Raw genomic sequence first — 72089 nt, forward strand, 5'->3', positions numbered from 1 at the left:
AATGCTGTGTTAAATGCTGTTTTAAATGTTGTTTTAAATGTTGTTTTAAATGCTGTGTTAAATGCTGTTTTAAATGTTGTTTTAAATGTTGTTTTAAATGCTGTGTTAAATGCTGTTTTAAATGTTGTTTTAAATGTTGTTTTAAATGCTATTTTAAATGTTGTTTTAAATGTTGTTTTAAATGCTGTGTTAAATGCTGTGTTAAATGTTGTTTTAAATGTTGTTTTAAATGCTGTGTTAAATGTTATTTTAAATGTTATTTTAAATGTTATTTTAAATGTTGTTTTAAATGTTATTTTAAATGTTGTTTTAAATGTTGTTTTAAATGCTGTGTTAAATTTTATTTTAAATGTTATTTTAAATGTTATTTTAAATGTTGTTTTAAATGTTATTTTAAATGTTGTTTTAAATGTTGTTTTAAATGTTGTTTTAAATAATAAAAAAAAAGAAATGAGTCGATTTTTTTTCTGTCTTGGTTACATTCCGATTGTCTGCATATAACGTGTGTGGACATGTAACGACTACGGTACAAATGCAATCTTATCCCCTTTTGCGCACTCGAGTCAGGTCTTTCTGGTGTTCGAAGCGTTTTTCACTCTCTCTCCTTTTTTTTTTTTTTTTTTTAAATTTCACTTAGTTTTAAGAGATCAAGGGAGCTAACTCATCCTGAAGTTAACATTTGCTTTCATTACGATTTCAATTTATATCCGAGGGCTCTTTAAAGGATAGACGTTGTCCGCCTTTATGACTGCTATATATTTTTCACTACAACTTAGTCTTTGGCCTTCGGGCCAAGATCAAAGTGTAGCATCTGTTCCGGCAGATACTGCAAGCAAAGACCATATGTGGGGGCGACCCCACATATAAGACCTTGGTCAATGTAGGGGTAACCCTTCATACCAATTGTCACTATCCAGCTACCCTACTCCCCGGGGAGTTGGTCCCCATTTCCCCTTCACTCCTCACATTAAAAATCGGCCTTGTGCCTAATTTGCTCGGTGGGAGAGCAAATAAATACCATCTGTTCTTTAGATGCTGCACTTCTATTTCTTGTTCTTTTTCGGTGGAGGAGAAATCCTTCACGACTGAGACAATTTTTATTTTTGTACCTTTTCTCCACCTTAAAAAACGACCCTGGTGTCTAACTCTGTCCTGTGGGGAGGCATAGTAAATAGGTACAACTTAGTCTTCCAGGGATTGTTCTCAAGTATTTGTTAAGATTTATTATTATTATTATTATTATTATTATTATTATTATTATTGCTGTTGTTGTTGTTGTTGTTATTATTATTAATATTATTATTATTATTGCTGTTGTTGTTGTTGTTATTATTATTGTTGTTGTTGTTGTTATTATTATTATTATTGCTGTTGTTGTTGTTGTTGTTGCTATTATTGTTGTTGTTGTTGTTGTTATTATTATTATTATTATTATTGCTGTTGTTGTTGTTGTTATTATTATTATTATTATTATTATTATTATTATTATTATTCCGGTTGCTCCTATCACAACTGGTATATAATGTTTACATCTTTCGGAGACCATGTCGTCTTTAAATCATTATTGAGGTCTTAATATTTCTATTAAAGCCATAGTTATTTGGAACAGTGACATAGAGCATGTGTGAGCTTTAAATTTCATTTGTTGATTAAACGATTTAGAACAAAATGCGCAGTGGTAGTGTTTCACTCCTATAAGAAGGCGCTCATAATTGTTGAGCGCACTCTGCTGTGAGAATCTAGAACTACATAAAGATCGTTTGTAACCTGAGTGTAAATGAGTTTATCAAGAGAGAAAGCGCAATACAATTCTAACACCAAGCTCAAACTTTATCAGAGCCGCGTTGTATTAACGCTCCTATATGGATTCGAAATGCTGGAGAACAACGGAAGCAGATTTCATCAAGCTTCGATCCTTCCACACCACCTGCCTTCGACGAATACTGAGGATATTCTGGCTTGAAAAGTTCTCCAATGAAGACCTACTAAGGAGATGCGATCAAGAAGCTTTGTGCCTCATAATCAGTAAACAACGATGGAGGTGGATTGCGCATGTTCTCCGAAAAGACCCACAATCAATCACAGGAGCAGCACTGCTCTGGACCCCAGATGGCAAAAGAAAGAGAGGAAGGCCGAGAGAAACTTGGAGAAGAACGTTGGAAAGGGAAAGGAAAGCTATGCAACATTCTTGGGGTTCACTGGCTAGGCTTGCTCAGGATAAGCGGAGGTGGAGGGGCTTTGTTGCTGCCCAACACACCACTGGGTGTAATGATGATGATGATGATGATGATGATGATGATGATGATGAAAGCCTTTGAGCAAGTCGTGCATTTGAAAAAGTCGCTTTTTTTTTTTTTTTAAATATCTGACTTCAATTATCAAGTGTCTTCTTCCAAACTCACAACTAGCACTTGATTCTACTCTGCGTTAAATTTATATCTGAGAGTTCTTTTAAGAATTATTGCCACTTTAAAAGCTGCTATTTGTTTTTCGCTGCAACTCGGTCTTCCAGAGATTGCGTCTAAATAATTTTTAGTTTTATTAGAACAGTTACCCCCACCACAACCGGTCTATTGCTTATCTCTTTTAGGGCCCTTGCCGTTTTCAGGTCATTTATTTTAGGTCCTAATGTTTCATTATTTTTTCGCATTCAGTTCTATTAATGCCATAGTCGTTAAGGACAATAACATCCATGATGAGAACAGTCCTTTCAGGCTTGTTCCAGATGACAATATCCGATTTTATGGCTTTGTCTTTGATGTACCTGCCTGTCTGTATGCCTCTATCGTAGAACACTTTTTCATTGATGGTTCATTTTCCCAGATGTTTGCTGCCCTTTCGAGTTGCATCTTTTCACAGATCTTCCAGTGAAAGTATCTAGATACGTTATTGTGACGGGCTGTGTAATGGCCAACGGCCAAAAGAATCTTGTATCCAGTCGCTTTTTTTTTTTTTTTAAATTGTACTTCAGGTAGTTTTTAGAGATCAAGGAGACTAACTCCTCCTGGAGCTAACGCTTGATTCCGTTAAGATTTGAATTTATATCCGACAGCTCTTTTAAGAAAAGGCGCTGTTCTCTTTATGGCTGCTATCTGTATTTCGTTACAGCTTGGTCTTTCAGGAATTTCTTCTAAGTATTTCTGAAGATTCTTTTTTATTAGGCCAGTTGCTCCTATTACAACCGGTATAATGTTTATTTCTCTCAGAGACCATGTCGTTATTTATTTATTTATTTTACTTCAATAAGTTTTAAGAGATCAAGGGGCTCCTTCCAGAAGCTAACATTTGATTCCGTTACGAGAGGCGTGCAATAAGTAATGCCCCTGACCCACTTCCAGTTTTCTGATCTAGCTGAAATTTTGCATGTGCAATGATTTATATCTCTACGGGTTATGTGACAAATTACAGCTCTGAACGAATTGTGGTTTCTGTTTTACAGGTGTTTGAACTGAGTCAGGTGTGAAATGGAGCCTGTTGAATGTAGAGCAGTGATCCGGTTTTTGTATTTGAAAGGACGCACACCATAGGAGATTTGTGATGAAATGAAAGAAACTTATGATGATAATTGCCAATCATATGACCTTGTAAAACGCTGGCATCGTGAATTCACACATGGCCGGAAGTCTGTGGAAACAGCTCCCAGACCTAGTCGCACTCCCCCTTCTGCCATTGATGAGGTATCTGTCCGTCAAGTTGAGGCTGCCGTTTTAGAAGATCGGCGCATTACTATTCGCCAAATAGCCCAAGATGTCAAGATTAGTACAGGGTTTGTGGAAACTATCATTCATGACCATTTGCATATGAATAAGGTATCTGCCAGATGGATTCCCAGGTTGCTCACACCATTCTAGAAGCGAGAACGCGTCGAGTGCTCGAAGATGGATTTGGAGATGTGTCAAGAAGATGAGTCAAAGTTTTTCAAAAAACTGACTACACGGGATGAAACCTGGGTCCATCACTATGGTCCAGAGACCAAAGCCCAGTCAATGCAGTGGAAGCACTTGGACTCACTACCCTCAAAGAAGGCAAGGGTGCAGCTCTCCTCTGGCAAGGTCATGCTCACAGTCTTCTGGGACTAGGACGGAGTAGTGATGACAGATTTCCTGGCAAAGGGTACTCAAATTACAGGAGCCCATATGCTTCACTTTTGAGGAAATTAAGGAAAGCTATCAAAATCAAGAGGCGGGACAAGATCAGCAAAGTTACCTTCTTCCTGCAGGACAACGCTCCGGTCCACAACTCGCCTGTCGCCAGATCAGAAGCACGGGCGTATGGTTATGAAATCCTTCCCCATCCTCCCTACTCTCCTGACCTTGCACCCTCTGACTTTCGCCTTTTCCCAGCCATGAAGTTGATTTTTAAAGGAAAGCGTTTCCCAGATGATGCAGCCTTGTATTCTGAAGTCACGCCGTGGTTGGAGGACCAACCTGGGGTGTTTTACAAAAACGGTCTCCAGAGCTGCATCAAACGATGGGAGAAATGCATAATTCTGGGTGGTTCCTATGTAGAGAAAGACTAATAACTGTGCCAAGTTCCGTTGTTCTACTCCTTTGGGAAGTGGGTCAGGGGCATTACTTATTGCACGCCCCTTGTATTATTTAAATTTGTATCCGAAGGCTCTTTTGAGAATAGATGCTGTTCCCTTTATGGCTAAGTTCGTTCTCTGCGAGAAAGCTCGGTCGCACTCATCACGATAGTACCGCTTCTCGCCTGTGTCTACCACGCTCTCTAGTGCCTGGAATATATCAGGACGCATTATAGGGCAGATACAAGAGGTGGCACGCAGTACATGGCTGAACCACCCGATATACCGAGTACTTAGGACATCCGTAATCACATCAGTACAAAGTTTCTGATGCAGAACGATTGATATAATGCTTTCTTCTGGTTTGTAGCTGCATAGCCACCTGGCATGACACAGTTATTATGCTGCGAATGAGAAGTGTTTAGAACCTATGTCTCATTGTCATGCAAGAGCGAATACTAGCTGAAAAAGCCTTGACCCCCTAATTATAGTGTAATGGTTTGGTTTGGTTTGGTTGTTTTGCTTTACAGCATATCAACACTTTTCGGCCTATTTAATGCTGAATACAATAATTTTAGAAAACATTTTTACGTCTCAAGTTCTTTCTGTCTTTAAATATTTATTCATAGTGTTTGGTTTGGTTGTTTTATTTCATGGCATTTTCAGGTTACTTAATAAGGAATACAGTAATTTTTGCAAAAAAGGTTTTCATGCTGCAATTTCTTTATTTGTGATGTTTCGAGTAGTTGATTTGTAGAGGAAAATTGTTGTTTCTGTTTTTGGCTTTGCTGGACATGATTGAGTTTTGCAAAGAGAAAAGGAAAAATAATAACATTAATGTTTGATGTATTTTAAGTCAGGAAGCCAGTATCTTCAAACAGCCTGATTTGGTAGCACCAGATGAAATGTAATGCATGTAACGTAATTACCCCAACCGTAACCCCAACCCTAACTCTAACCCTTACCTTAATACAAGCTGAAAATTATGTAATGTAAAAAGTAACACCGTATTGATCTACCTAAAATACGACTTTTTTATCGGCTTTATTCTGGTGATGGTATTTGGCTCATCGATTCTTTCAGACGCGTAAGTCTCGCTTCCTTTAATCCTTTAGACCTCACATTCCAGAAGCGATATTTCTAAGAAATAGGGAAGAATTGCTGTTTTTTGGGTCAGAATCTATTCCATATAACACTTACTGTTGGCAAGTTTTTGACCTTAAAATACTCATATTTAGCTCCTTACATCAAGTGGCTTCATGCCGTGTCTGCAGCGATTTCCACACACACACACACACACACACACACACACACACACACACACACACACACAAAATAAAAAAATAAAAAAATATATATATAGTCTTGTTCCTAGCAAAACAGACTTCGTGAAGGTCCCCAACATACATAATTGAACTCGCTACATTGGGGTAACCGATCTGCCTTGCTATTCATCTAACCGCGATCACCTTCATTACGTAAGGTTACAAATAATTCTTTTTAAAATATCAACAACGCGTTATTTTTTGGGGGAGTCGGTCAGTATTTGAATATTCCTAAAAATCGCCGTTTGTTATGAATTCAAAATGGCACTTAATATTAGGATAAATATACAAGAATAATAGACGAAATTTGTTATGATACGAAATGCGGAGAAAATATCGACGTTAAAAAACTGCATCACAAAAAAAGGAACATAATTATGTCATTTTTTCCCGCTCTTTTTGTTACTTACGTATATAAAACAATAGACACTGGTGGCTTTATTGTCCTTTTTCCTCTTTCTCACAGAAGAGACGTTGCGAATCTATCCCTGCTCTCTCTCTCTCTCTCTCTCTCTCTCTCTCACACACACACACACACACACACACACACACACACACACACACACACACACACACACACACTAAAATAAAATAAATAAATAAATAAATAAATAAAAAATAAAAAAAATAAATAAACATAACAAAACAAAACTAATCTATTATTGTTGGAGATAAAAAAAGTATAATTATTTCTATTCATAAATCTTTTGCAAATACAAAACAACAAAAAACAAAAAAAAACACCTACAAATTATTTTGGAACACCCCATCTTTCATTAAGTTTATGTACGGTTTCCATTTTATAAACTAGATTGCGGTTTAACACTTACTTCCTTCCAATTTCTTCTCTTAAAACAATTAAAAACAAAGATTTAATTTCATTTATTCGCTAGCGAGGTAGGAGAATGAAAACATAACTTATAATGCGTCATTTTCTTTAGCGTGCTGGACAATTCACATATTTTCACGTTCGCGCTGACCTACCGTAGTCGTTTTTTTGTTTTGTTTCATTTTCTTTTCGGCCTAAACACCTACAATAGAATTTTCTTGATGGCTGAGCAGTTAACGTCGCCCTTTTTTCACACTTTATTTTCCAACTTATTTTCCGTGTTTGATCCTTCCTACTTACTTACCATAATTCCCCCCCCCCCCACACACGTAAACAAACACCCGGGCAACAATTTTTTTTTATTATTCTTTTCTTTTGATTTACTCAAAACCACACACACCTTGAAACACCCATGGAAAAGCCTGGTACCCCCGCTAGTATATATATATAAAACGAAATATATGGAAAATAGAAGGCCAAATGAAATTTCTACTTTGTGTGTGTAAGTTAGTTCCTCATGGACTCCGTAATGGCTGGACCGATGTTATTGAAATCTCACAGAAATGTACGTTATGTGTCTGGCAATGTGTCGTATAGGCGGAGCCTTGTTAAATGACAAATATGTTGTATAGCCGGGGTCTTTTTAAGATGACGGGTACATCTATACGATGGTGATAGGGAGAGAGATAGAAGAGAACGACATTTATACATTTTACAGTCTGTGGTTCTTATAACATATATTTAGAGAGGAGGGGTATCAGTTCTTATGACACAGGAGGGGACAGTCATTACTTAGATAGAGAGGGGGACACATTACTTAGATGAGTTATACACAAAGTTCATTATAACAATTAGTAGGAACAAAGTTCATTAAGATGAGAGGACACAAAGTTCATATTAATGATTATTTCACATTAGCTTCAATTAATGAAGACACGAAGGCGGCTGTTACAAAAATATGAGATGTCTTTTATTCTATTCGACAGGTCGCAATGATGATGACATCCAGGAATTTAAAGTCGACTACATGATTAAAACTTCCTTCCTCGCTTCAAAAGGGACCCTTTCCGACCGACCCTGCTCGACTGCCTCCTGTCCCCATCTCTGTCTGTTCATCTCTCCAACTCTGTCTAACTCATCTTCGACTCTAGCTCCTATATTGAGAATTCATTTCTGCTATGACGTAATACGCATGTCCAAAAACGTGATCGACTCACGTGGTCTGAACATGCGTGGTTCACACATGTCTAAACCATTTCTGCAGACAAAGAATTCTTACTAATCTATTTTTCGACCTAACTTATTTTTCAATATGTTTTTTTACTTTGCTATTGTTCGTTCTTCTAACTGACCTTATTTTAATTCAGTTTTCATAAAAACAATTGAACAATCAAAATTCCTTTTACTGAAACGTATCTACTATTTTATATTAGATTGAACAATGCGAATTCTACATTCCATTTCTGGCTCTATTTCTGAACCTTGCTTACAAAGTTCGAATCTCGGTCTATCTAATCTCATTTTTATTTATCTAATGCTTTTCTTACTTACTTAGATTGATTTTTTTTTATTAAAATGCCTCCAATAAATATAAAAAATCGATAATAGAAACAATCGATTATAGACGGAACGGTTTGATTTTGGCCAGAGTTAACACTTTGATACCATCACAGATGCAATTTACAATTTTTATTACTTTACAAGCAGATAGGCCCGGCATATAAAATAAACAGTAGGTTCTTTGATATGATAGGGGCGCGCTCGAAATGCATGTTTCTGTTTTATCAATGATACTTGACGTTTGATTTTAAACTTTAATTCAAAATAATTTTATAAAATCAATAGTAGATTCTCTACGGTGCAATGTAGACTACAATTTATTGTGGACTAAGTTATTACGGAGAAGTATGTTAGGCTTCCTCCTGATGCATCGTGGTGGATCATCGACTAGAGCAGGTAATCAATCGTTTTGATTGAAAAAAATGGGCGATATCACCGAATTTAATCCCGGGTGACGTTGGGTCTCTCTGCTAGTATTTGATATTTTAAACATGTTAACTTTATTTTTAAGATTATGTGTGGAATTAACACCTTTTGTTGTTGTTGTTGTTGTTGTTTGTTTGTTTCTAACGCAAGGAACGTGCCTTTGTGTTATTTTGTTCACTGATGGGAATCTGATACATGATTAGATAAGTTGCGAAATGAAGCGAAAAAAGTAATATGAAAAATGATCGATCACTATTTGGTGATTTATTGCTTTTATGTATGGCTAAATCGTATGAGTGATGTAAAACTCGCTCAAATGAAATAAACTATAACCTGTTTTTAAATGCAACATATATGTGTGTGTGCGCGCGCGTGTGATTTTTTGATGATTTCAATAAATTTTCAAATCATATTCTAAATAAAAAAAATGAATACACAAAGGTATTATAGTTATTTTATCGCTGTTTTAAGGCACTAATTTACCACTATAAGACATAATAAAAAAAGTCTCAAATCTAATAAAACCCGCACTGCCAGCCAAGTTCTAACCTCTGTCCAATCGTCACAATATTACATCCCTGTGCATATATTACAAGTACCTTAAAGAAATGGGCTCTGATGAATTTATAGCACTTTCCCCCCTCTGTGCGCATACTCCCGATTAATCCGTAAATAAATGTAATGCGAACAGACATCCCAAATTGTAACCTCTTACATCCAAATGGCAATATGCTTTGTTTAGGGTAAACCAATGTAAAAAAAAATTAAGCTATACAATAAAACAATTTTGTAAACATAAAACAGCTCCAAATAAAAAAACTGCACAAAGATATTATGATTATTTACAACTGTTTCAAGGCAGTGTTTATTTTAAGCTATACAATTAAACAATTTTGTAAACATCGATTCATCATTAAAAACAAATTTTAGTAGGTAGTCAATATCAGTGGCAAAAACATTTAGATTAAAAACCCACTGTATTGTATGAAGACGCAAGCAGAAAGACCTTTTTCCAAGTCTTTATTCAACGGAATTCATTGTAAACAAAAAATGCAGCAAAAGGCCAGGAATGTATATTAATAAAATAAAAAAGAGAAAGTACTTAAATAAGAAAAGAAAGAAAAAGGCAAACGGCAAGATTAAAATAAAGAGATAAAATCACTTTAATAATAAGTAAGTTATTACGAGAAAATTATAACACCCATACAAATAAATCCATTAAAAACTACATTTATAAATATTATTAATTACTACACTAATTCCACACGATATTGTATATGATGTTCATTTAAAAGAAGTTACTAAGAATGTCTGTTAGATCGACCCACCGTTTCTTAAAAAAAAAAAAAACTTTCTTAAACAAAGGGAAATAATGATATACCTCATTTTACCCAAGGGAGGTAAATGCTGATTTAAAAATTTTTGTAATTAAAAATAACTCTTTAAATATTAATAAACATTGCTTACATGCCAATTAAATTTACAAATCACTCAAAATACTCAATGTAAGTACTAATCTACCTACAAACACATACATTTACATACAGGTTACAGTATACTACCATTTACGCACACACGTATATGAAAGTCATTCTAAAAATAAATCCTCCTATCTTTAACTAATAATCTAAAACATTGAAGAGCTAGGAGATTTTCAATGTTTACTTCAACAGTGTTTAATACAAAAGCTAAGTAGTAAATTTTGAAAATATATTGACAATTGAGCTACACAGAAACTACCACGTTTCATTCCAGAACCTTTGTCTGAGATGAGCCCTATCATTGACTAATGTGAATTCTCCTCATATATATATATATATATATATGTGTGTGTGTGTGTGTGTAGTTTAGTGACTAAGCATCTTCTCTACTCTTCTGATGAGCATAAAGAGTCCCCTGTATCCCCCAACTAAATGTTTGTATACCCTTATTGAATAAATGAACCATTCTATATTTATCAATATATATAGTTTTGTGACTTCATTTTCCATTCCTATTGTTTTCCTATATATATATATATATATATATATATATATATATATATATATATATATATATATATATATATATATATATATATGTATATATATATATCAGGATTGTGGATTTAAAGTAAAACAGGAAAAATGTACATTTTTCATGGAGAAAATAAAATACTTGGGGCAAATCATCGATAAACATGGAATAAGGCCAGATCCAGAAAATATTGCGTATTTACAAAGTTTCTTAGGTTTGGCAAATTACTACAATGTATTTGTGCCAAATATGCATAAATGAGAATGAAATGTTAAGGAAAGACCAACCGAAAAGAACTACTCACAAATTGAAAAAGAGGCGCTAAGCATTATATTCTCGGTAAAGAAATTTCATCGTTTTCTGCACGGTAGGCAATTTCTGTTACAAACAGACCACAAAGCATTATTAACGACTTTCGGATCGAAAAAGGGACTATCACAACATACGACGAATAGACTCCAAAGATGGGGTACCATACTTCTGAATTACAATTTTCAAATGGAGTATGTACCATCTAAAAATTTGGTCATGCAGACGGGTTATCGAGGTTAATACCTAAGCAGACAGAACCATTGGAGATGATAATATTCAAGCGGAAGTTGAAGTAAAAAATATGTTCCAGTAACGCTTGATGAGATAGGCAGAGTAAGGCAGAGGTGGACGAATTTATTTACGCACAAAAGAAAAGATCAACAATAACGAACTGGATGAAGAAATTTATTCAGTTTGCGATAACGTCCTTTATATAGCGACAGGGTCATAATTCCTGTGACATTACAGAAAAGAATGCTCAAGAAATTCCATGCAGGATATCCAGGTATATCAAGAATGAAAAGCCTTATGCGCTCTTTCGTTTATTGGCCAAACATGGATAAGGATATAGAAGGAAAAATCAGAGAGTGTAGAGGATACGCATTAGCTATGAAAGCTACTCCGACTCGATTCGGATCGTGGTCAAAACCGGACCGACCCTGGTCTAGGATTCATTTAGATTTTGCAGGACCGCTAGATGAGTTCTACTATCGCATTGTTGTAGACAGCCTATCTAAATGGCCGGAAGTATTAAAATGTAAGAACCCCACATCCGAGGTAACTATCAACTTCCTGTATGAACTATTCGCTAGGTTTGGAGTAGTAGATTACATTGTTACAATGGAACGCAATTTACGTCTACCGAATTTAAACATTTTTGCGAGGATCATCTAATCGAGCATATAAACATTTCGCCATACCACCCAAGAAGTAATGGACAAGCAGAGACATTCGTTGACACATTCAAGAGAGCTCTGAAAAAGGCTGGTGGGTCGCCGACGGATAAGTCAATCCAACAGTTTTTACAAGTTTACAGAGTCAAACATCGAAATATCGAAGACACCTGCTGAGGTTATGTTCGGACGCAAGGTTAGATCGATTTTTCACAAGTTGTTACCAAACCAGAATAGGTCAAAGCTAAAAAAAAAAAAAAACCGATAACAAAAAAAACGGTATAAAGTTGGCGAAAGAGTTTTCTACAAGATTCACAAAAATAATAAGACTTTCTGGGAGTCCGGCATTGTTGAGAAACAAATAGGCAACATGGTCTACATGATTAAGGGACCAGACTTCGTGCACAAACGTCACACTAACCAACTTCGAAAAAGATACTCAAACAGTGAGGTGACCAAATTGCCCTAGGAGGAGACCATGGACACAGTGTTTGATACTTTTCAGGTGGCCATACCAAAGGCAGCTCCGAAGAACAGAAGATCAAACAGAAAACGGAAATCAACAGAATTGATTAGGGTGAACCCAAAACAAAAACGTTATTAATCCCAGACGGGATTTTTTAAAGGGGAGGTGTTATACCAGCCTTCCTTTAACAGAGGAATTTACACCGATTAGAAATATATAAATAGCGTTAGTAATTCCAACACCGGTGAGAGATGCGACTGCACTTCAACTTCTAGCCGAGTGCCCAGCAGATTTACACGCTTCCTATATTTGTACATTATTGTTAATACACTTATTCCTTAACCGAACCTCGACTTGATTGTTCTTATTTTCACTGTTCCACGAGACAACACTAAGGTTACGAATAATTTCTTTTCACTGGTCAGAAATGCATGCTTTCTTATGTGCACGATCGCGTTTTTTTGCATTAAACCATTTTCTTCTGTTTTGTATTCAACTTCCATGGTATGAAGTGGCGTTGAAGAATAATATACTGAAAGCAACTCTAATGACAAATGCGATTTATACATTTTAGAGATTAAGGGCAGCCTTCACTGTGAGACATACTACCATTCACCGTGAATTGCCAAAATTGATTTCTACCCAATCTCTCTCATTCTCCATTATGATAATTTTGTTTCGTGTTGCACAAAAGAATTAATAGCCTACAGAATAATATATATTAGCAGAAACGGAGCAATCCCACAATAGTTGAAAATTTTTTAAATTATAAAAATTCATTAAAAATTAAAATAAAACAAATAACGAAATTTTTTTTCTTTAATTTTGGTTAATTGTTTTTAAGCTTTTAAGGCTAAAAGCATTATTTAAAAAATAACATTTTTTCAATGAACATTGTTTTGCTTTACAAATAATTTTTAATATGAATTATAAAGTTAACAGATGTCAATTAACTTGCACATATTTTGGAATTAAAAAAAAGAAGAAAGAACTATGATAAAAAAAAATTTGCAGTCTCCTTCCAACGGGATTTTCTTTAAATTATAAAATAAAATAACCAATTTGAAACCGGAAACAGACAGCTATATTTTTTGTTTAAAAGTTTTTGGAGAGGAAATTGTTTTAATTATTTTTAGCTGCTAAAAAAGCGACTATAAAGGGAGGTAATTCGTTTTTCATTACTGTTTGCGATGATGATCTTTTGCGTGACACTGGACGTTGGACAAGTAAATTAATATTTAGATCAAATAGGTGCAAAAATTTTTGCCGATTTAAATCTTAATTCATGGCAATAACGATATTAGCTCTCTATAAATTGATTCCATCTGCCCACGAGCTTGTAAATGGCTAAAGTGTGAAATGCTTTAGGTTTTGATGTGAAATAATTTCCTGACTCATGTTCAATGTCCTCGTGTAAGCTAAGGCCATCTAAATGGTTTTGTAATCCCTGAAGTAAGTGATAATTTAAGTGAGCTCGATCAAGTAACGGGAATTTTATCATGACGTCCAATTAAGGTTATCCCATTGTACAACAAGAAAAAAAACAAAAACAACAACAACAACAACAAAAAAACAGACAAAAAAACCCCGAAAGAATACCACGATAAACAATTTTTTAATACATGGGAAGGTAAATAGGGAAAGAAAGATATAGTCAGTTTTATGTTCATCAATAACAGTGTCTGCCAAATTAGTCCCTCTGGCGGTTCTCAAAAAACTCCATTAACAATATTGTAAGGGATAGTAGGGGTAAGAATATAGGTGTAGTCAGGGCTTAATGCGTGTCAAAGAACTTAAATAAAACACATCAACACTTAATCTTTTTAAAAGAGGGTGTATGTAAATTACCTCCCTTGCGCCATTAACTTAAATGTTCTCATTCAAGAAAATTTCGAACCTCTTGGTTCTGTAACCCAAGACAATAATCCAAATCTTCTTTGGTGTAACGTATTTCTATAGAAGATTTCTTGGTTCCTTTCGACTTGTGAATTCTAACTCTTCACTGGAGTTAGTGTTCTTTTTTTTTTTACAAGACCAATTCTAGGCCTTAAAATAGTTCTTTCTTCCTCGGTCAAGAGGTCATCGTAATTTCGTTTTCTGACTAATTCTGTGTCGTCTTCCTTGACGAATCTCGATTGAAGAAAAAGAAACCAAACCGCTGCTTTCTCTTGTTTGATCTTGCGATTTTTAACGCCTTTTCTCTTGACGCGGGATAGCGAGCCGACTTCTTTTTCGTGTTCAACACTTCCAACAAAATGGCTCACACATCTTTTATCAATCGAAAGGCACGCATTCAACACGTGATATAACAAGCAGTAGCAACACAAGATACACCAAGAAAAGGGGGAGGTAAAGAAGGGGAGCGAGAGAGAAAAAAGACAGAAGGTGGAAAATAAAATTTCTATACAAGAGAATATACCGGATGGGGTAAGATTTACAACCAAATTCTCGTAGGAGATCTTCAACCCGTCGTGCTGTGTGAAAACGGGCATTTTCATGAAGGAAGATGACCCCCTTTCTATTGACTAAAGAAGGTCGTTTCTGGTCAATATGAGCGAAAATATTGCAGAAAAATATGAACGATGCTTTAATAATCCGAAAGAAAACATTAATCTTGCTGATATGTTTGAGTAATAACACTATTCATGAAATAAATTACAATGATTTAAAATGCTTCTTCCACAAACCAGTAAAAACTTTTTCACCGACCCGATACATGGGAATTATGCAACATCCACCATATCCTCTAAATCTCGCACAAACAGATTAATATGTATTAGAAGTTTGAAGATTATTTGAGTGGATTAAAATCATTTTAGTCGATTACAAAAATGAAATATAGCAAGTGAAGCATGCATGGTCCCCCGTGAATACATAGTGAACGAGGCATAAAAAATGACTAAGTTCAGCATTTGCCCCTCCCCATTTAGCCCTAAATATCCCCAAGGTACGTCAAATCCTGGTTAAAATGAACAAACAGTGCAGTTTTAGGCCTCAATATATGTAAATTTGAGTTCTGCACCATGCAAAAAAAAAAAAAAGAAATAACTAAGTCCATCATTTGCTCTCCCCCATTTATCCCCAAAAGTCCCCAAAGCTTTAACATATTTAAATTCGAGTTCAGCACCATGCAAAACTGCTAAATAGACATACACAGAGCATTTTGGACAGATATGGTAAAATATTCCCAAAAATGGAAAGTTTTTATTAGCCCTGAAAAGGCCATTGGAGCACAAGAGTTATCGCGAAGTATAGACAAACAAAATTCTATAGAAATCAGTTAGTTACAACTTTTCAGAAAGTTTTATAAAACATCAAGGCATCAATTTGTTTTTAATAAGCACAAAAGTGTTAATTTTAGCCATTTTAACCCAAAAGGCACCCTTGGGGTGGGGGGTGGGGGCAACCGGAGTTTTCCCGAAAAATCCGTTCTGTTACTTTTTACGCATATCATGTTTAATGTTTCTGCAAAATTTCGAAAAATTTCAAAGCGTAGTTATTGAGAGAAGTGCTAACGGACAAGGTTGAATTTACTAGTCTACCTTCCTTTTGTCGGGGGGACCAAAAATACATCGTTTAATTTTAAGTTAAAAAAAAAAAAACTGAAATCGTTTTTTATTTATGACTCATTTATCGTATGTGAAAAGAAGACTGACCTAATTGGATCATTTGATGCGATCGACCATTGGATGAGACATTTACTCTTCACAACGTTCGTCTCCGTCATTTTGTGAAACTGAAAAGAAAAAAAAAATACAATATTACTCACTTAGAGTAGTTATACAGGCCGTCATCAAAGATTTCTCTTTGAGAACAACTTGTAGCATTCTCAGAAGTTTGAGTGACAACAAGTCTCACCAGATTTCAAGTACTCTCCACCTCTTTCGATGACCATTGAAGATAAATTTGCGTTATCGTAACAGTCACTTATCATTGATTTCTCGATGGAAGCGACCATTGGCCTTAACTGGAATTTGGGTGACCAAAAGTCCCTAAGGTCTCATTCCTCTTTGCATTCATCCAGTGGAGGTCTGGCTAGTGTTATTTCTCTTCGGTCTTTCCATCCTCCTTGACCCTCCTCTCTTATTTGGTGTGGCGTCAGTTTTTGGTGACACAAAAAAATCGAGGGAAGGAAGGGGCTTAACTTAGAAATATACAGTTCCAGTTTTCATGATTCCATGTGATGCTCTTTTGTGTTTTTCATCGGTAGCATATTCTGTGAGTCCAATTTGTGCCTAAAGTTCATGTGTATTAGTCTCCACATTCAGGAATTGTCGTTTATATTTCAGCAGTTTTCATTACTATTATCCGTTGTATCCTATCAGCCATCCCACCGATTCCAATCTCTCCCATTCTATTTTCAAAGTTTATCGGTATTGTTTTTAATGTTCCTACTATTAGTGGTATTATCTTAACTTTTTTCATCTATTAAATGTAGCCGTCTTTATCCTAAATCACCGCTTCGATAATGTACGAAACTGTGAGCATGCCTTTTCCAAAAGCGCCGGTGGGAGCTCGGCGAATACTCAGCGGATGGCAGCGATCAGGCTGGCTTTGGTGTTTGGGAGGTCACGTTGGTGATGTTCTCGACGTATGACTAAACGAAGTAGTCCAGCGGATTCAAGTCGAGGAAGTGGGGGGCTGCAGCGAGAGAAGGGTTTGTAGCACTCCTTCTGAAGCCAAGCCTGGGTCTCTTTAGACTTGTGGACCGGTGTCGAGGCCTGTTGCCACACCTAGTGTCTGCCAGCGGCCACCTGATTGCATCAGGGAATCACCACACTTTTCAACACACCCAGGTACACTTTGGTATTGATTTTCAAGCAGACTTCGAAGATGTGAGGTGGCATGATGTAACCGTTACTTGAAACCATACCAAAGGCCATAGCCGTGCCCGAAAACTTTGTTTTCATCACCCTGGACACGTCCTTGTTATTCCTGGCAATCAAGAGATGCATTTTGAGAGTGCTGGCAATGGTTCTGTTGTCATAACTTGGATCGGTAGAGAGCATGAGTTGTACAGCGGCACATCTCCGATCTCGCTCATTGAACATTGTGTCACTTTCGGACATAATAGAAAGCTCCCTTTACTCTTGTGATTTCTACACAACCGGCCAACTAGTAGATGGTCTTCAACAAAAAAAAAAGAAAAGAAAACCGGCTTTTATCAAAAAGAAATGGAATCATGCTGTCTTTTCTAGAGCGACATTTTTATTCCACCTTTATATATATATATATATATATATATATATATATATATATATATATATATATATATATATATATATATATATATATATACACTGAACCTTTTTAATTTAGAAGTTCTGTGTTTGTTTATAATAATAGAGCATATATAAGTGTAAAGAAAGGTCTTCAAGCATAAATTATTTCAATAGATCGGGATAGGAATTTGGAAAAATAAGATCAAACAAATAAATGAATAGTGAAATAAAAATAAACAAATAAGAAAATAGTATAGCCGATATTATTGAAGTCGAGAGAGAGAGAGAGAGAGAGAGAGAGAGAGAGAGAGAGAGAGAGAGAGAGAGAGAGAGAGAAGATTCTTTGGAAAAAATGATTTATAAGTAAATAGAACCATAATGAGAATCTAATTGTGAAAAAATCACTAGACTTCTCATATATACAGTGTGACCCCCCCCCCCCAAAAAAACAAAAGCTAAATGGAGGCAATCTAGAACATATGCTGTAGAACGGAGAAAAAAAAGGCCAAAGACCCTAGTGTTTTGATGTGATGTTTTGAATATAATAAACTAGTTATGACCAAAGTTTCATTTCATTCGGGCAAAACACTAAGAAACGGGGCCTAATTAGAGTTGGAACCCGTTTTTTTTTCGTATAATAAAATAAGACAGTTTAACACATCGTAAACAATACCCTTAATGGAACCGAGAAAACTAACGTGAGTTTTAAAACAGGATTAATTCCCTTGGATCGCGTGTAAGACTAAGTAAGCAGTGCCCTTGATATATAAATATAATTTAGGTAATAATAATATTAGAGCTTTTCTTCATAAAACAAGATAGCCGGCAACAGGATACGAACCGACTTAAGTTTTCTTTGCTTCATCCTGAATTTTTCATATTACATCGTTACGCATTTTTCTCTTTGAAAACTTTGAAGTAGTAACACAGTTAAAATTCGTAATGAACGCACACACACACACACGCATATATATATATATATATATATACATATATATATATATGTGTGTGTGTGTGTGTGTGTGCGTGTGTGTTTTTATTACGAATTTTAACTGTGTTACTACTCCAGCAATTAAATCACATGATTGTAGCCTATAAATTTTCGTTGTTGTATAGTCCACAAAACTGTAACGTGGATTTAGCATTGAACTGTATTGGTCCATTATGAATTCCACCGTCTTTTACACTCCTGCAATCAGATTCTAAAACCGAAAATTCTAAGTCTTTAATTTTTCTACTGTTCCACTGTTTCTTTTACATTTCTGGACTATTTATTTTCTCTGATGAGAAAAGTATAAATTTTCATAACTCAATGGATTAAAGAATATCATTCATTGCCCAATTTGATGATTCAATAAATAATATGAATTTTACCTGTCATAACTTAATTTTCTTCGTTTATTCATGCTCTTTTTTAATATTGAGATAGGTTTTATTACACTATGCATCAACTATGCAAATGTGTTTATTTTAATTATTTATTACCTGCCTGTAAGATACAATACTGGCGACGAGGGATTCGAAACTTGCACCGCTACAACAATAAACAATAAAGAACATCACACTAAGTATTAATACTGTTTGACATATGGTCGGAGAAAAAAAAAGAAGAAGAAAGAGAGAGAAGGAAAGAGAGAGAGAAAGAGAGAGGGGGTTAGAGAAAGAAGAGGGAAATAAAAGAGATAGAGAAAGAAAAGAGAGAGATAAAGAGAAAAAAGGAAAGGTGATATAGCAGCAAAGAGAAAACAACTGACTGAAGAAAAAAGGAAACTAAGAAGAAATAAAGAGAGATAAAGAGAGAGAAAGAGAGAGTAAGAGAACGAGAGAAAGAAGGGAAAAAAGAGAAAGATATAGAGAACAAGAAAAAGCTAATATTAGATTCTGTGTGGGTTTGTAAACGCCTTCCTTATTCAATCTAATTCGAGCGCAATGGGTGTCACAACTGGTCACTTTTATTCTATATCTTTTCACGGCAAAGGTTGAGGTATTATTTCATTCTCACGGTGGAGTAAATGTGAACCACGCCCGTCGAGTCATGTAAAAGCAAATGATAACATTGACTACGTGTATATTGGACTGCAAGAAGTACAGCATAAAAGGTGGGTGGAATTCGACTCTTTTAGATACAGAACAAGAAAAACGATTTAAAATTCCTCCAGTAAGTCATTAAAGTATTCCAGAGATTTGGTTATGCATCAGCAGATACGCGTCTCTACATTATACATAAAAGGTGCTTTGTCAGAGTTTGTGTGTTTGTGTGAGTGAGTTCCCTATGGATTCCGAAACGGCTGGGCCAATGCCTTTTTTGAAATTTCACACAAATATACTTCATGTTTGTGGGAGTGTTCTTAGACAGGTTTTATATAGAAATGCCTCCGATGAGCATTGAGAATCGATAATTGAAAAAAAATTCGATTCAAAACAAAACAGCCCGATATTAACCCAAGTTAACAACCTTATAAAGCCTAACATCGCAAGTGCATTTCAGATGTTTTATCCACTCACAAGCAGAAGTGCCCGACGCATAAAATCACCAGTAGATTCTTTGAAAAGACAGGGACGCGTTCGAAAGGAATGTTTCTGTTTAGAGCATAATTGAATCATAATACTAGACTTTTGCATTTTAAATATTAATTTGAGCCATGATTTAAAAATAATTTTATCAAATCAACTGTAGGTTCGTTGCAGTGCAATGCAGACTACATTGGATTGTGGACAAATCACTGCGGGGAGACACGTGAAGCTTCCTCCCAGTGTACCGCGGTGGGACCCCGACTAGAGCAGGCAATCAATCGATTTGATTGAAAAAATGGGCGATTTCATTGATTTCGATGACAATAAAAGTATTGAAATCGTCGAACATTCGTTGATCCTCATTCAATGCCGGGCAACGTCGGGTTTCACTATTAGTTAATAATAATAAAAAGAAAAAACGTATCGACATTCAAAAGCGTAAATACTGACAATAGATACAAGATGCATTACATATGTGATACCATGTTATACCACTCGCAACGCCGCTGACCGCAATGCTGTTTCCATGGTCTTCTTCGTCTTTTCTTCTGGCCGTGTCGTCGTCTCTTACATTGGCACATTAGCGGCTATCTAGTAGGCGCATCCGCGTTCACAAATATAAAAATAAAATAAAACATGCAAAAAACACAAGCCCGACACGTTTCTGTAAATATTAGTTGCCCTTTGTGTGTGTGTGTGTGTGTGTGTGTTTGTGCGTGAGACACTATCGACCCTCTAAATGCTACGGTCCAAATCTTAGTGTTCTGTCGAGGCTATGTTAATTAGTCGCTTGATCAATTTATTTCGATATCTCAAACCTCTTCCGATTTTTTCCAAGCCTCCACATGCGTTCAAGTGTGTCTAATTGGCAACTGCCATCAACCGTCGAAAACCCAAGACTGTCCGCAAAACCCTCCCAACCATCGTGGAATGTCGTAAAACTCAGTCACTCCTAAAACTAACTCTAAAGATATATTGTTCGGTTTTTTGTCCCAATCGCCTCCGCACTTGAACTAACAATCCCACCTCAGCTTACTTTTGTATTTCTTGGTGAACAACTTTCCATTGTCTTTCCACTAACCCCATCTCCTATACACTTGTTCCTCAATAAACTTATTCCCTCTTTCCTTTAGTCATACTCCTTTTCTCCTTCTTTCCACTTCTCAATGCTTGAGGAGAGGACGCTGATAGTATCCCACACACCTAAGTCCGTTATGCAAGTCGACGTCGTCGTCACCATTATCGCTAGGAACCTGGTAGCATTTTCGTTCAATGATACAAACCACGCCGACTCTTTTTTTAGTTAATTTATCGGAAAAGTCTGAGTCGCACGACGATGTTCACTCTATACAGGTCTGAACGTTTCTTTCTTAGAAATACCCGCCCATGGAACACTGTTCTGCTGGTTTGCTTCTTGACTGACTACAATATTGTTGCCTTCAAGTCCAATGTAAACAAGTTCGGAAAAGTCTGACGATGTTCACTCTACACAAGTCTGAACGTTTCCTTCTTAGAACTGCCCGTCTATGGAACACAGTTCTGCTGGCTTGCTTCTTGACCGACTACAATATTGTTGCATTCAAGTCCAATATAAACAAGTTCGGAAAAGTCTGACGATGTTCACTCCACACAGATCTGAACGCTTCTGCCCACTCCCCGCAGCAACCTGCTTTTATGGTGCCCGAGCGAATCTCAAAGTCACACGTGAGACGCGATTTTTCGAGAACTGTGCGAGACCGTGGGCATTAAAAATCCACGGTCGCCATCTTGGATCTTTTCGTTTTTCCTTCTCCGCTCGCACGACATACAGACCTTCTCTATTTTACCCACACAACCGTTATTCCATACTTGCATGTGGGTTTTTGTGTCTGAGTGAGATAGAGAGATTAGATTCATTTTTACTAGGGAGTTATCGCTTATCTAGACTCAGAGGCCATTCAAGGATAAAATGTAATGGCTGTCAGGTGAGATAACCGATCAGTAATGGTGGAACTTTTGTAAAGTTTGATCATTTAATTATTTTAATTTGATTATTTAATATTACACTACCTGTTAACTATACAACTGTTTCTGTCTTGACGATTACCTGCCTGCAAGATACAACACTGGCGACGAGGGATTCGAAACTTGCATCGCCACAACAATAAACAATACAGAACATCACACTAAGTGTTAATACTATTTAGCATATAGCTGGAGAAAAAAGAAAAATAAAGAGAACTTATTTACATTAGACTTGAAAACGCATCAGCGGGGAGAAGGGCAGTTGCAGGAAAGAAATTTTACTAATGGAATTTTCATTTAGATCGAGAGTAAAAGAAATTGCTGACAGTGGTTGACAGAAATAGACTTCATTATATAATCGCCTTTCGCCAGTCGTCTCAAGTTTTGAGGATGACACGCAAACAAGTCCTCCTTCATTCAAGTCTTGCCGAGCAATAAATACAACGTGTTATATACACCCTCTTACTGATGGATGTATAAACTCCTTTTTTTGCGCAAGTCGTCGTTATAATTTTTATATAAATAGGATAGCGTGTGTGTTATTTATTTTGTGTGTCACGATTACATCCGAGTGACTATCGTTTAATTATTATGAACTTCCATTTCTTGTAATAAATAATTTTACCAAACATTCTTCATAAGTTTTAGTTTCAGTTTCGATTATAACTGATGGCACTTAGGTCATCTCTTTTTTTTATAAATAATTTTATCAAGAATTCTTCATAAGTTTTGGTTTTGGTTTCAATTCAAGCTGATGCACCCAAGTCAGATGGATATGTTTTTATTTATTTTTGAAATCGCAACTTTATAATACATAAAAATCGAAAGAACATTAACTCTATAATAATATATACGAAATCTGCAAGAATTAAAATCTTATATTTAAGCATAATTTACGACTGGGCTTCGTCGGGAATTCGTGCTAGCTTAGATAAATACTTTTGCAGGTTTAACAAAAGAGTTACATTAATAGCAGAGCGTCTCCATTTACGCTGAACATCTACAGAATGCCAACATCAATATATTACATTTGAAAGATTCCGCTATGGAATTTCCACAGGTCCCGCTAGTCACCATTAATCCGGTTGCTTCTTAGTTCACAAAAAAACAAATAAAAACGAGTAAAATATTGGTTTCTTTACACATACTATTATAATAGATGGGGATTGATACGAGTTACCTATAGTATCTGCAATGTTTGCACTTAAGACCTTAAAGAAAATTATGCAGTGCAAAAGTGCCGATTTGTGTTATTCAAAAATGTGCATAGGAAATCCCTTGGATTGTTTACGTACCGAATATGAAGTTTAAAGGGGAAATACTTATATTGTCACGGCTGCGGAAATGTTTGTAAATAATATAAACGTTACATATACAACTATCTGTACAACCCATCCTCGACCCACAGGTTATGACGTCGTTGCACAGATGTGTGCACGAACGTATAAGCTGCAACAGAATTAGCCGAGACATTTACGCTCGTGAATGATGAAGAAAGGAGATATTCTTGGTTTTTGGTTAGTGCATAACAGCCTTGATTCCAAAAAGGCAGAACATGTCAGGACGTTGCAAAAGTTTCTGCCGATTTAAACTCAGATTCCATGAACAAAGCTTCTTTTCCAGAACTATCCGCCTGTGGAACACTTTTCTGTTGGTCTACTTCCCAGTTGAGCACAACGTGGTAACCTTCAAATCCAATGTAAACAAGTTCTTGTTAAGCAGTACCCATAAATAATCAAATTCTACCCAATTTACACCATTAACGATTACTACACTACCAGCTTACATTCATTAACCCTCATCCTCGAGTGGCCTTCGGGTCTTGATAAGTGGTTACTCCAAAGTAAAAAAAATCAAAAGAACTTAAAATAAGTTATAATCTGAGGTCAGAAGAATATACCTCGCAAATAATTGTTCCCACATAAACTGCGCACTTATCTCTATAGACACAACGGTCCTTATCTATGAAATTCTTTATTTGGCCAATCAACACTGGTGTTTTAAAATCTTTTATTCCTCCCACACTTCTAAAAAAAATATAAATGATGCTTTAAAATTTTGAAAGTAAAAATTTATAAATTAATCATGGTGATCTGGTTTAAGTAATAATAATATGGATAAATTAAATTACAATGGTTTTAAAATATATTTTCTGAAAACCGGCAAAAACTTATGTACCAGCTAAATACTTGCATGTGTGTGTATGTTTGTGTGTGTGTGTGTGTGTGAGAGAGAGAGAGAGAGAGAGAGAGAGAGAGAGAGAGAAAAAGAGGAAGAGGAAGACGGAGAGAGAGAAAGAGGAAGATGGCGAAAGATATGAGATCCTTATAAATATACTAGCAGGGAGACCCGACGTTGCCCAGGATTGAATGATGATCAACGAATATTTCACACACTTAGATTTTTATTGTCATCGAAATCCGTGAAATCGCCCGGAAGGAAGCTTCACAGGCCTCCTTGCAGTAACTTAGTCCAAAATATATGTTATCCTACATTGCACTTTAGAGGACCTACAGTTCCTTTTGGAAAATTATTTTATATAAATTTATTTCTAGTTAACGGAAAAAAAAGCATTAAGAAATTGACGTGCAGAGTTTGAACCTACAAATCACGTCATGAAAAAACAACAACAACGACAAAAAATAAAAAAAAACAAAAACAAAACAAACAAAAACAACAACAAAGAAATACGCTATCAACTTACCCACAGTAGAATTTTCATGGTCCATTGTTCTATCATTGTTGCTAAGCGACGATATGGAAAAAATGGCTTTACCGATGATAGATAAGTTAAAATAACGGTTTCGATTATCGATTATCGGTAATTATCGGAGTGTTCTAAGACAAAACTTAACTAAGATCACTTCCAGACTTTTACACTAAAGTTCTGTAAATTTTTAAAGAAAATCTGTTCAGCCGTTTCAGAGTCTATTAGGAACGAACACACACAGACAAAGTTAATAATAATTTTAAAGAAGAGATTTCTATATATGGTCGCCTTTTATTTGTCGTGCAATACGGCGCTCAAACACGTCTGCTTTCGTTCAAATCACACAGACCAGAACGAGAAAACGAAAGGGGGAAAGGAAAATAGATTACCCGAAAATCACGTAATTTGCGTGACCTCCGTTCAGTGCAACTCACCTTTGACTGTTTACCTTTCCATTAAATAACACTTTTCGGGTAAAGATCAAAGTGTAGCATCTTCTTCAGATGTTACACTTTAATTTCTTGTTCTCTTTCAGTGGAGGAGAAATCCTTCACACCTGAGACAATTTTTATTTTTGTTCCTTTTCTCCACATTAAAAAACGACCCTGGTGTCTAACTCTGTCACGTGGGGAAGCATTGTAAATAGGAACACTTGCCCTTGTAAGTAAACTGTGTAATTTTCAATTTAACTAGAAGAAAAGTCCCCTTATCTATGAAAATGCAAGAAAATTTCAATAATTTAACGTCCGTAAGTAACGGCTCACTTTTTTTTTTGTTTCTCTGATTTTATGGAGCAGGAGAGATTAAGTGCACATGTGCAATATTTAGGTATAAGAATAAACTAAATTTTCACATAATGTTTAAAATAATGTGAACGGGATTTTCCAATTAGAAGTTGAGATAGAGCTACGTATTCCGGAAGTGATGCCACTGCCAGGAAGCCGTAAAAATCTGACTGGTACTGAATCAACACAGAGAGGGCGGTTTAATTTTTGGATAGCTGTACCCTCTCCTTGGTTGGTTGGTTATTTCTGTTTTACGGTATATCAATCTTTTTCAGGTTATTTAATGCCGAATCTAGTGATTTTGAGGAACGATTTTTTAATGGAGTATATTTGTTTTGTCTTTTTAAGTCGGATTCTATTCAACCCATAGTTGGGATCCTAACAGGTACTACCACTCCGAGTCAGAGTGGACCTGGAAGCAATGGCAATTAAAGGGTGGCTCCACACTCCCCAAGGCCAACAAGTTGGGGCCTCACCATCGGATATAGTTTTAGGTCATATCCAGGACCCCTCTCCTTGGGTTTGTGTTGTTTTGTTTTACAGCATATCAATTATCTATGGGTTATTTAAGTTGTCAAATTGTGTCATGGGAAAGGATTATTATTTTGTATTATTTAAAAAAAAAGAAGAGAAATTTAAATTTATATCTTTTAAAATGAAACTTCTTCATGAAGTCTAATATTTGTATCAGCCTTGGTTTGGTTTTGTTTGTTTTACGGCATATCAAACATCTATGGGTGATTTAATGTTGAATAAAGTATAAATTTATTGGTAGAGTAATAATTTGTATTCCTAGAATACATTGATTTTAGAATACATTCCTTTCAAAATAGGTTACATTACTCTTAGAAAATAATTCCGTGGGAGATAAATGGAGATTTTACATTTTTATACTAATAAACAAATGAAACTTCAATTAGATTTTTTAAACTGAAATGAATTTGTACTATTTCCTGTTTATAATGACGGTCATAAAAACTATTAGTAAAGAGAAAAAGAAAAAGAGAAAAAAAAAAAACTTCGACTGCCGCACCACAACTACGAATACAGGAATACGCCCAGCGGGTTCCGTCGACAAAAGAAAAAAAAAAAAAACGTGACAATCGAACAATATCTCTGACTACGTTTGTCTCCAATTTGACGCTAAATTCGAGTGCGCTGCAGTGATTGTTCAACTTGAAGTGTCTGGATTAATCAAACATGGTGAGCTACCCACCGTGAAAACGAAAAGAGACTTTAAACTTGTCGCACTGTTTCATATAATTTCTTATATTATAATACTACTCCAAGAAGAAATAATATGACCACCAGAGGATTACCCACTTGAAAGCAACGCTCATGTAACTTATTCTGCTAATAGTTTCTATTAAACATTTGTTTCTAACGCAAATAGGTCACACATGAGTAAAAAAAACTGGTTGGGACTAATTTTTCAACCGTATTTCCTTTAAAATATTTCATGCCACCAATAGTAACGTTTACTTGCATGAATTTATGTACGCGAGTATCACTATACATAGACTGACTCACCTATAACTATCGATAGTACGTCCTCGACAATCAGTCCGATCGTGACCATACTTCTGTCGTTGAGGCATCGTTCTGTTCAGTCATTAAAAGGCCAATCATCACAGGCTTAATTTTTTCTCATTGAGAGAGTATTTTTTTTATTACTAATCGTCCGAGGCACCTCCTACCGGAAAATACTGTTGGGTCTGCTTAGGTATTTTTTGTAGGTCGGAGTGCACCTCTCCTTGTATACTGGCTTTTCTAAAACCTTACCTGATCTTGTGTCTCACCCCATGTAAAGCAGGTAAATAAGTATAAATAAGCTGATAGGTGCACGTATGTATGCGTAACCGTCTTTGTGAGTGCATGTACGCGCGTGTGCGTATATACTATTTATAACCAGTCAGGGCAAATGTTCTTTAGAGAGTAATAAAATTAGTTTTTTTTTTTTTTTTTTTATCTTGAGCAATAGGGTCTTCGAAGTGTAATCAAAATGTGTCTCACCGTCTTCAAAAAACATGTTTGGGCAGTTAACAAAACTATCGTTTTGAACTTTTCTGTCTTTTAATCCTCTGCACTTTTTTTTATTGTACGTGTTACATTTTTGTGTTCGTTTTGACCAGTGAATAAATGGCAGGATTGTGATTTGTTTTAATTTCTCGTTAACTTTAATTATCTTAATCAAAATTTTAAAAATATGTTTTTAAAAAATAATTTTATTTTTTTTTGTAGTTTATGTGCATTTTGTTTATATCTTTCTTTTACATACACACACACACACACACACACACACACACACAATAAAAGTATAATATATATACTTTTTTTATTTTTACATAAACATTAAGGTATCGCTACACAATCATGTGTATGTTCCAATTCCACTAGTTATAGATAACTAGAGACGTCATCAGGATTTGTTACTTTTCCAAAAGTTCTATCTATAACTAGTTGACTGAAACATACTCGTGATTATGTAGCCATACCTAAATATTTACGTAAAAATAAATAAAAAGTGAAATATACACACACACACATATATATATATATATATATATATATATATATATATATATATATATATATATATATATATATATATATATATCACCTGATGAAATGTCCAGTTATCAATGTCTAGTTGACTGAAATATACTAATGATTTTGTAGCAATACCTAAATGTTTATGTAAAAATAAATAAAAATGTAAATCTTGTTCTACTTTATATTGAGCACTCTTGTATAACCCTCGTTCTAATTTATTCTTTGAATATTCTTAATTTGCAATAATTATATACATATATACATACATATATATATATATATATATATATATATATATATATATATATATATATATATATATATATATATATATATATAAATTTATAAAATATATATGGCGATTAAGCTACACTGAATATTCGGCGTTTCATCCACTATAGAATTCGTCAGGCTTATGCGCATAAGCCTGACGAATCCTATAGTGGATGAAACGCCGAATATTCAGTGTAGCTTAATCGCCATATATATTTTATAAATTACTAACTAGCTCTACATACGTATTGAGCACTTTTGAAGTAAATACTTAAAGTTTACGCATAAATCTATACTTTCGGATATTAATTTTATGTGAGTAAATTAAGTAGTTATATATATATCTGTATGTATATATATCTGTATGTATATACATATATATCTGTATATATATATATATATATATTATGTAACGAATTTCTGTATAACTATATAATATTACTAGCAGGGCTACCCGGCGTTGCTCGGGACCGTATAAACAATGAAAAAACAAAAGCAGATATTGAACATATGTTTGATTCTTAGGGGAGAGGAATCTTTCATCTCTATGTATTATTTGTTTTATCTACCCTAGGACTGATATTGTTCATGTTTTATCCCTAGCATAGGTAATTTACAGCATGTATATGAAATTGTTTTACCTTAGGGAGAAGAGAACAGGTAATATACAACATAATGTGTCTATATTACATCCCTGGCAACGCCTAGAAACCAGCTAGAACATGTATTTCAGTCAATCTTTATTATATCCTGGGCTATGCCGGGAAACCAGCTAATCTCTTTTTAGTGACTTGACCACCAAAATACCTCCCTAAGTGTGTCCTTTCTTTTGAACTTATTAGATATAGGTATCTAGAAATGTGTGTGAAATTTTGTTGAATGCATTGTTCACTATGATTTTCTTATTGTTCTACACAATATCAACTGTAGCGAAATAACACAGTAAACTTAGTGTAGTGTTAGAATAAAGAGCAAAGGAAAAAATTAGAATCATATTTTGTAATTGCAAATCTAAATTTGCTAGCATGTACCAGTATTGGCCAGGTTGTGGAAATTTGGAACTTATAACATATGTAGTGGCCTTTTCCTAGATACCTATTGCTAAAAATTATACTTTCATTTTGTTAGAAAAATCTCTCTTCAGATGCCCTGCATCATTCAAAATAAAAACAAATATTTTTATAATTGTTTCAGTATATTGCTACACAATGTGAAAGTTTTTAACGTTTGTAAAAAAAATCATGAATGTGCTTATATTGCAAAAAAGAAAATATCAGTGCACAGTATTGAAAGTGTTTGAGATTCAAAAGTCTGTAACATTTCTACTAACTTCATAAGATGTCATGTGAGAAACTGAATTGAATATCAAGACATTATCTGAAGCGTTTTTATTTTGGTGTAACATATGTGTTTACAGTGAACCTTAACTTTTAATAAACAGATTGGTATGCAATGACATAGGCTAAGAATCTTTAAAATATATATAAATTGGAAAAATGTGTGAACAAATGAAAAAAAAATGATCCGCTCCACTTGATGACATCAAGCACAGTAATATTTTAGTGAAGAAAATATGAAATTGATGTTCAGTGATTAGTTTGGATGAATGAGAAAATGTAATTGTTTGATGCATAAAAATAACTCAGTTGCTGTATTTGATATTAAGCAGCAAAATATAGTGATTTGAATATTTGGGAAAACATCAAACCAGATTATGTAAAAAGAAAAAAAAAAGATGAAATTAGAAAATATATATTTTATGTTTATGAGTTCTGCCAATCAAAATTTTGTGGCAGAAATTGGGTGATTACCATGCAATTTTATTTTGGTAAAATTCTTAAATTATTAGAATGTTTATTATAATTTCTAATTAGTGACTTGTTATAATCAAAATCCGCCCTAAAGAGTGTCCTTTCTTTTATTAGGTATCAGAGTAGGTATCAAGATTTCTACTTCTATACAAATGTGATATTTCAGATCTGTACATAAAAAATTTGTTGAATATATAGGTTGAGAATTGTTCTGTGTCGCTCTCTCTCACACACACACGCATTCTCACTTTTATAGATATAATAGATAGATTACTCTAGATATATTTCCATATGTCTGAATACCCTATATACAAATTTTCAAATCTGTAGATAAAAAAATTTGTTGAGTATATAGGTTGAAAATTGTTCTCTCTCTCTCTCTCTCTCTCACACACACATTCTCAATTTTAGAGATATAATAGATAGATTATGCTAGATATATTTCCATATGTCTGAATACCCTATATACAAATTTTCTAATCTGTAGATCAAATATTTGTTGAATATATAGGTTGAAAATTGTTCTTACTCTCTCTCTCTCTCTCTCTGGCTACCTCACACACACATTCTAACTTTTATAGATATAATAGATAGATTATGCTAGATATATTTCCATATGTGTGAATACCCTATATACAAATTTTCTAATTTGTAGATAAAAAATTTGTAGAGTGCATAGGTTGAGAATTGTTCTCTCTATCTCTCACACACACACATTCTAACTTTTAAAGATATAATAGATTATGCTAGATATATTTCGATATTTCTGAATACCCTATATATAAAAATTTGTTGAATGTATAGGTTGAGAACTGTTCTCTCTCTCTCTCTCTCTCTCTCTCGCTCACACACACACACATTCTCACTTTTATAGATATAATAGAAAGATTATCCTAGATATATTTCTATTTGTATGAATACTCTATATACAAATTTTAAAATCTGTAGATAAAGAATTTGTTGAGTATATGGGTTGAGAATTGTTCTCTCTCTCTCTCTCTCTCTCTCACACACACACACACATTCTCACTTTTATAGATATAATAGATTATGCTAGATATATTTCCATATGTCTGAATACCCTATATACAAATTTTCAAATCTGTAGATAAAAAATTTGTTGAGTATATAGGTTGAGAATTGTTCTCTCTCTCTCTATCACACACATTCTCACTTTTATAGATATAATAGACAGATTATGCCAGATATATTGAAATATGTCTGAATGCCCAATATACAAATTTTGAAATCTGTAGATAAAAAATTTGTTGTATACATAGGTTGACAATTGTCCTCTCTCTCACACACACACACATTCTCACTTTTATACATATAATAGATAGATTATGCTAGATATATTTCTATATGTCTGAACACCCTATATACAAATGTTCAAATCTGTGGATAAAAAATTTGTTGAATGTATAGGTTGAGAATTTTTATCTCTCTCTTTTTCTCTCTCTCTCTCTCTCTCGCTATCTCACACACACGCATTCTCACTTTTATAGATAAAATAGATAGATTATGCTAGATATATTTCCATATGTCTGAATACCCTATATACAAAGTTTCAAATCTGTAGATAAAAAATTTGTTGAATATATAGGTTTAGAATTGTTCTCTCTCTCTCTCTCACACACACATTCTAACTTTTGTAGTTATAATAGATAGATTATGCTAGATATATTTCCATATGTCTGAATACCCTATATACAAATTTTCTAAACTGTAGGTAAAAAATTTGTTGAGTATGTAGGTTAAGAATTGTTCTCTCTCTCTCTCACACACACACACACACACAAGTTCTCACTTTTATAGATATAATAGATAGATTATGCTAGATATATTTCTATATGTCTGCCTACCCTATATACAAATTTCCAAATCTGTGCCCAAAAATGTGTGGAATATATAGGTTGAGAATTGTTCTCTCTCTCTCTCTCTCACACACATATTCTCACTTTTATAGGTTATATAGGTTGAGAATTTTTTGCTCTTTCCATCACTCACATTCACACTTTTATAGATATAATACATAGATTATGCCAGATATATTTACATATGTCTGAATACCCAATATACACATTTTCAAATCTGTAGATAAAAAATTAGTTGAATATATAGGTTGAGAATTGTTCTCTCTCTCTCTCTTTCTCTCTCTCTCACACACACATTCTCACTTTTATAGATATAATAGATAGATTATGCTAGATATATTTCCATACGTCTGAATACCCTATATCCAAATTTTCTAATATGTAGATAAAAAATTTGTTGAATATATAGGGTGAGAATTTTCCTTCCTCTCTTTCTCTCTCTCTCTTTCTCACACACACACAAGCTGAAAATTGTTCTCTCTCTCTCTCTGACTCTCTCTCTCTCTCTCACACACACACACATGGTCATTTTATAGATATAATAGATAGGTTATGCTAGATATATTTCTATATGTCTGAATACCCTATATACAAATTTTTAAATCTGTAGATAAAAAATTTGTTGAGTATATAGGTTGAGAATTGTTCTTTCTCTCTCTCTCACACACACATTCTCACTTTTATAGATATAATAGATTATGCTAGATATATTTCCAAATGTCTGAATACCCTATATACAAATTTTCAAATCTGTAAAGATAGAATTTGTTGAATATATAGGTTGAGAATTGTTCTCTCTCTCTCTCTCTCTCACTCACTCACTCACTCACTCACTCACTCACACACACACACACACATTCTACCTTTTATAGATATAATAGATTATGCTAGATATATTTCCATATGTCTGAATACCCTGTATACAAATTTTCAGATCTGTACATAAAAATTAGTTGAATATATAGGTTGAGAATTGTTCTCTCTCTCTCTCTTCTCTCTCTCTCTTTCACACACATTCTCACTTTTCTAGATATAATAGATAGATTATGCTAGATATATTTCCATATGTCTGAATACCCTATATACAAATTTTCTAATCGGTAGATAAAAAATATGTTGAATATATAGGGTGAGAATTGTACTTACTCTCTCTCTCTCTCTCTCTCACGCACACATTCTCACTTTTATGGATATAATAGATAGATTATGCTGGATATATTTCCATATGTCTGAATACCCTATATACAAATGGTCAAATCTGTAGATAACAAATTTATTGAATAGATAGGTTGAGAATTGTTCTCTCTCTCTCTCTCTCGCAACCTTACACACACAACCACACGCAAACATTCTGACTTTTATAGATATAATAGATCGATTATGCTAGATATATTTCCATATGTCTGAATACCCAATATACAAATTTTCAAATCTGTAGGTAAAAAATTTGTTGAATATATAGGTTGAGAATTGTTCTCTCTCTCTCACACACTCACATTCTCACTTTTATAGATATAATGTATAGATTATGCTAGATATATTTCTATATGTCTGAATACCCTATATACAAAGTTTAAAATCCGTAGATAAAAATACGTTGAGTATATAGGTTGAGAATTGTTCTCTTTCTCTCTTACGCACACACACACACACACACACATTTTCACTTTTATAGATATAATAGATAGATTATGCTAGATATATTTCCATATGTCTGAATACCCTATATACAAATTTTCAAATCTGTAGATAAAAAATGTATTGAATATATAGGTTGAGAATTGTTGTCTCTCTCTCTCTCTCTCTCTCTCTCTCTCTCTCTCTCTCTCTCTCTCTGGCTACCTCACACACACACACATTTTCACTTTTATAGATATAATAGATAGATTATGCTAGATATATTTCCATATGTCTGAATACCCTATATACAAACTTTCAAATCTGTAGATAAAAAATTTGTTGAGTATATAGGTTGAGAATTGTTCTCTCTCTCTCACACGAAACTGTGCGCTCGGCTTCTTCCCCCCCTTCCCACCCCAAATGCTTGGGAAACTGTGCACTGTTTTTGTTGGTTTTCAAGCTGCCTCTTCCCCCCCCACACACACACAGTTTAACAGTAGTAGGAGGTCAAGAGAAAGAGGGTGAGAGAGAGAGAAGAGTAAGTTGGTGAGAGAGAGAGAAAAGAGAAAGAGGGTGTTGGTTTTATATTTTTATTATCGTCTAATATTTTGAAAGCTGAATTTCTAATAAAATGTGCATCTATAGGAGATAATGCCTGGGAATGTGTTCCCCCCCCCCACAGTTTAACAGTGGTGTGACGTCAAGAGAAAGAGGGTGAGAGAGAGGGAAGAGTAAGTGGGTGAGAGAGAGAAAAAAAAGAAAGACGGTGTTGGTTTTGTGAAAAAAGTTGTTATTTACAATTGTTCGCATTCTTGGCCTTTTGGTCAAGATCAAAGTGTAGTATCTGTTCTTCAGATGCTGCACTTCTATTTCTTGTTCTCTTTCGGTGGAGGAGAAATCCTCCACGACTGAGACAATTTTTATTTTTGTACCTTTTCTCCACGTTAAAAAACGACCCTGGTGTCTAACTCTGTCCCGTGGGGAGGCATAGTAAATAGGTACAATTGTTCGCCATTAGTGGATGTTGACGTCACGTCACGTGACATGACTAAGCGTTTTTTTTTTTTAGTATGAATAACATTTTTTGTTTTAATTATAAAGTCTACACTTAATTTTATAGAAAATGATGTATATATAATAGAAAAAAAAAATTACTGGTTTTGTTGGATTCAAGTGGATCCCCCCCCTCCAGTTTAAGAGATAGCAGGTCACGTGGTAATATACAAAATGGCTAGCGTAAATATAAAGATCGGTTTTTTTATCGACGAATATTTTGAAAGCTGAATTTTTTTTTATTCCTGTACATTTTTTCCTGGTATTTTTCGTTAAAACTCTTGTATAAATACTATTTTTAACCAGTTAAATACGTTGGAGACATTGTCATGGAGTTTAATAATCTCTAGAACAAAGCAGAAGAGAAATTACAAAAGTATCGGTAAAACAAAGTGTTTGTTTACATTTGTTCGCCATTACTGGATGTTGACGTCACGTCACGTGACATGACTAAGCGTTTTTGGATTATGTAATATTAACATTAAAATGACAGGTTTTTTGGGGGGCCCCCCCTAGGAGAGAAATGATCAGTTCACCCCCTTTTAATGGTCCGTTTGGTGTGGAATTTCGATATTTGTCATGCGGGTGATCAAGGTTCAATATGATACATAATTTGTCAACTTTGGTTGTGTCTGTCAAAAGTTTGAGCTGACGTCACGTCACGTGACACGTATTGAATAACGTTAAAATGACAGGTTTTTTGGGGGGCCCCCCTAGGAGAAAAACGATCAGTTGACCCCTTTCTACTGGTCCGTTTGACGTGAAATTTCGATATTTGTCATCCGGGTGATCAAGGTGCAATATGATACCAAATTTGTCAACTCTGGTTCCGTCTTTCAAAAGTTTTAGCGTTACAAACAAACATACATACATACATACATACATACATACATACACACCGATTTTTGCCTTTTATATATATAGATGTATTAACTATAAAATATCATATTTTGACTTCAAAGTTGGTTGTTATATCCTGTGCTGATGAAGAAACTCAATATCGTCTCCGAAGTAATCGTACACGAAACTGTTGTTTATGTTGAGTTCATAAAACGCATGTAAACAAATATGCTATAAGTTTGTGCATCTAGGATATTTAGTATATATTTATTTTTTATACTGGCAGCTATGTTAACTTTGCATTTCCCTTGACAGTTTTGTACTCCTTTTTTTGAGAAGGCGATATATCTTTAGAAATTATGTATTAAACAATGTTTTACTATCCCAGATATTTCATTAATTTAAAACAACGCCATTTCTGCAAGTGATATTGTTTTTTAATTGACTACGTTAAATTTGAACGCTTTCGACTTCCGGTCGCGTCAGGGAGATTTTTAACATTAAACAGTCAATCTCATATTTACTGCAATGACATGTGAAAGATTTATTGGAAAATAAATAGATAATTTGAAGATTTATACCTCAAATATTATCTTTGAATGCTTTTGTTTATAGACTCTTCCATTTGTTTTTTTTTTCTGCATTGTATCAGCCTTCATAAATATCTACTTACTTATTTACCAGCAAGGCTGAAGGTGTTATGTAGATCGATTCGAATCGAATGAATGTTTGGAATCGTATGGGTAGACGTTTTACGAATCTGAATTAGTTTTATTTCGTCATATTTCAAAATACTATTTGCTCCGGAAATGGCAACCAATTTAGTATTAAGAAAAGAACGAAAAATCATGCCAAAAAAATCAGTAATAAGACCTTTATCTTTTTGCTCGCTGGGAGTTATGAATTGTTTCTCAGCAACTGTTATTGTTGTTGTTGTTGTTGTTGTTATTGATGATGATGATGATGATGATTGGATGTTGCCTAGCATGGCGACTGGGCAGGAACTGCTCAGCACGCCCTATCCTGCCTTGATAAAGATCAAAACCGGCTTCGAAACCTAGTAGGTGATGCCCTTTTCTCTTCTTTGCAACCTCTTTCCCAAAAGAAAAGATGCCGCGAGCCTGTCGCTACTCTATCGCTATTTTCATGGCAAGTGCTCGAATGAACTCCAATCTATATCCCCTCTTATCAAACTTTTATAAAAAATACCCGACTAGCTACAACCACTATATATGATTTTTCCCACTGCCTAAATGTAAACGCAGATTTCATGTACAAAGTTTCTTTTCCAGAACTGTCCGCCTTTAGAACACTGTTCCGCTGGCATGCTTCCCAGTTGAATACAACATGGCAGCCTTCAAATCCTATGTAAATAAGTTCCAGTTAAGCCGTTCTTATAAACAATCAAATTTTACCCAATTTACACCATAAATGATTACTACACTACCACCTTACATTCATTAATCCTTAGCCTCTTCGGGCATTGATAAGTTGTGACTCCTAAGTAAAAAAAAAAATAGGCGAGAAACATAGACAATTCCATGTCCTAGAGATTTTTATGAATTATTTTTTCCATTTGTCTGAGACTTGTATGCGACCCATTTGCCTGCATGTTCGAAATGCAGACGTTTGCATAGTTCTCAATAAACTACCTTTTGTAATCCTTTTATGCCTATGGTGTGATAAATCATCTCGTCTTTTTTTCTAGAGAGTCTACAGTTATTGTTTTCCTGGGGGTTCTCTATCTTTACATTTTTTTTTTGCGATTATCAGTAGATATTAGGTTTCTCTGTTTAAATGCCCTTTTCATAACCATGTTTACGTGCTTTCACGCGTCTTTTCTTTGGTTAGTTGTATGAATCGTCCATGTAACTGCTTCTCTTCTCATTTTCTTTTCTTTTCGTTTCCAGTTACGTTGTTTTTCTTTTATATTGTTAATTTTTGCAGTGCTTTTGCAGCAGTAATCAGCTGCTTACAATTTTAAATTATATATATTTCTATTTATTGTCCAGCCCATTATTATTATTATTATTATTATTATTATTATTATTATTATTATTATTATTATTTGCTCTCACTTTCAAACAGATTACTCACTAACAACTGGTGATGTTCCCTAGAGTTTAGATGACAACAGATCTCCCTAGATTTCCAGTACTCTCCACCTCTTTCGATAACTTGTGCAAATGACTTTGTGTTATCGCAACAGTCACTTGCCATTGAGACACTGACAGCGACCATTTGCTTTCACTGGAATGTGTGTGGCAACAAGCCTCTCCAAGGTCCCAATCCTCTTTACACTCATCCAGTGGAGGTCTTGTTCGTGCTTTCCCTCCTCAGTCTTTCCATTCTCCATGACCCTTCATCATTTTCAAATTTAACGTGAATAAGTTCTTGCCTGTTGAGCCGTCTTCTTAAGATTAGTTTGGTTTGGTTGTTTTGTTTTACGGCATATCAACCCTTTTTGGGTTATTTAATGCCGAATCCAATTATTTTAGAAATAGTATTCATGTCGCATCCAGTTATTTTGTGGAAGGTTTTTACTCTTCAAGCTCTTTGTATCTTCAAGCTCTTTGTATCTTCAATCGCTAATTTGTAGTGTTTGGTTTGGTTGTTTTATAGTGGATCTTATCGTTTTTGTTCCCTGCCCTGCAGGACATGAATGAGTTTTGCAGTGGGGTAGGGAAAAGGTTACAGTATTAATGTTCGGTACATTTTAAGTGAGGAAACCAGTCAGAAAGTGGGAGAGATTGAAAGAGAAAGGGGAAATGGGAAGAAAGAAAATGGGGGAAATGGTGGATTGTTTTTGGTTTTGGTTTTGCAGAACATAATTAAATTTTGAAAAAAGGAAGTAGGAAAACAAAAAGCATCAATGCTAGGTCAATTTCGTCTCAGGAAACCTCTTAAGTACCTCAACCCTAACCCTAACCCTAACCTCAACCCAAGTTCCACCATTACTGATCTTGTTGTCTCATCATCTACCTAACACATAACCTTTATCTTAGAGTGGCCCCGAGGCCTGGACAAGCGGTGATCCCCCCCCCAGAAAAAGATACAGTAAGAATAAAAAGATTGATTATTGTATTAAGTTTAAAACAATAAACAATCTCATTGTTTTTTTTTTTTTTTTGGAGACGAAAAGTCAAAACACCGATAAAGTGAAAGATAAGAATTGGTTCCAGGATGTAGCTTTTGCTGTGGACAATGCTGCACATTTGAATGATTTCAAGGTAAAATTGCAAGGTAAAAACAAGCTGATCACTGTTTTTATGATGATGATGACTCATGCTTCTTTTTTTAAATTGAAATTATCGAAGTTTCAAGTCTCTAGTGAAAATTGAATCCATTTCGTTACACGCAAAGAGTTGCAAAACTATGCTGATACGAAGTCTTCATTGAGTTTTGCCAAGTATGACACTCACCTGGAACTATTATCAAAAGACTTTGAGAAAAAATTTAATGGTTTCGCATCTTATGAACGCCATTTTGTATTATTTTCAGGACCATTAAATTTTGGTGTTGCTGAAGCTGAAGATTATCTGCAAATGGAACTCAGATCAAAATATTTGGTATTCACGTGATTTTTTTTTTGTTATGTTCCAGAAAGGTTTAAAAACTTTAGAAAGTTTACCACAAAGGATCATGGCAATTTTCGGCTCCACATATTTTTGTGAACCATTGTTTGCTTTTAAATAATCAACGGAAATATCTCAAAGAACAAGATTGACTGATCAACGTTTGTCATCCCTCATCAAACTCGGCACTACACAGAAATTTCAACCATACACACAAGAAAATGTTAATGAAAAGAGACGTCAAGCCTCGGGGCAAAACAGTGAGAGTCTGAATTCTTGTTGATGAATATTAGTTTTTTTATTTATGTACAATGCATTTTTTGCTACTGTATTGAAATGGATGAAGATCGTAAAAGTTTTCGTTATACGAGGGGCGTGCAATAAGTAATGCCCCTGACCCACTTCCCATAGCAGTAGAGCAACGAAACTTGGCACAGTTATTAGTCTTTCTCTACATAGGAACCACCCAGAGTTATGCATTTCTCCCATCGTTTAATGCAGCTCTGGAGACCGTTTTTGTAGAACACCCCAGGTTGATGATCCAACCACGACCTGACTTCAGAAATCATGGCTGCATCATCTGGGAAACGTTTTCCTTTCAAAAACAACTTCATAGCTGGGAAGACGTGAAAGTCAGAGGGTGCAAGGTCAGGAAAGTAGGGATGATGGGGGAGGATTTCATAACCACACTCTCGTGCTTCTGATCTGGTGACATGCAAGTTGTGGACCGGAGCGTTGTCCTGCAGGAAGAAGGTACCTTTGCTGATCTTGCTCCGCCTCTTGATTTTGATAGCTTCCCTTAATTTCCTCAAAAGTGAAGCATAATAGGCTCCTGTAATTATGGTACCCTTTGCCAGGAAATCTGTCATCACAACTCCGTCTTAGTCCCAGAAGACTGTGAGCATGACATTGCAAGCGGAGGGCTGCACACTTGCCTTCTTTGGAGGTGGTGAGTCCAAGTGCTTCCATTGCATTGACTGGACTTTGGTCTCTGGATCATAGTGATGAACCTGTGTAATCAGGTTTCATTCTGTGTAATCAGTGTTTTGAAAAACTTTGACTCATCTTCTTGGCGCATCAAGTTCATCCTCGAGCACTCGACACGTTCTCGCTTCTGGAATGGTGTGAGCTACCTGGGAATCCATCTGCCAGACACCTTATGCATATGAAAATGATCATGAATGATAGTTTCCACAGACCCTGTACTAATCTTGATATCTTGGCCTATTTGGCGAATAGTAATGCGCCGATCTTCCAGAATGGCAGCCTCAACTTGACGGACAGATGCCTCATCAATGGCAGAAGGGGGGCGACCAGGTCTGGGAGCTGTTTCCACAGACTTCCGGCCATGTTTGAATTCATGATGCCAGCGTTTTACAAGTTCATATGATGGGGCATTATCACCATAAGTTTCTTTCATTTCATCAAAAGTCTCCTGTGGTGTGCGTCCTTTCAAATACAAAAACCGGATCACTGCTCGACATTTAACAGGCTCCATTTAACACTTGACTCAGTTCAAAACAGAAACCACAATTAGTTCAGAGCTGTAATTTGACACATAACCCGTAGAGATATAAATCATTGCCCATGCAAAATTTCAGCTCGATCAGACAACTGGAAGTGGGTCAGGGCGACATCTCGGCGGCCTCGGTCAGGGGCATTACTTATTGCACGCCCCTCGTATTCTTTCATTGAATGACATGTACATTATTATTTGAATTTGTCCGTATGTTTCTAAATTGAAAAAAAAAAAAAATCGACTCATATGGCCCTGAGGAGGATTTTGTTTTCAACATTATACAGTGTCCAAAAATTTACTTTCTTGACTCCTGATTTTGATAAAGCAATTTCACAACTTCCGTACGTTGTTCAATGCTATACTTGCCCATAATTTATTTCCAGAATATTATCTGTAAACTATCTGAAATAGAGAGAAAAAACTAATCATTAATGGTAAATGCAAAGATTTTCAACCCTTCAGTGACATTTTGGACACCCTGTATAAACTGTTGCAATCATCAATAGTAAAAGAATACACGTACGTTATATTTGTTTTAACAATATTTAACTAACGATTGTTTTTTCTTGCATAATATTATTAAACCTTAACGATAGTATTTCGAACGAAATATTAACGTTAACAGTAAAAAATGCAGAGAGATATTAACAACAAACGCAGAATTTCCACGGGACCCTGCTATTTATTATTATTATTATTATTATTATTATTATTATTATTATTATTATTATTATTCACACACTTTGAATTCTCTTTTAGAATAATTTGTGGAGTTCTATGGAGTATGAGTGACAACAAGTCTTCCCAGATTTCCAGTACTCTTCACCTCTTTCAATGACATTTGTAAATTAATTTGCGTTATTGCAATAAGCGTTTACCATTGATTTCCCGTTAGTAGCGATAATTAGTTTTCACTGGAATTTGAGTGGTAACAAACCTCTCTAAGGTCACAGACCTCTTTGTAATCATCAAGCGGAGGTCTGGCTAGTGCTTTCTCTCCTCGGCTCTTTCATTTTCCTTGACCCTCCTCGATTGGTGTGGTGTGGCATAAGCCAACACTACTACTACTACTACTACTACTACTACTACTACTACTACTACTACTACTACTACTACTATAACGTAGTAACTGTGATTTTCCCTGCGTCTACGGTTTCAATAGGAAAATAAACGAACACTTCCTGAGAACATCTTTTACAGTCAGCATTTATAGCATTTTTAACGCCATGTTTTACGAAACTACTAGTTAATACCATTATTATTACTACTATTTCTATTATTATATTATTTTTATTAAGCTTATTATTATTATATGTAGTAGTAGTAGTAGTAGTATATTGGTTGAAATATACTACTACTATTTTGCTTCAAGTTTTACTACTTTGCTTTGGTGTGGTGTTAATCTTTGCTTCGTGCTGAAAAAGGTAATGTTGTGAGTGTGTGTATGTATGTGTGTGTGCGCGCGAGAGAGAGAGAGAGAAAGAGAGAAAGAGAGAGAGAGGGGGAGAAACAAAGGGGGGAGGGTGATCTAGATAATAATGTAACTTGAGTGCAAAATGTCGAAGCCTTTGAATAATTAATTCATGATTTCTTTTAGCACGAGTACGATAAACGCACACAAGAAATAAAATGATATTCCGGCGAAGCACGCACGCACGCGTGCGCGCGCGCACATACACACACAAACACAAACCAGATTTCTTTTACCGAGATAAACAAATCGTAAAGAAAAAACATTAGAAAACAATATTTTTATTAACGGGTCCTCATTTATCAAGGCTGAAGCCTATTCGAGGATAATGTTTAATAAGTGGAATAATAGAAATAATTGAAAAATGAAAACCCCCATATAGAATTAGGATCAACGATCGTTTTCCTCTTCCAATACTTTTATTGTCATCGAAATCGTCCACTTGTCGATGAAATAGATTGATTACCTATTCTAGTCGAGGATCCATCGCGATGCACCAGGAAAAAGCTCACATGTGTCCCCGCAGTAATCTGGTCTACATTGTAATCTACATTACACTGTAGAGAACCTATTGTTTATTTTATAAAATTATTTTATATGATGACTCGAATTAAAGTTAAAAATGTTATTGTTCCCCAAACACTTGAACGCGCATCTGTTTTATCAAAAAACCTACTGTGGTGTGTGCGAGGAACTTTTTTTTCGTGTACCGTGAGGAGGCCAAGACTATATATATATATATATATATATATATATATATATATATATATATATATATATATATATATATATATATATATTGTTACGAGCTGGGAGAGGCCAGGATCAGGAAGATTTTCCGTTCACCGGGATAAAATCTTCGACTTATTGTTGCCTTCACCCCACGTTACTCGCAACATGTAATAAAAATAAATATGATACATTGTCTGGTTCAAGATAATCTTTTCCTCGTTCAGCCATTAAGCAATGCAAAAGGATGGCAAGAATAATAACGGACCGCCTAGTTAAAACGTTTATTCTTATAAGGATTCAACTTCAAGGAAATTATACCAAAACAATCCTAACGGGCGAAGGTGTGGATGAACATAAACAATCACTATGAACACGGCGTCATGAGAGGAGAACGAAATCATAGCACCAAAAAATTCGACATGAATGATATAATAAAATTATGAACATTTTTCAGCAAATGGAGATTGGATTAGAATAAAAGTAATGTTACTTAGCTGTGCAAAGTAACAAATAAAAGAACAAAGATTATATCCTGCGATAAAGTCTTCTGAATTATCGAAAGATGGAATTATAGTCAGTGTATTGCTCTGTAGTTTTCTCTTTTTTAAAAAGAGGTGGTAGGTAGGCAGGTGTGAACTCGTACAGCGAAGGAGGAAAAGAACGTGAAAAAAGTGACGTCTTTGCTATTGCGTCCATCGCTAAACCGGAAGTCTTTCGAAAATATCGGCGACAAAAGTGACCCCCCCCCTGTAGAAAAGTGCCCAGTTGAGGGTTAAGGAATTAATATTTTTGGCCAATTTTTCAATAGGTTAAAATTTAAAACGACTCCGAATCTGTCGCCTCTGTCGAAAGTTTTAGGCAGACATACAAACATTCATACATACATGCATACATTTAGACAGGTGAGATTTATATTACAGACTAGTCTGGGTGCCCGGCGTTGCCCGGCGTTGCCCGTTTGTTTGGAGGTGTGTTGAGCAAAAACAAAAAAAAGTGGCAGTAAACAGGCAAGCTTGAAACCGTATCGCGAAGAAGGAAAAGAACGTGAAAAAAATCGTGACGTCTTTGCTGTTGCGCCATCACCAAGCCGGAAGTGACGTAGGTTTAAATTTAGGCTAGACAATCGAAAAGAGGCGATGACTTTCGAAAATATCGGCGAAAAAAACAACCCTTCCCTGTAGAAAACTGCCCAGTTTAAGGTGAAGGAATTAATGTTTTTGGCAAATTTTTCGATATTTGTTGTCTGAAGGGTTGAGCGTCAAAATGATACCAGTTTCATGAAATGATACCAGTTTCATGAAAACCCGTCGCATCTGTCAAAATTTTTAGGCAGATACAAGAAGATACATACATGAACTGATCATGATATCCTGAACCGATAAATACAGTTCCTCATAGTTCGAACAAGGGTCGCTGTTTTCTAGTCATCTCCACGATGGTAACTTGAATGTGCGATATGCGGATTGATATGCCATGGATTCTCACTAGTGACTAGCTGAACAAGACACGAGGTTCAATGCGTCTGTTACGGACCTCGTCACCTGTGGAATATTTTTGATAAAATGGTTTCTCTTGTGTTTGTTTTTTCCCCGTTAACAACATTCCTTTTCTGCCTCTTTTAAGTTGACCAATCCGCAGCCTTCGTTTCCTTTGCTGCGGTTTTCGACTTTGTTGCTTTGTGATTCAGCAATTTTTTTACTTTTAAAGATATAGATAGATAGAGAGATAGAGGGAGAAAGAGAGAGAAAGAGAGAGAGAGACAGAGAGACAGGGAAAGAGATGGGGGTTCTTGGTTGATCGTCTGTAGTCCGCAAGGAGGGGTAGGTGGTTGGATTATACCGCTGGTAGGAAGGAGTCGAACTGTTCATGGTTTCTTTTTCGGCTACTAATACAATATGGCCCTAGTATATATATATATATATATATATATATATATATATATATATATATATATATATATATATATATATATTAGCAAAAGTACCCGTCGTTGACTGGGTTCAGAAACAGCCTACAAGAAATGGACTCTGATTTATGAAAGTATGATAGGTTATGAAAAGGAAGGGTTGTAAATTTGGATTTAATTTGAGGGTATCAAAACCAAAGCAAAATATGATGAAAGTAAAAATAAAATAGATAAACCCCATAATTTATCTTGTTAAACTTTGTGACATATTTCCATTCTATGTAGGCCAGAACGAACACCCCATAATTTTATTATATTATATTTCTTCAAACTTAAACATAATTATCAAAGTATACTTACGCAGATAGATATGCAAAGTCTTTATTAAAGTTTGTGCCTATTTCCATTCTATGGAGGCCAGGCGAGAACACAGACCCCACAATTTTATTATACCATCCCTATTTAAGTTAAAACATACTTATCAAAGTATTATTATGTACATCTATATCAAAAACACTTGTAAACGTTTTTTTAAATTTTTTAATTTTTTATTTCCATACTTTCTGGACCAGGCGCGTACTCAGACACCACAATTTTAACGAATCATCGTTCTGCCAGATCAAACATACCCATTCCTGAATCTCGATACATCTTCTATCATTATATGTGATCAGTTTTCTATAATAGCCAACCATATAGGAGCCTATTCCTGACCAGACGCACATACATAAGTTCCTCTTTATATTATAAAGATATAGATATATATCTATTATATAAAGCTGAACAAAAATAAAGATATATATATATATATATATATAATATAAAAAAATAAAAAGATATATATATATAAAAGCTTTATATTATATTATATATATATATATATATATATATATATATATAATATAAAGCTGAGCGTCTGTGTGTGTGTCTGGTCACGACTAGGCTCATATATGGTTGACTATTATAGAAAACTGACCACATATCATGATAGATGTATCGAGACACAGGAATAGCTATGTTTGATCTGGCGGTCAATTTTTTTAAATTTGACCTCTATTTTGACCTCCTAAAATTTATTGTTTTGGGCTCAAATCAAATTATTAAGTTAGATCCATGTCCAAGGAACCTATATCTAAAATTTTAAGTGTTTAGACCGAAAATTGTCGGAGGAGTTTGGTAGAGTTCTCAAAGGTCAAATCGTTGACTTTGACCGTTTAATCGCCGAAAACCGATCACATCGATTTTCCCAAATCTCAGTTCCCCGTATATCAAATTTCGAGTCTGTAGACTAAAAATGGAAAGAGTTATTGCATAGGGAAATGTACATAGACACACACACAGACAGATAGACACTTTCACTTATATATATATATATATATATATATATATATATATATATATCTGTATGCTCCTTGTTTTATATATATATATATTTTTTTTTTTTTTTTTTTTGTATAATATATACAGGAATTTACATTTATATCGGTAGTCGGTTACCGACGGTTTCAAGCCCGGTAGTTGAGGACTGCTCTTAATGTCCGCCTCAGGCTCTCTTCAGCCGACTCTCATCTGTCTTTAACCGGAACCGGAACTCTATATATGCACACCATAATTTTTATTTATTTATTTATTTATTTTATCCTTTATATTTTTGTATTTATTTCTTTATTTTCTTTATTTATTATTTTTTTTTGTATGCTACTTTAATAAGATAATAAATTTGAAGCAATAAATTAAAAAGTATGGGATGATGTCTTCTATATTATTATTTTTCTTTAAGCATCACCCCCTATCATTCAGTTTATGTCTCGTATAAAAGCGTTTTAAAAGTTCATTTTGAAGTTATGTCTAATCTCGTTTAAAAATAGGGTAATAAAATTTAGATTGAAATAGACCTAGGAAGTGCCCAGGGGATGATATATACTAATATTTAAGTATCGCTTTGCGTTTAAAAACGTTTAAGATTTATTTTAAAATAATCTCTAGTTTCGTTTTAATTACGGTAATAATATTTAGTTAAAATAGACTTAAAATGTGTAAAAATATGGCATATGTGTATATTTAAGTATCGTTTCACGTTTAAAATTATTTAAAACGTTATTTTAAAGTTATATGTAATTTCGTTTTAAAAACTGTAATAAATCTTAGATTGAAATAGGTCTAAACGGTGTCAAAAATTGGCGTTTTTATATTTAAGTATATTAAGTATAATATGATCTCGCTCTATTTAAAAACACGTTTTAAAACATTTAAAATTCTAAACTTAAAAATTCTCTCTAGATCTCGTTTAAAATGGGTGATAAGATCTACAATAATATAAATATAAAATATTTTGGCATGTGTCTATAACTAAACCCTTTTTTTATCTTCACGTTTTATCTTTTTTTCTATCCCAATTTATAAGAAGCGATACTCTTCTATGTATACAGTCCTTCAAGCATTCGTTTCTTACATTTAAGCATCCATCTTCTTGGGTTGCTTTTAAAATATAATATTTTTCGGCATTGCAGAGCGAGCATTGTTTTAGCTCTGGGGAGTATGAAGGTTTTTGCTCGATTTTTTTCCATTTCACCGTAAAAGGTGCACCTTCTTCTTTTAACTGCCAGATCTTGTTTGCTAAAGCCGTATTACTTCTCTCTTTTGCTCTAAAAGAGCTCATGTGGATGTAATATCTCTGTTTAAACGACCCCTTCGTCATTCCAATGTATTTATTAGTTACGTTTGTGGATGTATTCGTTACAGTTGCTTCATATACAAGTGACTCTGCTTTACAATTCCCTTCAAGCGGGCACTCATTTTTGGCTCTGCAAGAGCATGTTGCATTTTCCCTCTCTATTAGTTCTCTAGAGATGATGGATTTTATTGACGGTGTTGTTGAGTAGCTTATTTTATTTATATTTCTATTGAATATTTTATGTAGCTTGTGCTTTTTTGGAAAATGTTTATCTAGTAGTTTCAAGAACAATCGTCCTACTTTAGTTTTTATATTTAAAGAGAATGGAGGTAGAAACCAAATTACTTTCCGTCCTCTGTTTTTTTTGTTTTTGTTGTTTTTTTGTTGGTTATGGGTTGGTTCGAATCTTATTTGTTCTTTAAATCCACTTTTATGGAGCGCGTCATTGTAATATGGAGCTGCTTGTTCAAATACTTCTGCATTTGAAGACAATGTAGATATTCTTTTGCTCACATTTGCTACCATATTTTTAAATATTGTCGGGGGTGGCATGAACCTTTGTTTATGTATACTAATTTTTCATTTGGTTTATGAAAGGGTTTATATATTCTTTTTTGGAGATCTAAAGTTACGTCTAAGAAGTCCACTTTACGTAAATTTGTGGATATTATTATTTTAAATCCTAACTCCTTGTTATACTTTTCTATTTCTTTTCTAAACCTGTCTAATGCATTTCCATTGTAATTTCGCGATAGACATAAGCCATCATCTCTATATAGTCCGAATGAATGATCTGGGAATTTCTTTTCTAAGTTGGCCAGTATAAACAGTCCGACTAAATCGCACACGTCTGCACTGTCATAGGCCCCCATTGCGACGTCAAATTGGTCCTCATCGTTTGTTTTTTTAACCCACGTTTTTCCTTCGAAAAACAATAGAGTCCGTCTTGCTTTCATAATTGTTTCTATATCTAGGGTGCTTATTTTTCTATATTTTGATGCAAATTTTAATGTCTTTTCTAAGATTTCTTTAGTAATGGAGGGATAAAAATCCACTATATCCATCTGGGCGAACCTGCAATTTTGCGGTTCTTCTATATTTTTAAACCAGTCCAGGACTTAGTTTGTATTTGCCCACAATTTAAGGTTCGAATTTCTTTTGACATCCTTAACTATCTCCTTGATAACGAATTTGCTAGCCAGGCCTATTTCACTTTTGGCGGGTTAATTAGCCTACAGGTTGGTTTATTTTTGAAATTGTCTTTGTGGTCTTTTAAAGTAACAAATCCGTTTTTCTTTGCTAATCTATTGACTCTATACTCTATGCCTAATTTCGTGGCTATCTATGTGGCTTCTTTATTTATTGATTCATAAGTTCCCTTTTCCGCTAATTGGTATTTATCGATAATGGAATTTAATATTAATTGTTTTTTCTTTTCTTTATCCATAGTGTATAAGTTTTTTGTTTTGTCTGAGAATATGATCGTCTCATTTTTTCTTTTCTTTATTTTTTTATGTCAGCGGTTATTTCTTTTTGGAATTTGTTTGATGTGTGTTTAAGTTCAAGTTCTTTTTCAAATTCTTCTACTTCGTCAACTTTTGGAGGGTACTTAATCGATTTTAGTCCGAAATTATTTTTTTCATTCTCTTTGGCGTTATTTCCGTTTATGATTTTCCATCTCATTCTCTTTATTACGTCTTCGATTTTTGCCAGCAGAATTTTTGTATAGAGCTGGTTGCTTGGTGTTGGTATGTTTTTTATCGAGTAGTTTAACGTGTATTTCTCCATCTCTGGTGTTTTTGCAAAGAAGTTTCGGCGGTTTTAATTCCTGTTTTGTGTTCTTCCTTTTCGATAGTACTCGACCACTGGGTTATTGGTATACACCGCAAGTACCTGGTGGGGCTATTATACTTGTATTTTTTTGTAGAAAAAGAATCCCATACAGTGCTCTATTATTAGGGAAAAAACCTTTCTCGAAATAAGAGCAATATATTTTTTGTATAATATATACAGGAATTTACATTTATATCGGTAGTCGGTAGCAAAAGAGAGAAGTAATACGGCTTTAGCAAACAAGATCTGACAGTTAAAAGATGAAGGTGCACCTTTTACAGTGAAATGGAAAAAAATCGAGCAAAAACCTTCATACTCCCCAGAGCTAAAACAATGCTCGCTCTGCAATGCCGAAAAATATTATATTTTAAAAGCAACCCAAGAAGATAGATGCTTAAATGTAAGAAACGAATGCTTGAAGGACTGTATACATAGAAGAGTATCGCTTCTTATAAATTGGGATAGAAAAAAAGATAAAACGTGAAGATAAAACAAGGGTTTAGTTATAGACACATGCCAAAATATTTTATATTTATATTATTGTAGATCTTATCACCCATTTTAAACGAGATCTAGAGAGAATTTTTAAGTTTAGAATTTTAAATGTTTTAAAACGTGTTTTTAAATAGAGCGAGATCATATTATACTTAATATACTTAAATATAAAAACGCCAATTTTTGACACCGTTTAGACCTATTTCAATCTAAGATTTATTACCGTTTTTAAAACGAAATTACATATAACTTTAAAATAACGTTTTAAATAATTTTAAACGTGAAACGATACTTAAATATAAACATATGCCATATTTTTACACATTTTAAGTCTATTTTAACTAAATATTATTACCGTAATTAAAACGAAAGTAGAGATTTTTTAAAAATAAATCTTAAACGTTTTTAAACGCAAAGCGATACTTAAATATTAGTATATATCATCCCCTGGGCACTTCCTAGGTCTATTTCAATCTAAATTTTATTACCCTATTTTTAAACGAGATTAGACATAACTTCAAAATGAACTTTTAAAACGCTTTTATACGAGACTTAAACTGAATGATAGGGGGGATGCTTAAAGAAAAATAATAATATAGAAGACATCATCCCATACTTTTTAATTTATTGCTTCAAATTTATTACCTTATTAAAGTAGTATACAAAAAAATAATAAATAAAAAAAAATTAAAAAAAATATAAAGGATAAAATAAATAAATAAATAAATAAATAAAAATTATGGTGTGCATATATAGAGTTCCGGTTCCGGTTAAAGACAGAAACCGACTACCGATATAAATGTAAATTCCTGTATATATTATACAAAAAATATATTGCTCTTATTTCGAGAAAGGTTTTTTCCCTAATAATAGAGCACTTTATGGGATTCTTTTTCTACAAAAAAGTACAAGTATATATATATATATATATATATAATGTCAACTTGCATAAATGTGTATAAACTATTCATACATCGACTTCAATAGTAAGAACAATTAGTATTGTACATAAGTATTATATTTGTGACATTTTGCCAGTTTGAATTAATGTTATGCAGTTCATTCAGAGGCGATCCCTATTATCTCAGGTTTCTTCTTAATTCGAAATAAACGTGTCATGACATGGATTGCTATTTCAAGACAATATTTTCTGCTTAGATACACACACACACACACACACACACACACACACACACACACACACACACACACACACACACACACACATGTATATATGAAGTTGTTTTTATTTTTCTCTCGGTGACATTGATATTAAAAGCCTACTTTTTCTATTCAAAAAATGTTTAAACGAACTTCTTAATATACTAATTTATGGATATGCGAGCTACTTTATGAAGGTTAACTAATTTGCCTGTTGCTGTGAAAAACGAGCGTTTATTAATTAATTATTCAGTTTTTATGGTTACTCACTAGCATATTGATTTCATTTAACTATTATGATTAATTCTTTTCATGCATAGTTTTCACATTGTGCATAATTGCGTAGAAGAATATATAAGTAAACTTGTGTGTGTATGTGTGTCTGTATGTGTGTGTGTGTGTGTGTGTGTGTGTGTGTCTGTGTATGTTAAACGTTTTTACCAAACTAAATATTTGGTCTACACACTTATCATTTGAAATACAACGTATTTTATATCCGCAACAATTTCGATTTGATTTTTAGACTAGAAAAATTACTACGAATGGGCCACAATAATAAAAAAATGCACTTGGCTGGAGTAAATCGACTAACTTTTGCTGTTTATCCTTTTTTTTATCCATCTAGCGATAGTTGAGATGGTAACGATGGAGGCTGGAGTGCTGAATATTTTGGTTTCGATTCCAGCTAATGGCACCGTAGTCATTTTTTTTAAAACGTTTGAAACCGTCGCCTTATATGATGAATACAATATGATAATCAATAGTGAATTGTTCTATAATAATAAATACGAAATCTGCATGAATTAAAATATCATATTTAAGCGTATTTTAGAAACAGGCAACCTCGGGCAGTCTGCTCTAATATATATATATATATATATATATATATATATATATATATATATATATATATATATATATATACTAGCAGGCTAACAGGCTATATATGTGCGTGTGTACAAAGCAACTATATATATATATATATATATATATATATATGCGTGTTATATATATATATATGCGTGTTAAACTGGTAACACATTCGTTGATAAAAGTTCTTTTAATAATGCGTGTGTGTGTATGTGTGTATGTGTGTGTGTGTGTGTGTGTGTGTGTGTGTGTGTGTGTACAAAGCGACTATAACTACTGAGGAGAACCCAAATATTAATAAATATTACATTGGCATGACTGGTAACACATTCGTTGATAAAGGTTCTTTTAATAATCCCAAATATAAAAATAGAACATCATTAACCATATACTATGGAAATTTAAAAGAGCAAAACCTAATACCAGTTGTGAAATCGGACATTTCAACGAAAACTTACACCTTCGATTCTCATCTTGTTATCTGTGTTTGAGCAAAAAACTGTTTATTACTAGATTTAAGTATACAGATAAGCTTCTAAATAAAATAAAATGAAATCTCAATTAACTGCGGTCACTAAAAATCCCATATTTTTGGCTATTTAAATACCCTATCATAAAATTTGCTTGAACTATTTTTACTTTACATTACTATGAACTGTCCAGATGACTAAATTGTGTTTTTACATGCAATAAGCAGTGTTGATTTCTTGCATACCTGGTTTGTTCTTTTATAAGCCTATTATGACATTCTCTTTATAATCTCATTCATAATTATATTGCAAATGAACTCCTAAGACACATACTTCTACCAAATCTTCATTTATAACTATAGCCTTTACTCTTCTATATTTTATTATTTTATTTTTTATTATTTCTTCTGCGGTATTAACTTTCCTTACCCTATTTTGCTCCCATAATTATTACTCTGGATTTTATTTTTTTGTTTTTGGTGCCCCGACAAAGGGATGGTGAGCCTGTAAATTCACCCTTGTCCATTCTTCCGTTCGTCTGTCCGCACTTTTCTCAATAACTACGTCTTGGAATATTTTGAAATTTTGCACAAACATTAAACATGATATGAGTAAAAAAGTTACAAAACGGATTTTCCGGGAAAACTCCGGTTTTTCCCCAGGGGTGCCTTTCGGGTTAAAATTGCTAAAATTTACATTTTTGTGCTTATCAAAAACAAATTGATGCCTTGAAGTTTTATAAAACTTTCTGAAACGTTGTAACTAATGGATATATTCTATATAATGCTGTTTATCTATACTTGGTTGAGTCCCAGGGGCTCTTTTAGGGCTAATAAAAACACCCAATTTTTGGGACTATTTTACCATATTTGCCCAAAATTTTCTGTGTATGTCTATTTAGCAGTTTTGCATGGTGCTGAACTCGAATTCAAATATATTAAGGCCTTGGGGATTTTGGGGGCTAAATGATGGTGGGGGTGTGCAAATGACGGACTTAGTCATTTTTTTTTGCATGGTGCAGAACTCAAACTTACACATGGTAAGGCCTAAAACTACACCGTTTGTTCATTTTCACCAGAATTTGACGTCCCCTGGGGACTTTTGGAGCTAATTGGGGGATGCTGAACTTAGTCATTTTTTATGCCTCCTTCACTGTGCACTCAGGGGGGGGGGACCATGCATGCTTCACTTTGTTCTATTTGTATTTACATTCGAGTTGATTTTCTATGTTGCATTTGGTATACATTTTTTATTACTTTCCAAAACATTCTTCACTTTTATAAACTTGATTATTTTATTTTTTAATCATTCATGATTTCAGTTATTATTATGTACATATTTTATAATCATTTTCATGATGAAAAGTTATTGTAGAAATTAGCCTCATATCCAAGAATTATGAAAAATGATGAAATGTGAGTTAATTGATAGTTGTGTTTTTTTTAATGAAATAATCAGCCCATACAATATATCAAATTTATCATTTTAGTAAGAAGGAGGCGATAATGTGTGTTAAAATTATGAAAAATCATTGTCGAACATAGTAACATATTCAATAATTATGAAAAATGATGAAATGTGAGTTAATTGACCGGTGTGTTTGTAATAAAATAGTGAGCCCAGGAAATATATCAAAGTTATTATTTTAGTAACGCGGCGATACAGTTTTCAAAAAAGGGATAGAATAATATGATTGTGCCTTCATTCATGCTGAACAGAATGCCCACAGAATGCCCAACAACAATATATTACATATGAAATGTGCCGCTGTGGAATTTCCACAGGTCCCGCTAGTCATTATTATTATTATTATTATTATTATTATTATTATTATTATTATTATTATTATTATTATTATTATTTTCTATAATCATTTTATCATTATCATCATATAAAATATACATATCTGCGTATATGGATATATGTATGTATATCTAGATGTATATATATGCGTATATGTATGTGTGTATATATATATATATATATATATATCTTGATGAATGTATATGTATGTATATGCCTATGTATGTGTGCGTACTACATCAGATTGATTGATCATCTGTCCGAAACATTACCATGTCCAATGTCTTGAATATATATATATATATATATATATATATATATATATATATATATATATATATATATATATATATATATATAAATAAAGGACAAAAGTCTATATTCTAAAATTTCAAGATGTTGGCCATCTTACAATCTATCCTTTTAAGTACGTTGACATGCGCAATTCCTGACAGCACTTGTTTCGTAGCGCAAAGCATTCATTTAATTATTATATCAATCAATTAATATATTCTGTTTAAAACTCCTCAGATGAAATAGCACTTCTCAATAACTTAAAATAAAATGCATATCGGCATGATTGTAAAATCTAAAAATTGGGAGAGAAATTGCAATTAATTTTGTATTTTTTTTTTTTTTTACGTCAAGTTTTCTTTATTGAGCTTCATAAATTAAAAGATTTGGTATAAATAAAAAGTGGAATATAATTGAAAAAGCATAATTCTACACACACACACACACACACACACACACACACACACACACACACACACACACACATATATATATAGTAAAGTTTTAAAAAGGATAAGTGGAATCATTATTAGAATTTTGAGGAAGGTCGATGTGGGGAGAAAAACATAGACACGAAAAATAGTCAAAAGACTTCGACTAAAATAAAAAAAAAAAAAAGAAACTCGATGTACCTTTCGTCCGACACTTGTCAAGAGATTACGTCGGCAGCGATTTAAATAAAACAATTTACACATAATTGTAAAATGGAGGCGAAGGGAGGGGCGAAACAAAAAAATATAAAATTACACGGGGGTGAATTAAATGCATGAATAACCCGTGATATATCGTCCATATTTCAGAACCTAGGACAAAATAATAAAAAAAGTTAACTTGCATGCGAATAAGTGCTGAAACAAGAAATAATGACGCAATGTAGGCATTGTTTTTGTATGCGACAGCTCCTTTTGCCTACAGGGCGATGGTTTGCGCAATAATACAGTTATGGTCTCCAAAATATTGCGATGTTGTTTGGAACGGACCTTGTGTACAATGCGAAAACAGCCATCCGAATACGCTTCACCACATGCTTTATTGTCATACAAGTGCGCACCACCTGATGACTCATGAATAGGTGAGCGCTCGGATATGCTCCTTAAATGCTCAGAAGTGTTCTGTGAACGCCCGGATGTGTTCAACAATGTGTTTATTCTTGATCCCCTGGACTTTCGAAAACACGCAGGGATATCGAGTTTCTTTTTAATTTTTATTTTAGTCGAAGTCTTTTGACTATTTTTCGTGTCTATTTTTTCTCCCCGCATCGATCTTCCTCAAAATTCTAAATAGGGTGCACATCGATTTTGCGGGTCCGCTCGAGGACAATTATTATTAAATCGTAGCCGATAGTTTCACCAAGTGGCCTGAGGTATTGAGGTGCACCAGACCGAAAACTGGAACGGCTATAAATTTCTTACATGAACTGTTCGCACGTTTCAGTGCAGTCGATTTCATCGTAAGTGATAATGGAACCAAGTTTACTTCTGCTGAGTTCAAAAGTTTTTGTGATACGTTCCAAATTAATCATATCACCACTCTCCAATACCATCTTAGGTCGAATGGGCAAGCGGGACGCTTTGTGGATACTCTTAAAAGAGCATTGAAGAAGGCTCTAGGGACCCCAACAGATGAAGCACTTCAACAATTTCTACACGTGTATCCAACCCAACCCGAACACACCAACAGCAGGCTCACCTGCAGAAACGATGTTCGCGCGGAAAGTGAGATCTGTTTTTTTACAAGCTCTTAGCCAAACAGTCAAGGTCACTAGTGACCACTTGTGTACCCAGTAAACGTTTCATGTCAGATGAAAGAGTGTAAAAAGTTATAAAAACAGCACATAATTCTGGGAGGTAGGTACAATTACTAAGAAAGTCGGTGACCAACATATACCCACAAACGTCACCAGAACCAACTAAGAAGATGTCGATCAGTTGAAACCAGCGACAGTCCACCATTGAAAGATGAGCCGATAGACACTGTCTTCGAAACTTTTCATCTTGAACCTCCTCAATCAACACCTGAACTACGGCGGTCGTTCCAAAGTTTTATGAACAAAAATCTTGGGATTAATGGACTATCCCATGACGTCACTTCTACTAGTGACGTCACTTCCGGCAGTCAGAGATTGGTACGCGGCCAAGGAGGTCGTGTGCAAACGCCGAACAGTTGAGGAATGGTATTGCTCACCCCGCCTTGCCTGTAATATGTGAATACATGTTTGTTTCTAAATGTCCTGTGTTCCTTTCGTTTTGTTACCATTTAACACCATAACAATTATATAACGAGTACTTACAATATATTTCTTTGTCAATATATTCGTTTGTAAATGTCTTTGGTAAACTATACAAGCAGCCAAAATATTAATGGCAAATAACGCTAAAAATGGCAAAAAATGAATGAAAAGATAAAAGCGGCACTCCGGAAAATTAGGGCAGTTGTAGATGTCCCGACTCAGCTCCCATCCCCTTCCCCCTAGTTCAAAATAGGGCTAAGCACGCCACCCCATATTTTAAAATATTATTTTAAAATAAATATTCACATTGTTCGAGGTGAGGGCCAGGCTTTCTTTTTTTTTTTTTTGAATAGGAGCTAACCCTAACCCTAACCCTAACCTTAACCCTAACCCAACGTAAATAATCGGTGATCGTGACTAAGTTCCGATTTCTCATCATTATAATTTGATTAAAAATATCTTTTACTAAACTATATTGCAACCAGTTTTATATCAATTCTCAACGTTTATTTTCGTTGTACAAAATCTGACAAAATATTAAATTAACAAAAAATAAATAAATAAATAAATAATAATAATAATAATAATAATAATAATAATAATAATAATAATAATAATAATAACTAGCGGGACCCGTAAAAATCCACAGGGGACTAATTCATATGTAATATATTGATGTTGTCATTCTGTAGATGTTCAGTGTAAATGGAGACGCTCTGATATTATTGTAGCTCTTTTGTTAAAACTGCAAAAGTATTTACCTAAGCTAGCATGAACGACCGGCAAAGCTCAGTCGTAAAGTACGCTTAAATATGATATTTTAGTTCCTCCATATTTCGTATATATTATTATAGAGTTAATGTTCGATCGATCTTAATGATATAAAGTTGCAATTTCAAAAATAAAAATATATCCATATGACTTGGGTGCATTAGCTTGAATCGAAGCCGAAATTAATGTGTGTGTGTCTGGTCACGAATAGGCTCCTATATGGTTGACTATTTTAAAAAACTGATCACATATAATGATAAAAGATGTATCGAGACACAGGAATGAGTATGTTTGATCTGGCAGAACAGTGGGTCATTAAAATTGTGGGGTTTGTGTTCGCGCCTGGTCCACAAAGTATGGAAATAAAAAATTGAAAAATTGAAAAAAAAAACAAAAACGTTTACAAGTGTTTTTGATATAGATGTACATAATAACACTTTGATAAGTATGTTCTAACTTTAATAGGGATGGTATAATAAAATTGTGGGGTCTGCGTTCGCGCCTGACCTCCATAGAATGGAAATAGGCACAAACTTTAATAAAGACTTTTCATATCTATCTGCGTAAGTATACTTTGATAATTATGTTGCAGTTTGAAGAAATATGGTATAATAAAATTATGGGGTGTTCGTTCGCGCTTGACCTCCATAGAATGGAAATATGTCACAAAGTTTAACAAGTTTTTTTAATATAGATCCACAGAATATTGTGACAAGTGTTTCAGTGTGAACAGGTATGGTATAATAAATTATGGGGTTTATCTATTTTATTTTTACTTTCATCATATTTTGCTTTGTTTTTGATACCCCGAAATTCGAAGCTATCTCTTTACAACCCTTCCTTTTCATAACCTATCATACTTTCATAAATCAGAGTCCATTTTCTGTAGGCTATTTTTGATCTCAGTCAACGACGGGTACTTTTGCTAGTATATATATATATATATATATATATATATATATATATATATATATATACTAGCGGGGGTACCCGGCGTTGCCAGAGTGTTTGTTTCCGCGACGGGGGGGAGTTTTAAAAAATGTTATGGTAGGTAAGTAGGAAGGATCAAACCCGGAGTCATGAGTAAAAGTAGGAAAATAAAGTGTGAAAAAAAAAAAACATCTGCAACGTTAACAGTTCGGCCACCAAGAAAAGTCCATTCCAGTTGTTTAGGAAAAAAAAAAAAAAAAAAAACGACTACGGTAGGTTGGCGCGAACGTGAAAATATAATGTGAATTGTCCAGCACGCTAACCACTACGCCACAGAGCACTGCAGCTTAGTTTAGTGATTTTAAATAACTTCACAGGAAAGAACTACGAAGCCAAACCGGTGTTCTCTTCTCAACTGTTCCTTGTGAACGATCCCCAAACGGTGTTAAGTGGTGGCAGGGGGAGGATGAATTTATTAGAAAGAAAATATTTTACCACTTCCATTGATCTTAACCAATTTTGGCCGTGACTTCTCAGCAGAAAAAGTATAGAAATCTAAGATTATCGAGGAATTTGAGAAATAATAAGCCTATAACACACCTCAGATATTGTTCTGCCGTTTGTGCATATTATATTTGCATGAAATATCTTGATTTTTAATCCTATTAAGGTCAAAATCCGACGGGGAAAAATGAGTTCATTTTATTTATATAGAAGAATAGAAGAAGAATAGATAGAAGGGAAGAGAAGAGAAGAGAAGATAGAAGAAGATAGATAGATAGAAGAAGAGAAGAGAAGAAGAGAAGAGAAGAAGAGAAGAGATAACGAGTTCCTTCAGTCATAATCGAAACCGAAACCAAAACTTATTAAGAATTCTTAATGAAATTATTTATTGAAAAAAACTAGATGATTTAAGTGGCATCACTATAGTTGAAACCGAAACCAAAACTTATGGAGAATTATTGGTAAAATTATTTATGACAAGAAATAGAACATAACTATTAAACGACACAGATGTAAGCGTGACACACAAAAGAACACACACGCTATCGTATTAATATATAGATAATAATAATAATAATAATAATAATAATAATAATAATAATAATAATAATAATAAGCTACCTTTACAGAATTTGAACCGAATCTTTAGCCCTAACTCCAAACTAACCTAAAGTAACTCTAACGTTAATTATGGTTGAGGTTGGAAGAAGTCAGTTTAGTTAAGTTCAAATTCTGTAGAAGGACCGAAAAGAATTTGCGAGCCTATAACTGCCTTATCGTTATTTTCATGGGAAGTACTCTTCTGAGCTCCAATCTATGGCCTCTCTTGTAAAATTTTCACAAAAAGTAGTCGACTAACTACAACTACTATCAGCAATTTCCGCACTCTCTATCTGTGCCAAAATATAAACGCAGATTCAATGAACAAAGGTTCTTTCCTAGAACTGCCCTCTCGTGGAACACTGTTCCATTGGCCTGTTTCCCGGGCGATTAAAATATGGGAGCCTCCAAGTCCAATGTAAACAAGTTCTTGTTGAGCCGTCTCCTTAAATAATCCAAATTCTATCCAATCAACACTATTAACGAATACTCCATTGGGGGAGGTCGATTTGCAACTTTTTTCAGAAAATCAACATGGCACTGGTGATGATAGTTGTGATAAGAACATATACCAAAAATTAGATTCTCATCTTGAACAGAAAATTGAGCATTTAATTTTAAAAATCGTGTAGAAAATTGCTGAAAAATCCTTCATTTTCATAGCATTTTTCACAACACTGACTTTGAAATTTCACTATTTTTATAAAATATTCAATTAAAATTGATATATTTATATGAAATATATTGAAAGAAAAATAAATACATGAATTATAATTTTAATTATGAATCACAACTAGCAAAATATCTCAACTTTTACTGCATTGATTAAACAAAAATTCTAAAAAAAGCTAATTAGCAACTAAGTCTTTCAAATTTCACAATCTAAAAAGATATGTGGAGATGTATTACACAATATAACAACTTGATACAAGTTACAGAACTATGTATTTTAATTTTTTATTAGAGGCAATAATATAATATTATAATAGAACTAAATTGTTCTGTATAATTTCCTTTTGAGGAAAATGAAGGTCTAATTTGCTGGCACGATGACTTTGTAATAATGTGTCTACGATTTGCTTCCTGCCCATATACAACTTTTTGAGAAAAATCAATCAAATTTGACCAGTGTGTAGCTACAAAATTGATGGCAGTAATCTTTTTTTCTTTTTAGTTGTTCACTATTTCTGGAAAAAACAACACAAAAATATAATTATTTGAAAACACTTTTTTTTTATTTTTGCGATGTAATATGAATAAAATTATCGTTTGTGTAAATTAAGAAAACTAATAAAATTTAATGGATAAATATTTATTTACCTAATGGACAAAATCGTTTGAATGCCCTCTTCTTTCACATCCAATTCATCTGAGTTTATCATCGATATTATATTTTCCGGAAGTAGTGCAAAAGCACTATATTTTGAACAGTTTAAAACAGTAATTTGGATTTCAGTTAACTGTTTTGTTCTCTGAATAATATTAAAATATACTGTTGTTGGTTAAAAAAAAATATTGTCGTTTTGATCTCAAACCAACTAACTGCATACACTTGGATGATAAATTTGACCAAAATGTTTAATTTATCATAGTGTTTGAGGATAGACAACTCTATTCCATAAACACATTAATCTTGTGGCGTATGTTAGCCATCTTCCTTGATTCAAGGGCCTAATTTTCTAAGTTAACTTCTCCACAAGAAATGCCAACAGCATACTCAAAAAGTAGCCTCTGGTCTTTACACTTAAATTATTTGTTTCTTCTGCTGTCAGATAATGATCATCGGAAGGGACACTAATTTTTTAGAATTCTACTTGAGGCAAATCTTGATAATTATTGATACAAAGTTTCCCCAAAGGACCAGTAAATGTTGTTAGGCTTTTTGTTGTTCTATCAATTAATTTAAAAATTGCTGTAAATGGCAGTTCTTTTAGTGGAACTTGAAAATTGGAAAATTTGCATATTTAATAATGGAGCCAGATTACATGATAAATACCAATATATTATTTTATTTTCCACAAAAAAGGAATATAATTGCAGGTCAATCTATAGAATTAATTTTACCTCTTTGTCAGAAGGACAAGTGGAGACTATGTGCCTTGTTTGACAATTTTCTGTCTTGCACTTTACTGCAAAGTCATCACCTCTCAAGACAGAAAGTTTACAGCTACAAGAAAATTTATCAAACAGTCTGTCTAGCTGTTCCTTCATTCTTTTCACTTTTATTGCTGCAAGAGATTTCTTGTCAATCTGTTTGGCCCTCTTATAGCAAAATATATTGACCTTCTGTCCTATACAGTATGGCCTTAACAAGGGAAATTGTGGATTTACTGCTTGCGAATACTAATTATTTCCTTGGCAATTAACTTAGAAATCTCACTATTTTTTAAGTGGGGGATAACGGTTTTCGAGGAAATAACTAAACTGGATGACTTGTCGTGAAGTTGGGGGTGCTGTTTCATCAAAATGACAAGGTGGAGCAGCAAATTTTGTGAACCACAGGTTAAAACTGAACGTCGTGCTTTTATTGACATTCTAATCTGAAAAGTAAAATAAATAAATGGATTATAACTGAATGAAACTGTATTCCAGTTTCATACGAAGTAATGAAAAAGTTTGTAGAGTTGAATTAGATGTATTGAAGAGAGAGGAACAAACCAAATCAGAGGCATAGCAGTGTTTAGTTTAGACAGTTTTAGCAGATTTTAGCTCCTCCTTCGATAACATAAATTTATCCATAAAGAGATTCATTCTTGCTGTGGCTGTGCCATTTTAAACGAGTGTTTAGTGTTTAGAGTTTGAAAAACCAGTGCTTGTGCATCTATGTTACTATGCTATTTTTAATAGTATTTTCAAGTTAAATTTAATTTATATGAAATTTTAGTTTATTAAATTTTTAGGTGAAAGTACAGAATAGTTACAATACAACCTTCTTACCATATTAAGAATGGCTTTCTAAATAGCAAAGTAATTTTAGCACAATAACATAGATGCACAAATAACAAAAAACCTTTAAAGGAGTTTTCTTATTTACTCGTATTAATCTTTGTGGGTTATCTGATTTTACAACTATAATTTTAGAAGAAAAACAAGGCTTAAAAACAATTACTTCCTAAAAATAAAAGAAATTAAAATTTGACACTAATTTTCTGCAAAAATTCTGCAAATTAAGTAGAAAAACTTGAAAATTTACGTGGTTACATTTCGTAAAGAATGTGGAGAATAAAATTGTATGGACTATTTTTTATTTTTATATAAAACTGGAGTATTACCATATTTTAATAAAAATTTAAAATAGAATTTGATGTGAAATATTAAAAGATAAAACGAATATGTTTAAATTCACTGCAGACACTTGAAATATAATAATATATATTCTTAACAAGTCTTTTTCGTTTTTCCTTTCGAAATAATTAATCCTAAATCGTAATATTTTCAAATTAAATAATAAACAAACGTTAATTTTCAATATCAATAACGAACGTGTTTTGCGACGGTGAAATCTAAAATGTTTCCACCCCAAAAAGTTACTGAAATGAAAAAGCGAACTTTGGTTGCTATTATTTAAAAAACATGATTTTGCCTTTACACTTAATATTTATTTTATTAATTCATTATCCTCACTCATTTTATTTAAAAAAGTAGTTTAAAACATATTGCAAATAATGATTCCATTTTCTTAACAGTACGGATTGTTTTAATGACGGGACGTTCTTGACAATTCACCGAAAAACTTTTAATTACTCCAATTTTTCAACTTTTAAAGTCATTTCCTCAAGCAAAAATAAGGATTTTGAAAAAAATATTTCGTGTAAGTCTTTTCTATGTCAAACCCCAACTATCATCACCAGTGCCTCAAAATCGACCTGCCCTATACTACACTAGCACCTGACATTCATTACCGTTATCCTTGAGTGGCCTTTTGGCCTTGATAAGTGATGACTCCCTTGCAAAAAATTATATTTTATTTAATAATCGTTATATAACAAATATTCATGCAGAATAATCTGAAAAAAGGCGAAAAAATTTTTAAAAGGCAAACTGCTTTCAAAAAGACTAGATTTGATCTTAAAACAGTCAAACTGATAACATTGATGTTGTTATACTGTTGCCAATTTAACCAGGGTCAACAAATCGACTATTAGCAACCATGTTACATATACGTCGTATATTATGTCTTTTTGTAACGTTGTCCGGGAACCAGCACGTTGTTGCCTCAGTCGCAAACTAGACAAAGAATAGAAAAGAACTTCAATTCGCTTTCTTTGTTGCACAACGACGTTTATTTCTCCATTCTCTCGTTATCACTGTGGCATCTCTCAGGTGATCGTCTTCTCGAACGTCATCCGCGCCTCTAACGTGCTCTCTTTCCTTGATATAACGTTTCGTTACCGATCACGTCATTTCGCACGCATTTGTTAAATTTTTTAAAAAGTTTATTTTTCGTATTACCAACCGAACTTAGGGATCTTAATAGAAATGGAGCGTGTTTTTTTTTGTTGTTACATGACTTTTAACAATGACATATTTTATACTAAAGTTGTTCGATCATGAACATCGAAATAGCCAAGATTTAAAGCAAACAAAATTGGTTGGATGTCACTAAAATGTTGTCTCTCCGAAAGGTGCAATGATTTCAGATTAAATTTTATATGCGATTCTTGCGGCATCTTTTGTTTAGTAAATGATTTGGTGAAAGTACATAATACTCAACAAAGCTCCCCGTATCCATGTTAAGAACTGGGTTTTAAATCAATAGAAGTGTAATATATATATATATATATATATATATATATATATATATATATATATATATATATATATATATTATTCAACTGCATTACTGATTCTAACATGTTCAAACTCATTATCAGCAGTAGCCCTACTGTATTAAAAATATCGGCGACCACGGCTCCCCAAATTGTCGAGCCATGCTAATCTCGGGAAGACAAGTAAACACGGTAGATTCCCATTGTTTCCGTCTTGATTTAGGCGGAGGGGGGCAGATGCATCTGCCCCAGTGAATTAAGCGCGCCCAAACTGGATATTTCTACGACTGTTCAAACTAGTAAAATTAAAAAAGAAAAATGTCCCCTCAGTATACAAAAATGACGAGGAATTGTTTTCCGATAAACACCGCTTGTCGTTTTCTGATTTTAAGGCCGCCAGCCGTCATCAACTGGACTGTTCGTCTTTAACTTATAATTATTTTACTCAAGTTTTTCAAAGTGTTCAGGTGTTATCATCGGAAAAATGAAATTGAATTGAATGGGGGTTACTTTAACCGAATTTTCTTTTTAATTTGACAAACTTCTCAATATTATGTATTGTATCCCAGATTTTGATAAACTCCTTGTGAAACATTCATCTATATTTTTCTTTTGTTGTATTTTACTAATTATTCATTTTTGTCATTTTTACCGTTGCCGTTTTTACTGTTGCCACTTTTACCTTGCCATTTTTACCTTGCCATTTTTACTTAAATTCCAATTAGGCTGCACAGAAATTTCACCATTTCACCCTCGTTCTGTAGCTTAATTGTCATATATTTTCATAGCTTATTGCCTAGTTTTACTCATGTATTGAGCACTGTAGAAGTACGTGAATAGTGAAATTCGATACATAAAATATTAGATCTCCTTATAAAAGTTCATATGGATACATGAAATAATAATAATAATAATAATAATAATAATAATAATAATAATAATAATAATAATAATGTTGTATGGAAAAATACGCATTACTAGCTATAAGAAAAAGGAAAACTGGAGACAACAGAAGGCATGAAACTACTCAACCAAACGGAGATGAGGACACTAAGGGAACAAGACACCGACAAATACTTTGGAGTTTTGTAAGCAGACACCATCAAAGCAACAGGAACGAAAGAGAGAATTGGTAAGGAATACCCTAGGAAAGCAAGAAAACTCCTGGAAACAAAATTATATAGCAGAGACCTAATAAAAGGTATAAATACATGGGCAGTATCACTAGTAAGATACTCTGGACCGTTCATAGGGTGGACTAAAGAAGAACTGGGACAGCTCGATCAGAAGACCAGGAAACTCATGACCATGCACAAAGCACTTCACTTAAAGGACGATGTAGGCCGACTCTACGTGAAAAGGAAAGACGGCGGGAGAGAACTTGTTTGCATAGAAGACTGTGTGAATGACACACGCACACACACATACGCACACACAATACATACACACATACTCACACATACACACAAAAAGACCTAGAAAAATACATAATGCAAACACAGAAAGGATGATTATGGCAGCGTGGGACACTTAAAAAAATCAACAAAACAGAAAACAAAAATACAAAAGAGAGGATGAGAAAAGAAAAATGGGAGGAGAAACAATTACGCAAAAGATTCATAGGAATGACTAAAGATGAGAATAACGAAAACACTTGGACTTGGGTGCAAAAGAACACGTAAAACTAAATCTCATATAACTGCAGTACAAGATAATACAATAAGAACCAACCACATCAAAGCAAAGATCGACAAAACACAAGAAAACAGCAAATACAGACTCTGTGGACAAAGAGACGAAACGATAAACCATATAGTAAGCGAATGCAGCAAACTGGCCCAAAAAGAATACAAGAACAAAAACGACCAAGTGGAGAGGGCAGTACATTGGGAATTATGCAAATAACTGCATCTCGAACACACAGACAAATCGTACAAGCATAAGCCGACAACAGTACTTGAAAACGAGAATCGCAAAATCCTATGGGACATAGACACAAGCAGATAAACCCACCCAAGCAAGAAGACCGGATGTTGTAATAATTAACAAGAAAGAAAAGTCCTGTCAAATTATAGACTTTGCTGTTCCAGTTGACCACAAGGAGAAACGGAGCAAATACACAGAGCTAGCCATAGAGTTAAAAGGGGTATGGATGATCAAAAAATAAAAAAAAATAGTACCTATAATAGTAGGAGCACTAGGAACAATTCCGAAAATGTTTGAAAAAAGAATGGGAGAAATTGGAATCAGAGGAATAGCTGGAAAGATACAACGAATAACGATGATGAAAACAGCTGAAACATTAAGGAAAACCGTTGAATGAAGAAACTAATACACATGGTCCACACGCACAGGCCAGACAGACTGCTACAGAGGCAAAACATAAAGAAGCGCTACATGGAACCAATAACATTGACGCTGCATATCAAGAAGTTTTCTAGCACCTCCCCCATCCTCTACCTTTACTCAATCACCGCCTGCCTCCTAAAAGAGTGATGCCAAATAGTCGAGAATGGTTAAGGAGGATGGAAAGAGCGAGGAGAGAGTACTGATCAAACCTCCGCTGCTTATTGCCACTCAAATTCCAGTAGAGACCAATGGCCGCTGCCAGCGAGAAATCAATGGTAAGCGGCTGTTGCGATAACGTTAACTTATTTGCAAATATTATCGAAAGAAGTGGAGATTACCGGAAATCTGGGGAGACTTGCATTCACTCAGCTTCCAGGGAACACCACTGGTTGTTTTCAACGAGAGATCTTTGATAACCTGTGAAAGCTCCTTGAAAGCCGATAATAAGAATATACACACACATATGTAGATTTGATGAGGTGACAAACGTCTTATATTGTTACGTATTGGGTGTTATTTAAGAAGGTACCAAATATGAGAGTATGTTACGTAGTTCTTATTTAGATGACAACTTATGTATTTGTTGTTGTTCATGTTAGTAAGACTCTTAGAGTGATAGAGACAGTCTTAGGAGTGTTCATGGTGTTGAGTGTTGTGAGGTGCTAGATATTATATATATATTCATTGAGTGTTCATATTGTTGAGATATAGAGACATTGGTGAGATATAGAGACATTGGTGAGATATAGAGACAGGTCTTATATATAACGAGGCAGACAGGTAGGGTACAGATTACTACAGGAGAGCCTAGCATGTAATTCAATGTGAGGAGATTTATGAATATCTTGATAGATAGACCGAGAGTGCGTTTGACATTTATGTTTTGACAGTTGTACATTTTTATAAACACAAAGTTCATATTAATACAATTTCACTTTACCTTTGTTTTGGTAGAATGACACAACACAAGACGGCAGTTATAAAAACACATTATGATACGTTTATTTCTTCTTCAACCGGTCGGACATGATTCTGTATTTCAGGGATTCAAAGTTGTTTACATGGTTACCTCTAAAACCTCTCGCTTCCCAGAGGGTGCCTTTACTCTTCTAACTTCTCCCGTCTAACTCTTCTCGCTCTTCCAACTGACTGATCCTGATTCTGACATATCTAACTAAATTCATAACTTATGACGTCACTGCATGACCAGCACGTGCCTCTCAGACACATGGCATGACATGTCTCCTTGTTTAAGCATGCATTGTTATTCACATGTTTCTTACAAAACCGGTCATCTAACCTAATTTTCGTAACTCACTTTACAAATAAAATTTTCCATTGTCCTTATTTTAATTTTAATTTTTACAACAGAAACAAAATTCATCATTACATTCCTTTTTCAATAAACAGATATCTAACTATTTTGTGTGAGCTAAACAATGGCAATTCCACATTCCTTATCTTCAATAACATTCTGTATTTATTTTAACTTATGATTGGAATTCTTAATTCCAAATCTAGCTTCGCAAGTTCGAATCCTTGACTATCCTATTTCATATTTACTCACAAGAACAGGCTGCTGTTCTTGTAACAATATATATATATATATATATATATATATATATATATATATATATATATATATGTATATATATATTTTCTTGAAAGTCTTTTAACATTTAAAACTATATAGCAAAAAAAACTTATTCAATTATTATATTTTTTATCATTATTAGAAAACTATTTAGTAAGCCATTTAATCACCTGCAATCGCTGTAAACAAATCGGCTAAAACAAATCGAATTTTTTCCACAGGTCCAAATAGCCAATACATAAATTTCTATGTCTATATATATATATATATATATATATATATATATATATATATATATATATATATATATATATATCATACGTGTGTGTATATGTGTGTGGGTGTAAAAGGTGTGTTAGATTGTCAGATCAGGTAATTTATATATATATATATATATATATATATATATATATATATAGAGAGAGAGAGAGAGAGAGAGAGAGTATCTATATAATTATAAAGCTCAAATGACTTTGTAATGCGTGATGTAACCCATTTTCCGGTTTACGACATCCGGTTGCGCATGAACGCATAAACATTAAATCATAACAACGTAAACAAATAAACACAAATCGCTTCTTTTGCAGATTTTGACCTGTGCACTGAAACATTAACGTTATTATTTCGAAATTATTATGGGAAGAGTGGGGGTGTTTTGCAACTATTCTTTATCACAACTGTACTGTCGCTATTTTCTTACAACTAAACAACTTTAACCCGTTGATAAACATAAGCACAATTGTAGTAAAGCCAAGACTACTACTACTACTACTACTACTACTACTACTACTACTCTCTATCCGTCTATTTTCCTTTCTTCCTTCCTTCTTTTTTTTAGATTTCTAGATATAAAATAGTTGTGTGAGAAAGGTGAATTTGTTCACACATTTACTAATCTGTTTCAATATTAGTTTTATTTTATTTTATTTATTTAGGTTTTATCTTTTTGCTTCAGGTTTTATTAATTATTATTTTTTTTTTAGATTTTAAGTTTCTATAACTTGGTTGAAGAATTCCAATATGGGTTTTTCATTCTTATATTTCTCATCGGTAGGTTCATGTGCGTTTTTGCTGCTAAATGACTTTTGTCGGCGTTCGATACATTGGAAAATTATGTTTAATTTTCAATTTTTGAGCGATTATTCGGAAAAATAGGTAACTTTACACGAATAGGGAGGATTTTTTTCATGTTTGAGTGATCCGTCCGTGATTTTTCATTTTAATATAATTTCATAGAAATGTTTCTGTTATGCCAAAAAGAAATCTATTTTCTTTACGTCACAAGTGTCACGCTCATACATGAATTCCATAGTTAATATAACATACTGTCCCAACGGCTCATGGGTAGTCTAGTATATATATATATATATACTTATATATATATAATATATTTTACTTATTTACTGTATTTCATTTTATCACTGTATATTTTTGGACGCCATTTTATCGCTTTTTTAGACGCCATTTTATCACAATTCAATTATCTCTAACTTTTAAAAACTCCCTTCGTAATCTCGTTTCATTTTATTTACTTAATCTATCACGGTTATATTTCAAGAAGCAATCTTTTAAATCTCTTCGATATTTTTTAGCCCAATTAATTTTCTCGTCTCAGTTTATCTATTTCTTTACTTTATTACTTTTCATTTTTAGACGTAATCCACTACGCTAGTTTACTCTAATTTATTTTCTCTAATCATAAAATGTAGATATCTATATAGACATCTAATTTACATAAGGAAAAACGCTGCTCCCCCCCCATCATTATATATAGCCCCAAATCCTTCGACTCTCTCGTCAGTGACCATCCCTCTTGAAAAAGCCTGCATAAATCGGGTGAGACGTTGAGTATTCAGGTCCTTCACTTCCATTCTATTTCATAAATATATATATATATATATATATATATATATATGTGTGTGTGTGTGTGTGTGTGTGTGTGTTCTCCTATGTTTTATCATAACACACGCACGTACACACACATATAGTGCTGGAAATTTTTTTTAACCTTTAAAACTATATAAAAAACTTATTTAATTTTTATATTTTTTAGCATTCGTTAGAAAAACTATTTAGTCAGTAAGTCATTTAATAATAATAATAATAATAATAATAATAATATATATATATATAATATATATATATATATATATATATATATATATGTATGTATATATATATGGATGGATGTAGGCACTTCCTATTGTCGTCGTATTGAGATTTTTTATTTGGCTGGGATTAATATATAAATATTAATATTTATATTAGATTGAATTTTACATTTGCGTTTGCTTAGTAAACTTTGCGTATCTACTGCATTATTATATATATGATATTTTAATTCATGCAGATTTCATGTTTATTATTATAGAGCCAACACTTTATTGATTATTATATTGTACCCAATATATAGTAGTGATTTCAAAAGTTAAAAAAAGAATGACTTGAGTGCCATCTACTAGAATCGAAACCCAAACGTATATTCCATATAGCTTTATTCATTACTCTCTAATAACCTAGTTTAAACTATATATATATTTACGCATCTGTTGGAGAGTACTTCAAGTCGACATACCAAGTTTCATTTTTTTTTCAGTTTTGTCTCCTGAGCAGCTATTTTTACCGGCAAAAAACAAATCGACTTTTTTTTCACATGTCCAAATCGACTATACATCAAGTTCTAAGTCCGTAGACAAAAAGTTAACAGAATACTTTGGTAGAAATAATTTACACAGAGAGCCAGTGCTACTTTTTATATATATATATATATATATATATATATATATATATATATATATATATATATATATATATATGTGTAGACAAAAGATTTTGAAACATCAGTTGGAAATATTTACTGATTTAAAACCACCTGAACAGTGAGAATTATATTCTTTTTTTTTCTCTCACTGGTTTTCCAACTGAAACCAAATTCCCTTCTTTCCTCATTCGATTCTTAGTTTTTAATTTATCATTCTGACGTTTCGTCTTAAAGGGTCAGACGATAAGGCCTTAAGGAAATTTTAACAATTCCACCTGCCCGTTTTTTTGTTTCTTTGATCTTTTTGATTTAAATTAAATTATGTTTCCTCTTAAATTTCTCCTTCCATTTTGCTGTAGCCAGTATTTACTTATATATATATATATATATATATATATATATATATATATATATATATATATATATATATATATATATATAATGTAAAGCTGAACGTCTGTGTGTGTCTGGTCACGAATAGGCTCCTATATTGTTGACTATTATAGAAAACTGATCACATATAATGATAGAAGATGTATCGAGACACAGGAATGGGTATGTTTGATCTGGCATAATGTCGATTCATTAAATTTGTGGGGTCTGCGTACGCATCAGGTCCACAAAGTATGGAAATAAAAAATTTTAAATTAAAAAAAAATGTTTACAAGTGTTTTTGATATAAATGTACATAATACTTTAATAAGTATGTTTTAACTTAAATAGGGATGGTATAATAAAATTGTGGGGTCTGCGTTCGCGCCTGGCCTCCATAGAATGGAAATAGGCACAAACTTTAATAAAGACTTTTCATATCTATCTGAGTAAGTATACTTTGATAATTATGTTTCAGTTTGTAAGAAATATGGTATAATAAAATTATGGGGTGTTCGTTCGCGCTTGACCTCCATAGAATGGAAATATGTCACAAAATTTAACAAGGTTTTTTAATATAGATCCACAGAATATTGCGACAAGTGTTTCAGTGTGAACAGGTATGGTATAATAAATTATGGGGTTTATCTATTTTTACTTTCATCATATTTTGCTTAGGTTTTGATACCCCGAAATTCGAAGCTATCTCTTTACAACCCTTCCTTTTCATAACCTATCATACTTTCATAAATCAGAGTCCATTCCTGTAGGCTCTTTTTGAACCCAGTCAAT

General features: G+C 33.7%; 1 pseudogene; it reads left to right on the plus strand.

The window, feature by feature from the left end:
• The first annotated feature begins 34524 nt into the window (after window positions 1-34524).
• LOC145242856 (U2 spliceosomal RNA) lies at window positions 34525-34658 on the plus strand (annotated as a pseudogene).
• Window positions 34659-72089: the final 37431 nt, after the last annotated feature.

This window comes from Euprymna scolopes, chromosome 2, assembly GCF_053919585.1.
Source record: "Euprymna scolopes isolate OS-2025 chromosome 2, ASM5391958v1, whole genome shotgun sequence".
Lineage (NCBI taxonomy): Eukaryota > Metazoa > Mollusca > Cephalopoda > Sepiida > Sepiolidae > Euprymna > Euprymna scolopes.